Source organism: Bubalus kerabau, chromosome 18, assembly GCF_029407905.1.
Source record: "Bubalus kerabau isolate K-KA32 ecotype Philippines breed swamp buffalo chromosome 18, PCC_UOA_SB_1v2, whole genome shotgun sequence".
Classification (NCBI taxonomy): domain Eukaryota; kingdom Metazoa; phylum Chordata; class Mammalia; order Artiodactyla; family Bovidae; genus Bubalus; species Bubalus kerabau.
Window position 1 is genome coordinate 73,405,708 of NC_073641.1, and position 51,096 is coordinate 73,456,803.

At 59.3% G+C, this 51,096-nt stretch overlaps 2 protein-coding genes across 10 annotated transcripts; one reads left to right on the top strand and one right to left on the bottom strand.

The window, feature by feature from the left end:
• Positions 1-1,890: 1,890 nt before the first annotated feature.
• TRIP13 (thyroid hormone receptor interactor 13) lies at positions 1,891-17,609 on the bottom strand. The gene is made up of 13 exons (XM_055554568.1): positions 17,377-17,609; positions 16,468-16,633; positions 16,232-16,361; positions 15,517-15,572; positions 14,688-14,778; positions 13,385-13,457; positions 8,725-8,788; positions 7,903-7,989; positions 7,589-7,695; positions 6,278-6,431; positions 5,942-6,054; positions 3,114-3,183; positions 1,891-2,827 (listed from the first exon to the last, which is right to left on the bottom strand). The coding sequence occupies exons 1-13, from the start codon at positions 17,466-17,468 to the stop codon at positions 2,732-2,734; spliced, it is 1,299 nt and encodes a 432-aa protein (XP_055410543.1). The 5' UTR covers positions 17,469-17,609; the 3' UTR covers positions 1,891-2,731.
• On the top strand, positions 10,769-36,265 carry BRD9 (bromodomain containing 9). 9 transcript variants are annotated; one of them, XM_055554560.1, is made up of 17 exons: positions 10,769-10,772; positions 17,691-17,826; positions 18,427-18,641; positions 18,925-19,057; positions 20,754-20,814; positions 21,175-21,319; positions 23,397-23,507; positions 24,049-24,224; positions 25,272-25,404; positions 26,918-26,993; positions 27,591-27,686; positions 28,075-28,207; positions 29,688-29,877; positions 31,326-31,364; positions 32,357-32,456; positions 33,803-33,970; positions 35,611-36,265. In XM_055554560.1, exons 2-17 carry the CDS (start codon positions 17,775-17,777, stop codon positions 35,709-35,711), a joined length of 1,929 nt encoding a protein of 642 aa, XP_055410535.1. In that variant the 5' UTR covers positions 10,769-10,772; positions 17,691-17,774; the 3' UTR covers positions 35,712-36,265. The 9 variants fall into 9 exon arrangements, with proteins under 9 accessions (XP_055410535.1, XP_055410534.1, XP_055410536.1 ...); XM_055554559.1 differs by lacking the exon at positions 10,769-10,772 and having other exon boundaries at positions 17,651-17,826; XM_055554561.1 differs by lacking the exon at positions 10,769-10,772 and having other exon boundaries at positions 17,651-17,826; positions 29,688-29,850.
• Positions 36,266-51,096: the final 14,831 nt, after the last annotated feature.

Below are 51,096 nucleotides of genomic sequence, written 5' to 3' on the forward strand. Positions count from 1 at the left end.
ACAGAGGAGATAGGTTTCCAACAACAGAGCAAACCGTCCTCGGCAGGATGACCCGGAGGACGAGGTGACGGGGGACTGCAAGGGTGATCGTCACAGTCAGGCCACGGAGGGAAGGAGAAAGGTTTCCAACAACAAGTGCAAACTCAGATTATAGACGAAGTTTTCAGGAATGAAGGGTAACCCATGTTAGAGAAAAAGGCTTCCAGCCGGAATACATAGGTCCAGACACACAGAAATAAGGTTTCCATCCATAAATGACAGTTTAGGGGAGAGAGAAACAGACTACAACGTTTCCAGTTCTGGACGGTAAGGAGTTTGAGTCAGAAATCAGGACTCAGGGGATGGAAAACCCACCTCCCCATCCGAAAGGACGCTTCAGCCGTGGAGCAGGGCTGCCACGGTGACAGGAGCCACCTCCCCGGGAGCAGCCCCTTCGCTGGGGCGAAGAAGCTGCCAGGCGGGAACCACAGCCTCCGAAGGGCCTCGGGGCTGTCGGAGGGCCTAGCCGCGGTTGCCGGCTCTCTCCGGGGGCCTTTCCGCCCCGCGCCGCCTCCACCGGGCAGAGGGGCTATGGCTCAGCATGTGTTTCCTCCGTGGCATGACCGCGACGCTCATCCTGTGGTCCCCATCACCTCGGCCTCCGGGTTGTCCTGCTGGGGACGGTTGCTCCGTCAGGCCGTGTCCTCAGCCTCTCTCGCAGGTGCCCCTGCCCGCGGAGGGATTGGACCTGAGGCCTGTGTGCCGGGCCAGGCCGGCAGCACCATGCCCCCTGGGCGTCCCAGGCTGGCGCTCTGCCCCCTCTCCCGCCCGCGCCCGCCCAGGAGCCTGCCCCCGCGGGAGGACAGCGTGCCCCCATCCTGAACCCAGGGCTCAGACGCGGGCACCTCGGGCTTTCAGCCATGGCCCAGAAAGTGCCCACAAGGCTGGTGCCTGCCTCCGGTTGGGGGCCCAGGTACGACCCCTCCTACCAGGCCCAGCACCCACCCCCGACCCAGAGTGAGCTGGCGGCCAAGGCGGTGGTCATAACACCCACGCCCCCACCGCTGCCCGGCTCGCGCGCTCAGACGTCCGCTGGGCCTGGACCCTCGTGGCTGGTGTGTGTGGGCGGGCCTACGGAGCCGGGGCAGGGACACGGGCGAGGCCGGCTGCCTCTGTGGACCACTCCTCCTTCTGCCCCAGGCCCCTCCTGTCCATCCCGCAGAGCAGCGCTGCCCCCTGGTGTCCGTGGGCGGTGGCATCAGACACCCCCACACTCTAGGAAAGGGCCTGGGGGACGGACCACCCCTCAGATTCGAGGTACAGGCCTCGCCCACCTGCCCCCACCACCCGCCCCCAGCCCTCTCGGGGCTTCGGTGGTCCAGTACACGGACCACCCCTCACATTCAGGGTGCAGGCCTCGCCCACCTGCACCCAGCCTTCTCAAGGCTTCTCCCCTGGGCTGCCCCCTCGCTCATCTGTCCGCCCCTGTACACAGCCCTGCCCTGGGCATCCCCTCCTCCCCAGACCCTCTCTTCCCATCGGGACACTGGGCTCCTCAGCAGCAACCGTGGAGCATGGAGGGCCCCCCCGCCCTGACCCCAGTGCCCACAGACCTCCCTTCTCACCCCATTTCAGGGCCTTGAGGAAATCACAGAGCCGGTCCCTGGCCCCCAAGGCTGCGCTCGCTCTAGCCCTGGACCTGACCAGAGCCAAGGCTGGCTGATGGCCCAGGGGTGGAACCCCGGGTCCCCCACCCCAGCCCGGCTCCGACCCCGGGCCTCCCCAGGCTGCACGCCATGCGCAGACGGCGCACCTCCACCCCCTCGGGGTAAGACAGGCTAAGTTACCTCCTCGTGTGAGTGATTTAAAACTCGAAGCGTTTGGAGTGTTAAGAGAATCAACATGAGAAAATTTTGGAGAAAGATTTTTAATACATAAAAAAATTTAAGACAAAAGGTAACATTCTTTTAAAAATGTTTTATAAAATGGTGATATGAAATTTATTTTAGCATGAGATAAAAGCAAAACAAGGTTCTGTGGAATACACCAATTATCGGCCGATTCATTTTACATCTGTTATTGGGAATCTTCGTTTAAGCCGTGACTGATGTCCTTCAACAAACGACTCACCGGGAAACATCGCCGTGAGGCCAGCCACGCTGGTCACCAGGGAGGCAGGCCCCGTCAGCTGCCCCTCCCCGACAAGCAGAACGTATCTGCTACCAAGAGCACTGGCCTTAAACTTTTCTCTTGATTTCTGTAACAGGAATAGTCTCCAGAATGTGTGCGCTAACCAGGACGGGCTTGCAGCAGGAAGCAAATGCTGCCTCGTCTTGAGCAACATGTACTTTTTTTTAATGCTATGATTACATTCTTCTTTAAGGCAATGCAGTTTGTTTTGTTTCTATAAAACTTACATTAATCATCTTTTTAAATAAAACGTCAGCATTTTGGGTCCATTCAACCAAAAGCAGGATAGAATCAGGACATCTAGACAGTTCTTTATAAAGAGACACTGAGCTCAGATGATCATCTTTCAAAACAGAAAACAGGCTGTTTTGTCTTCGAACATGCAGTTAAAGCACATAAACGCAACACACTTCTTGAGCAACACTGTGTGAGCAGAACACGCTTCTTGAACCACACCAGCCTGCAGGTCTCAGCCGTGGCCTCGGATATCCTGGGGCAGCCACCGCTGTGAGGAAGCGATGGCACCTTCCCGCGCTGTGCTCACGAGGACGGGGGCGCCAGGTCACACGCACGACGAGAGGTTTTTTCTCTCCTCAAACTGCTTCTCCACGGCCAGAGACAGGGCCTGGAGGAAGCCCTCGATGGTGACGGTGGGGGCCTGGAAAACACACGGCATCGTGGCGGTCCTTGCCCTCGAGGTGGGGGTGGCCTGGGAGCACCCGCCTCCAGGGCACAAGCACTCTGAGGTGGCAGGGAGGCCCTGGGCGTGAGCTTTCCACACACCAGTGAGGTGAGCAGACACACGCCGGCCCTCCACTGCCCCTGGGCCCGTCACTTCAGAAACACAGGAGGAGGTGGAAACCCCAGGGTGGCGGGTGGGACTCTCCTTGAGGCCAGCCCTGCAGACAGAGCGGGCGGCAGGGGCCCAGGGCCCAGGCACTCACCTGGATGTACAGCGCGTGAGCCAGGAAAGGGAGCTTCCTCAGGACGCGGCCGCTCAGGCCCTCGCTCTTCCTGTGAACATGACCACACTGGCGTCAGCTCCACACGGACCGCGGGGCATTTCAGGACAAGTCCCCGATCTCTCCCCAGAGCTCCTCGGGGGGTGGGCAGTCTCCCGCAGGCCTCAGCTACTGCTCCAGGAGGGGCAGGGTCCTGACACCACCCATGGCCTCGGCCAGGGCACCGTGAGGTGGGTACAGGCCAGCTCACACCTCTGAATTCTCGCACAAGCCTGCACTGCTCCCCTCTGTCCTGCCTTGGCCACTGTAACTAAGTCTCTCCGACGCCCCACCAGCATGTCTGGCGCCTGGCGTCTGCCCACCTGAGGCCCTCACACAGTGGACGTGGCCTCCCTGACCTCCCCAGTTTATCCAGAGTCCAGCTGTCCTCAGAGGCTCTGCTCTACCTCCCGGCTCGATCCCCGGGGCCACCTGAGTGCCTGCCGGTGCTGCCGGCTTGGGCTCAGGCCGGCGTGCCGGGGGTCCCCCCGTGTGCTGTGGCTCTCAGCACCTGGGCGGCGGGGTCACTGTCCTTCCCGCAGCACCGAGGCCACGGCCCGGCCTGTTCACCTGTCTCCTCTGCTCATCAGAGAAAAAGCCTCCACTTCACTTTCTTGGCCATTTGTAAAAACTTAACACACACAGTTTAAGAATCCAGCAATGCTACAAAGAGCCTTAATCTGAAAGCCTGTCCTGTGCTGGAGTGGTGCTCTGCTCGCTGCCCATGGGCACAGGGGGAAAGCGGCTGGCCTCATCCTCCCATCCAGGAGCCCACGGTTGGGGAGGCTGGAGGGCATCTGCTGCGGGGGAGACGCCCTGGGATTCAGCCCGTGCCACCCAACCCACATCACCACCTGGGCTACTACAGGCAACGACCACCCCTGTGACCCAAGGGAAGGGGCTTCTCTAGGTTGCACAAGTGAGGTCACCCTCAGAATGGGAGAAAATACTTGCAAATGAAGCAAGTGACAAGGGATTAAATATCCCAAACATACAAGAAGCTCATGCAGCTCAATATCAAAAACACAAACAGCCCAATCCCAGAATGAGTGGAAGGTCTGAACAGACATTTCTCCAAAGAAGACACACCGATGGCAAACAGACACGCGGAAGGAGGCCCAACACCACTCACCGTGGGGGACGCAGGCCAGGGCACAGTGAGGCCCCGCCGCACACCGGCTGGAGCAGTGACCACTCACCGTGGGGGATGCAGGCCAGAGCACAGTGAGGCCCCGCACACCGGCCAGAGCTACAGTGAGGCCCTGCCGCACACCAGCCACAGCAGTGACCACTCACCGTGAGAGAAACGCAGACCAGAGCACAGTGAGGCCCCGCACACCAGCCAGAGCCATGACCACTCACCGTGGGGGACACAGACCAGAGCACAGTGAGGCCCCGCCGCACACCGGCCAGAGCCGTGACCACTCACCATGGGGGACACAGACCAGAACCACAGTGAGGCCCCGCCGCACACCGGCTGGAGCCGTGACCACTCACCATGGGGGACGCAGGCCAGAGCACGGTGAGGCCCCGCCGCACACTGGCCAGAGCCGTGACCACTCACCATGGGGGACACAGACCAGAACCACAGTGAGGCCCCGCCGCACACCGGCCGGAGCCGTGACCACTCACCATGGGGGACGCAGGCCAGAGCACAGTGAGGCCCCGCACACCGGCCAGAGCTACAGTGAGGCCCCACCGCACACCAGCCAGAGCAGTGACCACTCACCGTGGGGGACGCAGGCCAGGGCACGGTGAGGCCCCGCCGCACACCGGCCGGAGCAGTGACCATCAGAAGGTCTACAAGCAATACACCCGGTAAAGGGTGTGGAGAGAAGGGGGCCCTCCACTACTGGTGGGAATGCAAACTGATACAGCCACTACGGAGAACAGCACGGAGGTTCCTTAACAACCTAAGACAGAGCTACCATATGACCCAGCAACCCCACTTCTGGGCAGATATCTTGAGAAAACCAAAATTCAAGAAATACAGGCAGCGTTATGTTCACAGCAGCACTACACACAACAGCCGCGACACAGATGCCCAGACGCTCGCTGACACGCGGGGGAGGAGGGAGGCGCGGCTCAGGGCGCAGTGCTACTCCACAGTGGAGAGTGAGAGGATGCCAACACGGGTGGGCCTGGAGATCAGCATGCGAAGTGAACCAAGGCGGACAGAGAAAGACAAATGTCGTATGATATCACTTACGCATGGAATCTAAAAGTTATACAGATAAACTTACCTACACAACAGAAACTGACTCAGACTTAGGAATCAAGTTTCTGGTTACCAGAGGGGTATGGGGAAGAGGGATAAATTGAGAGACTGGGATTGACACGTTGCTGTTGAGTCGCTCAGGCGTGTCTGACTCTCTGCGACCCCCCAGGCGGCAGCATGCCGGCAGCTCCCCCACACCCTCGAGTCTGCACAAACTCATGTTCTGAGTCAGTGGTGCCATCCAACTAGCCGTCCTCAGCCGCCCCCTTCTCTTTCTGCTTTCAGTCTTTCCCAGCATCAAGGTCTTTTCCAATGAGCCAGCCCTTCAACTCTGGATAATATACAAGCTACTACATATAAAACAGGTGACTGATAAGAATCTACTGTGGGGCAGAGGAAACTCTACTCGGTACTCTGTGATGACCTATAAAAAAGAATCTAAAGGAGTAGATATGTGTATGTATAACTGAGTCACTTTGCTCTACAATATTTTTTGCAAATCAACTATATTCCAAAAAATGTTTTAAAAAGAAACAGAGAGGTCAGCACACACCTTGAAATTTCGCTCAGGAGGAGGCTCAACTTGGACACGTTGTTTTCAATGAAGCCAATCATCTCCAGCTCGCGGAGGGTCAGTAGCTGCTGGCGAGGGTATATGATCTGGCACTGCGGGGACAGAGGACGGGGCAGCAAAAGCATCGGGTCAGCGCTCTCTCCCTGAGCTCAACATGCAGACCCAGCAACTGCAGTGCTCAGTGTGAGACAGTGGGTGCAGGCCGAGCAACACCCCCTTCTGCACCGGAGCCAGACACCGTACGTTATGCCAACAAATCAAGACCCCAGAGAAAGCTAATGTGTTCTCAGAAAAGCAAGAAACAGCTCCAGACACCCTCATCAGCTCTTCCAGGCAGGAGAGGTAGATCTTGAAGATGGCCGCTGCAGAGGGCGGTCCGATGTACTGCCTGATGTCAGCCCTGTCCACGAAGGCCACGTCGATCCTTTCTGTGATGTTGGACGTGGTCAGGATCACCACGTTGGAGTGCCTGCGGGCAGAGGGTGGGCCCAGTCACCCCGGGCCACAGGGACTCGACCCCCCTGACCCGACACACGCAGTGTGAGGACAGGCCAGCACCAGGGCCCAGGCGTTCAGCCGGCTTCCCGCCCTGTGTCTACCCCCCACCCCCACAACGCCTTCTGAGGCCCTGCTTCCTGCGCTCCACCTGACCCTCGCTCCTGCCAGGCTCCGGCTGCGACCGTGCAGAGCCTCCCCGCTCCCGGTCTGCGAGCTCCCCGCCTATGGACAGTTCTCGCGGCCCCCAGCTGGACCGCTCCCTGCCCCCTTCACCACAGTGAAGCCCGCACTCTGCACAGCGTCCCTGCGCCCCAGCGCCAACACTGCCCTGCCTGGGCACGGCCACACCCGGGCGTCACTCTCATTGCCCTGGAGGCTGTGGCGCCAAGCTGCACGATTCACCCTGGGGACTGGCGGCCCTCCCCTCCGGCTCCCAAACTCCCCAGAGAGGCCCCGTCATCCAGTCTGCTCACCCCCGGGCCGGCACGGAGGGGGAGGGCCGCCCTGGGGAACACACCACCTGGCCTGCTGGGCTTGAGTCCCAGGGATGAGGCAGGGCTGCCCGGGCCCGCAGGCAGCACAGAGACCACGGGCAGTGTTGTGGCCGGGGAGCACTTGGACAGCTGCCCCCGACCAACCGCGTCCTGTGACCACAGGTAGCCAGTCCTCTGCAGGGTGAGCAGGGCTGAGCCAGGTGAGGGAGGCACATGGGGCCCAGGAGTCTGGGCAGAGGCTGGTGAGCGTGGAGTGCGCACAGGGCCCCCCCACACAGCTGGGAGCCATGTGCCAGGATCGAGCTTTTCACAAATGGTCACCAGAGCAGGCCTGAATCGCATGAGGCAAGGAAGGCGAGACAAACTGCAGAGACAAGTCTCCACTCCTCCCAGAGCGACAGGACGAGAGTCAGGGAGACCCCCTTTTCTGAGCAATGGGTACCTTCTCCCCACACCAAAGCTTTGCTGTGCATTTTTAACACTTCAATAACGTAAAAAGTGCTTCATTTCTGAAAAGCTTATGTAGCACACACTGCTTCAAACATAGAGAAGACAGAGCCCACACCCAATGCCAGACGCACTCTGAGCTGGAAAAACTGGGGGTGAGGCTGGGGCTGTGAGTGTGCAGGGGTACCTTTTAATCTGATCAATTTGGGTCAAGACGGCATTGACGACACGGATGGCATCGGAAGGCTCGGTGCCTGCCCTGCACGCGTTACGGGCGGCGGTCAGGCTTTCCACCTGTGGGCACAGAGTGACAGGGTGGTCAGCTGGGTGGACGCGGGGGCGTGTGAACACTGCACCGAGGGCCTGAGAGGCCCCAAGGCTAGGCCTGCAGGGTGCAGCCTGTGGGGCTGGACAAGCACGGGCGGGCAGAGCCAGCAACGCCGAAGGCCACCCAGTCCTGTGCTTCCTCCGCTCACAGGTGTGACGTCTCAACACACCCACCTCATCGATCAGCACGAACACCAGAGCATCCTTGTCATCAATCAAGTCCTGAATCTTCTGGAACATCCTAGTCACCAGCTTGCCACTCTGGAAACAGAACCCTCCTCATCATCAACTCGCACTCTTCAGGCTGCCTGGTGCACACGTGCGTCCACCATCTCCACCTGGCTGCGCTCTGACCCCAGGGGGCCCCACAAGCCCACCGTCTCCTGACAGCCCCTTGGAAAACTTCCTGAATCAGAGAAGCCAGGTCTGCAGGGAACCCAGAGGCCTGCCTCCTGGCGTCCTGGGAGGGGCCACACTCGCACCTCGGTCCCCCTTTCTCTCCCCAGCGGTCCTGGACGGGCTGGGTCTCGGGTGCACATCAGCCAGGCGCACCTCCTCCGGGCACTCCTGTCCCTGCCCACCACCCGCCAGGGGTGCCGTCTGACGCGGGCCCCGCAGCAGAGCCCCCGAGCTGAGGGCGGCTGTGGCATGCCCTGGCCTGAGGGCCTCGGCGCAGCTGGCGGACAGGCCCAAGCTGAGGGTGCAGTCCCACCGGAAGGCGGCCCCGCCCTCCTCAGCGAACACCGAACGCCCTGGGCCCCAGCCCGGGGCTGGAGGTGACAAGCAGAGGGTCCTCTCAGGCCTCAGATGGTTTCCAGGTTATCACTAAACTCTGGAACTTTCCTCTGACCACACAGTCAGAGCCCCTGTTCACGTTCCTATTTCACCTATTTCTTTCCTAAAGCTTTTGGAGGAAAAGAGTTTGCCTAATCCACTGGACAAGTTTTCAACTGCATGGTGGACAATACAGAGAACTGGATTAGTATAAATACTTACCTCTGAAAACCACTTAGAAAAGAGGCTGTGGCTGTTTATTTCAACTAACTGGCCATATCGGTACCTAAGATGGTTTAAAAAAAGATGGAGAGCAATCGTTACAAGTCAGTCCAACAACATCCCTGGCGGCAACCACCTCCGTCTCTATCACGCAACACTGCTCAAGTGCCCAGCAAGCTGATAATGACTCCTCTGTTACTACTGACCCAGGATGAGGCACCTGCGAACTGGAACCCGTAGTTAGGAGCGATCTTAACGAGATGCGCCAACACCGATAGCTCTAGTTGGAGCAAACTCAGTGTCTCAAACTGAATGGCATCTTCATTTCGGTTAAAGCAAGAAAAAGTGGTGGTAAGATGGTGGAGCAGAAGGACATGCGCTCATCTTCTCCTGCGAGAACTCCAAAATTGCAACTCGCTGCTGAACCACCATCAACAGGAGAATGTTGGATCCCACCAAAAAAAGACAGCCCACATCTAAGAGCAAAGGAGAAGCCCCAGCAATATGGTAGGAGGGGCAAAAACCACATTTGGAATCAAACGCCATACCTGCCAGAGATGCTCAGAGGGCGCAAATAAAACCTTGTGCACACAGGATCCAGGGACCCCACAGAGACTTAGCCAGACCTGCCTGTGAGTGTTTGAGTGTTGCCTGCAGAGGCACGGGGGGTCAGCAGTGGCCTGCCGTGGGCACAGGGGCTCTGGCTGCAGCAGACCCGGGAGGCGCGGCGTGTGGCCTAAGTCCTTTTGGAGGAGACTGACATTATCTCTATCACTGAGCCACTGAGCAGACGACGCACAAACCGCAGAACAATTATACCAGAGTTCTCGCACTGTGATGAAACTTCTAGGACCCACAGCATATGTGCCAACCTGGGCATCCAGCAAAGGGACTGACTGAGAACCCCCAGGGAATCTGACTTTAGAGGCCAGTGGGATTTGATTACAGACTTTCCACAGCACTGGGGAAACAGACTCTTGGAGGGCACAAACAAAACCTTGTGTGCACCAGGACCCAGGAGAAAGGAGCAGTGACCCCCCCAAGAGACTGAGCCAGGCCTGCCTGTGAGGGCAAGAGATGGGAATACCAGACCACCTGACCTGCCTCCCGAGAAATCTGTATGCAGCTCAAGAAGCAAGTTAGAAATGGACATGAAACAATGGACTGGTTCCAAATGGGGCAAGGAGTACGTCAAGGCTGCATATTGTCACCCTGCTTATTTAACTTATATGCCGAATATATCATGCGAAATGCCAGACTGGATGAAGCACAAGCTGGAATCAAGATTGCAGGGAGAAATATCAATAACCTCAGATATGCAGATGACACCATCCTTATGGCAGAAAGCGAAGAGGAACCAAAGAGCCTCTTGATGAAAGTGAAAAAGGAGAGTGAAAAAGTTGGCTTAAAACTCAACATTCAAAAAAACAAAGATCTGGGCATCTGGTCCCATCACTTCATGGCACATAGAAGGGGAAATGGTGGAAACATTGACAGACTTTATTTCCTTGGGCTCCAAAATCACTGAGGACAGTGACTGAAGCCATGAAATTAAAAGATGCTTGCTCCTCAGAAGAAAAGCTATGACCAACCCAGACAGCATATTAAAAAGCAGAGACATTATTTTGCCGACAAAGGTCCATCTAGTCAAACTATGGTTTTTCCAGTAGTCACGTATGGATGTGAGAGTTGGATCATAAAGCTGAGCACCAAAGAATTGATGCTTTTGAACTGTGGTCTTAGAGAAGACTCTTAAGAGTCCCTTGGACTGCAAGGAGATCAAACCAGTTGATCCTAAAGGAAATCAGTCCTGAATATTCATTGGAAGGACTGATGCTGAAGCTGAAGCTCCAATACTTTGGTTACCTGATGTGAAGAACTGATTGACTAGAAAAGACCCTAATTCTGGGAAAGACTGAAGGCAGAGGAGAAGGGGACGACAGAGGATGAGATGGTTGGATGGCATCACCAACTCAATGGACAAGAGTTTGAGCAAGCTCTTGAAAGTTGGTGACGGAGGGAAGCCTGGTGTGCTGCAGTACATGGGGTCACAAAGAGTCGGACATGATTGAGCAATTGAACTGAAGAATACTTAATAGTTTTTTGGTTTAGCCACTCAGTCGTGTCTGACTGTGCAAACCCATGGACTGTAGCCCACCAGGTTCCTCTGTTCATGGAATTTCCCAGGCAAGAATACTGGACTGGGTTAGCATTTCCTTCTCCAATAGTTAATATAACTAGTTAAATACAATTAATTCCTAATACTGTTTTTAGTCTACTTATAATTTATATTTCTGTGTTCAAAAATCATTATCTGTATTAACGTGGCAAACAAATCAAAACATAAGCATCAAAAGTCTGCCCACAGTTGAACATTTTTTTTTCCTTCCACAAAACCCAAAGGAATGTAAGAATTTGTTTTCCAGCACAAAATCACTTCCCTCAAACCTGGAGCCCTGGAAAGCTCAAAGGGAATCTGGACACACGCTGTCTGAAATCCAGCACTAATACCCCATCTACCATGGAGTCAGCGAGGGCTCTGGATGCACTTTAGATCTGATTAAAATCAAACAGGAAATGGCCAGCAGAGAAGCCAACTCCCAGATCCTTTTTACAGTTTCTTTCATGTTGAGAGTCCACAAAAAAAAAAAAAAAATAATTACCTTAAAAAGTATCACTGACTTTCCAGTTGAAAAACATCATGTAGTAATTTTGTTTACAGATGAGGAGAAGGGGGAGGTAGACAACCTGGTGAATACAGCCTGGATTGGATGTCACAAGATTAACTATAAAGCATTGTGATTATTAAGCAAAGTGGACTTAAGTTAATAAAGCAAAAAGGCTTGCGAAGGCTTCTTCTTGCCACAAATTAAATACCAGTTTCCAGATCTTTGTACTGGAAAACGTCACATTTCTTATAATAACACCTTCACCTTCCACTGTTTCAGGAAACTGCCCTCGGAGATTATCAAACACAGATGTGTTTCACTATGTCAAGACAAAGGCCAAGATACTGAGCATAAAACAAAGGCCTGAAACGAGCAACTTCCCTACTTTTAAGATAGTTTTGAAAAAAAACAGATTTAAAAGTAAATCTCACAGGATTTCCTCTTCTGAAGTCATACTAGGCTAAAAGGGTGATTTACCTTCTGCCATAACCAACTAGAAAACTAGACAAAACAGTGAAACAGCATCTGTGAAGGGCACCAGACAACATCATCGGGGACTGTGACCTGGGAGGCGGCAAGGGGCAAGCGCGACGGCCCTGATCTCCTGCCTGGAGTGACACTGAAGGGGACCCAGGAGGAGAGGCCAGGGTAGTGAGCTGAGGAGACAGAGGCCAGAGTTCAAGGAGCTGAGGTGTCTGGAGGCTACAGAGCAGGGATCCAGGGAGGAGGGAGATGCAGGAATGAAGCCTGGCGACTGTCATGGGGCAGCAGCGTGTGAAGAGGGAGCCCAGCGCTAGAGTGCTCGAGACCCAGGGCTGAGGGGCGAGAGTACTTGCTGCTCATTCAGGGGCTCAACTGAGACCCCAGAAGGGTCCTCCTGAGGGTGAAGTCTGGACCACACTGAGACCACTCTTGAAAAAGCTTAAAAACAGACCTCAAAAGGATCACACCAAACACAAGTACCCAAACCCCGTCAGAATAAAACCCAGCAGTCATTAAAGACAAACAAGAGAATCCAGTCACTTCAAATCTTTATGTCCACATTCAACAATTACCTGGCACACTAAGAAGCAGAACATATGACCCATAACCAGACCCAAATGATAACGAGGATGGAATTGGTAGACAGAGCTTACAAGCATAAACAGAACTGAACAATCTTCAGACAAGAAAATCAATCTTCAGACAAGAAAATCACGCTCAGAGATGGGAATTTCGCTGAACAGAAGTAAAAGCAGATCAGATACTGCAGAAAACTATCCAAAATGAAACTCATAAAATTTTTAAAACTTGAAAAAAGATGCAAGAGCACATGAGTGGCCTGCGGGGCAGCATGAGACAGTCTAACATGTGAATGAACAGACCCCACAAATGGGGCAGAGCAGGGGAATGAGCTGAAGAGCTAACGCCCAAATAGTCTCCAAATGCAGTGGAACCATAAATCCCTAAACGGACTACACTCGAAAGAATGAACTACCAATATATATGCTATAACATAGGTGAACTTTGAAAAACGGTATGGTAAGTGAACAGAACCAATCAGAAAAGACTACTACATACTGTTTAATTTCAATTACATGAAATGTCCGGAATAAATAAATGTAGTGGAACCGTAAATCCGCCAATGGATGACACTCAAAAGCGGCAGACAAGCCCAGCGCTAGGCTTGGACGGCAGACAGATGGTCCACACAGACATCAAGCAAGTGGAGAACGGTCGAACCAAAGTGAGCAGAGACGCGCTCCTCCAAGTGTACACAGGGTGGTCACCATGAGAGGTCCCGTGCTGGTCCCAGGGTGAGTCTCAGCACATGTAAGAAGACTGGAATCAGAGCTCAAGACTATGTGAGTACAGAGGGATTCGTTACATTACACCGAGACACCTACTATTCATGTAAGATGATTTAAAAAGAGAAGCAGCTCCTCCCATCATTACAGCTGAAACAGAGCAAGCCCGCCTCTGCGGCTCCTCTCTCGAATCACCAAAGTTACCTGCTCGAGAGTCGGATGGTCAATTTCTGGGCTAAAGCTTTACACAGCGACGTTTTTCCAGTTCCTGGAGGACCTGTAACAAAATGCAAACAAATAAGTATAAGTTAGTGCTGTAAGAGATTTCTTGAAACAGTAGCTGCCTTATTCACAGGATATAACACATGGAACGGACTGTAATGCTATAAATGTTATCATCACAAGGATCACTTAAGTTACTGAAAATCTGTTAACAGCGTAAATGCTAGAAAACATCACCAGGAGCTTCTTGGCCCGTAATCCACTCTGATTTCTTTCCACCTTCACTGAAACCCTCCCTGTCCCTACATGTCTTCTATGAAATCCGCTGATTATGAAAATCCACCTTTCAAAGGTCAAACAAGCCTTTCCTGATAACCATCAGGCGCTCAAGGCACTGGTGTTTGCTGCTCCTGAAGCCCACGGCACCTGCGTCTTTCACTCCAGCTCCGCACACATGGGCCCGAACCTCAAGCTACACAGGGGGAGCGGTCGGGCAAGGCCTGGGCGCTGTGTGCCCCTCAGCACAGCATCTAACAGGAGCGGAGGACGCTGACGTGGGAGCACAAACGTGTCCAGTAGAAAATGATGACGTTCTGTTCTGACCTTCTGCGTTTTCCGTAATTCACAAGTAAACGTGAGCGACTCTAATGGGACACTGCACTGCACCAAGTGAGACACCTTTTGACCGCCTTCTCTGGCTCTAGTATCAAGAAAATTTGCCAAGACGCCCTAAAGGCACTGTTTTCATAAAACCGAACACAAGCCTACAATCTTCATTGTATAAAAAAGCTAATAACACTTTTAATTATAGCTCTTACCTCACTGTAATTTGGGCTTTCTCTCAATTCTTTGTCTCTCCTGGGATAGTAACAATAACAACGGCAACAAACCCCTCCCCGCCCTCCCCCCCCCAGTATTCTCTTCCGAGAACTAGGCAGAGTTCTGTGAAGTGTGGGCTTTTGCAGTTTGTTCCATCAAGAGAAGCTCCAAGTGTACTATGAAGAAATAGAAGGCAGCTGCTACCCTGAGAAACCCATAACCAGCGGGAAATGAGGCAGGTATTTGGAAAGCTGAATAACAGCATAAAAAGTCACAAGGGATGCTCAGGTGGCTGCCCCATGAAGGGTCAAGTAACCAAAGCAGAGAGCATGCACATGGCTGGCTTCACAGAGGACAGCATTCCTGGCCCCACTAGGAAGGAGCTGTAACTCTTCGCAGGACAAAGGCAGGAAGAAAGCCTGACTCCACGCAATTTTATTTTGTCAAACGAAACCAAAACACTTACCGTGAAGCAGCACCACCCGGTTCCAGGTGATGAGGTTACTGTCGACATTTTTGTCTGAGAACAGTAAAGTCGTCATCACGTAGTCGAGGAGCTGCATGAAGAAAGGAAAGACAGAAGTGAAGTCCTCGGCAGAGCAGAGGTTCAGCTGATCGTGCCCTGAATGAGCAGAAGGAAGGAGAGTCTTCAGAGGCTGCCAAGCACACTCAGGCTTTCACCTCAGAAGACATCTTAAAATCTAAGAGGACAAGTGCTGGGTGTGACTATTACAAGGATAAAAGGAAACTCAAAGGTCACTTAACTGAGGGCTACACCGAGTAAGTGAGCTCCTTCTTCTGGGACACTTGCACTGGACAAGCTGTGTTTGCTAAAAGAACAGCTGGGGCTCTGGGGTCCCCGTGGCTTCTAGGAGAGCTGGAGTGGGTGACGGGGGTGGTGGGGACGGAATTCTGGGATCCTCCCCTCCCTCATCTGTGTGCAGAAGGACTCTTCACCTAGAAGGGGGCTCAGACATGGTGGTACTCGTTCAGATCGCCCACCTGTTCTGCCCCTTGGCACTGCCTTCTCAGCCCACAGGTTCCTAAGAGTGTGAGCCAGTGCCAGTGGGTTCACTTTTGAACCCTCCCCCTTCTCCCGAGGGGAACTCCCCAGAGTACAGCTCCACTCAGAGCAAGCCCAGAGGAGACGCCCAGGACAGAAAGACAGACTCCCAGGGCAGGGGTTGCTGGCAAGCAGCACTCCTAGAAGCCCATGTAACATAAGAGGCACTAGAGAGAACACAATAATGATTCACCTGAAACATGGAAGCCTTTCAGGAAAAAGCATAACTCACATGAGATTTGACTTCCATGTCATACACCAGGCTGTCCCAAAGCCCATGGAATTCAGCTGAGAGAACAAAACAAAACCAAATGTTAGGAAAGCAAGCCTTGCGCCTACTGGTTATGTCCACCCTGAGCCGCAGACATCCTCAACTGCTCCAGACGCAGCAAGCTGCAATTCTGGTTACAGAGAAGCTAAACTTTCAAAGTCATTTCTAAGTTAAAGATGTTGAATAAGCGGCAGTCACATGTGGCTTTGGGCAGATAATGAACCTTCTGTGGACCTGTGCGTGGACCCAAGCACTGCCCTGAACTCACCACTCTCCCCACAGGCCAACACTCTGGCGGGGCCTAGTGGCAGGTGGAGTCTAGCTTTCAAGACGTCAGGCCTAACCTGGATTAGACATGGGATTCAGCCGGCTAGATCCCATTGGCACAGAGAAGTACAGAGAAGGTGGGAGGAAGGAGTGGTCCAGCAAGACTGACCAACTAGGCAGGAAAGAAGAGCGACGGCGTCATCCTCAACTAGCACCAGCTTCGAGAGACCCATCCAAGTAGCCTCATACTGGAAATTTCTACTTTTCTGTCCTGTGATAAACTTCCTAACAGATAGAACGCCCTAAAACTCTACACAACAGACACACAATATCTCGGAGCCTGAGGTGTGCGCTGCCTTCCGCCCTGCCGTGGTAGGCACGTGCCACCTGCTGCTTCTGTCACAGGTACCTGCAGGCAGAACCCAGTGATTTGCCGCGATTATGTTTTCTGTCTCTTCCTCCAGGTTCTCACTGCTGGGGCCATCCTCGTTCAGCTGGAAGATGTGAAGTGCAATATTGCACGCGCTCAAATCAATGGGCTGTTATGAGAAAGAAAATCAAATAAATCTATACAACACACTATCGAAACAGCAAATGTTCTCGGGCCACGGGTTAACTGTTTCTCAGCTCTGAGAATTAAGTTACCTGTGGATCTTTAGCCTTTAATTCCGTGTCAACAATAGACACAGACTGCACATTTCTGGTGAGAAAAGGCTCGTCAAACTCAGACCAGGTGTAATCACCAAACACAATGTTATGCCTGTTGAGTAGCTTTCTAACACTCAGCTTTATATCCTCTTTTTTCGCAGTGCTAGAAACACAGAACACATAAAATCAGATCTGAGTTAAAAAAAAAAAACAAAAAAAACAACCCTAACATCTTAATAAAGAGTGATTACAAGCAAAACAGACCATAGTGGGGAAAATGCACCCATGGAGAGGGCTGGTGGGAGGGCCTGCCCGGGAGTGATCCGGTACCGACCAGGCGCTGGCGGTAACTGCAGGCTGTATGACCCAGGGAAGCTGCCCAAGGACTCTGCCCAGGCCCCTCAGAGGCAGGGGGTGCAGGCAAGTCGGTGCCACCCAGGCAGCTGGTCAGCAAGCTGGAACTGCTGCCTAGGTGCCAGCCCCACAGCTGGGAAGCAGCACAAGTCACGGGAGAATGAAACGCCCACAGCTGGGGGCCCCAGAGGAGATTCCCGGGCTGGGTCCACCCTCAGCGCCTGCCCCCCGCGCTCGCTGCCTCCCCGAGGGCCCAGGCCCTCCAGCGGCGCCTGCGGCGGTGTCCGCTCCCCAGAGCACCCGGCCCCGCGGAGACCCGCCGCCGCCAGCACCTCCGGGGCCCATCGTCCCGAGGGCCTGGCCGGGGAGAGGGGATGGTGGGCGAGGGTGAGGGCGCAGGGCCGTTTCCCAAAACTGAGTCTCCGGGGCCGGCTCTGCCGGGCTCGGCGGGCTTGAGGCCGGGGTCTGGGCCGACCCTGTCAGGGCGGGTCTGCTCGGAGCGGGGTCCCGTCAGGTCGGACGCTGCCAGGGTCGGGCCGAGGCCGGGCTCACCTGCCGCTCCGCTGGTGCACCTCCACGTGGACCGTGGGCGCCTCGGCCACGCAGGGCAACGCCTGCTTCAGGTCTCCCACAGCTTCGTCCATGTCGGCGCCGCCGCTAGAAGCCGCGGGGAGCGGGCCGTCCCTTCGCCGCCGGCGCCTCGCGCCGCGCCCCGCCACCTCAGCAGCCTGGGCCCTCAGGCGGCGCCCCGCGCGCTTCAAACCTGCCGCGCGCGGCGCACCGCCCCCTTACCCGGAAGCGCCGGCGCACGCGGGCGCGTCACTTCCGGCCGCCGCAGCCCCTTCCGGCGCGGCCCGGCGAGCTCCGCGGCCGAGGCGGGCAGCGGGCCGGAGCCGGCGCGCGGCGGCCGCGCTCCAGGCGGGCTCGCTGCTGCCCTGGGCGCTGCCGCCATGGGCAAGAAGCACAAGAAGCACAAGACCGAATGGCGCTCGTCGTACGAGGGTGAGGCGGCGGCGCGCTTTGTGACGCCGGGCGGGCGTTCGCGGTGGCGGGGTCCCGGGCTCGAGGGCGGGGACGCGGGCGCGCTCACCGGGCCCCGTGGACGCGGCTCTCAGGCGTCCGCCCCCGCTGTCGCCGCGCCCTGGAGAAAAGCGTGGAGCATCCCTGTTCTTCGGCCGTGTTTCCTGAGGTCTCTCCCCGCCTGCGCGCTGTCCTGCTCCCTGTGTCAGGGATCCCGCACCGGGGGGGGGGCGACCCGGGGCCCGGAGCTAGCGGGCCGGGATTGGGCCCCGGGGCCCCAGGCGTGGTCTGGTTCCTCCGACAGTGGCCTGGAGACCCCCTTTCGTCCGGTGGAGGATAACTGGGCGGGGACGGGAAGGAGCCCCTATTACCGCCCTTTGCGCTCACCTCCATCTTTCTCTGATGGTCCTGCCAGTGCCCTGCTGCTCACCTCGGCTCGGCCTGTCCTCCCACCTTCCCGGACCTCAGGGACCTCCCGGTGTCCCCTCACCTTGGGCCGAGGTGCCGCCGGCTGGGTAGCAGTGTGTGCTGCTGAGCGGCCTCCCCAAGCTCACATGGTGAAGGCCCCCTCTGTGTCCACAGACTATGCAGACAAGCCCTTGGAGAAGCCCCTGAAGCTGGTCCTCAAAGTTGGAGGAAGCGAAGTGACGGAACTCTCGGGGTCCGGCCACGACTCCAGTTACTACGATGACAGGTCAGACCATGAGCGGGAGAGACACAAGGAGAAGAAGAAGAAGAAAAAGAAAAAGTCGGAGAAGGAGAAGCACCTTGACGATGAAGAAAGGAGGAAGCGAAAGGTGAACGAGGGTGGCCCAAATCCTCTGGCAGGGGAGGGGGGCTGGACGGAGCCAGGGCTTCCTGGGCTCGGGCCGGGTGTCCTCTCTGGCGGAGCACACCCCGCAGAGTCAGGGCCTCCCGTTTCTCATCCCTCGCCCGGCCACTGTGGAGGGTCTCTGGAAGGGTGGGGTCTGCAGTGAGAAGGGTCCCGGAAGAGGCTTTTCGCTCTCAGCGCCCCCTTAGAGACAGGAGGTCTGTTGAAAACCGCTTCATTGCCCTCGCTGCCTTGACCTTGCCTCGCAGGAGGAGAAGAAGCGGAAACGGGAGAAGGAGCACTGTGACACAGAGGGGGAGGCCGACGACTTTGACCCGGGGAAGAAGGTGGAGGTGGAGCCGCCCCCCGACCGGCCGGTGCGAGCGTGCCGGACGCAGCCAGGCAAGTGGTGGCATTCGGAGCATCCTGGAGCTGGGGGGCTTGTCGTGGGGAGCAGCAGTTGGCTTTCTGCCCTTGGGCTTGGGGAGACGCCTAGGACGGAAGGAGCCACACTCTCTGTTCCAGGGCTTCACAGAGGAGCTGGGCCGGCCTGAGTTTCTTGCTGCTCGCTTCGAGCTTCTAGAGCAGGGCTTGGCCCACCGCGGCTCCTGGCCTCTTAGCGCTAGAGCCCCAAGAAGGTCCTTGGAGATGGGAGGAGGCCAGCGCTGGCGTCAGTCGTTCGGGCTCTTAGATCCCCAGGAGCTGTGCTGGCTTTAGCCGAGGAAACCTGGAAAGCTCAGGCCCCCTCTGATCTGTGTGGGCAGTTCCCTCAGGTTTCAGACTGTCAGGCGCCTCTTGGGGGAGGCCCGCTGGCTATGGCTGGAGGTCTGACCACCTCTGATTTGCTGGGGGAGCGGGGAGACATTGTCTTGCGGTCATGGAGGTGGTGTTTGCTGGTAGCCCCACTCCCGGGGAGCAGTAAGACATGGGGACACTGGGCCTGCTGTCGGGGAGACAGGTCGGCATAGGGCAGCAGCTGCTCAGCTGAACATGGCTGTGGGATGCCTGCGGCTGCTGCTAAGTCGCTTCAGTCGTGTCCGACTCTGTGCGACCCCATAGACGGCAGCCCACCAGGCTCCCCCGTCCCTGGGATTCTCCAGGCAAGAACACTGGAGTGGGTTGCCATTTCTTTCTCCAATGTATGAAAGTGAAAAGTGAAAGGGAAGTTGCTCAGTCATGTCCGACTCTTAGCAACCCCATGGACTGCAGCCCACCAGACTCCTCCGTCCATAGGATTTTCCAGGCTGTGGAATGCCTGTGGTTGCTAGTAACCACTCAGCTCATTCACACTGCCTGTTGAGCGCCCTCCCCTGTGTGCCTGGAAAGCCTGTGGTCAGATGATGTTTCCTTGGGCCTCTTCTAGTCTCGCTCAACAGTGTTGCCCTGGTGACCGGAGTGACCCCAAGAACCCTGGTTCCTTGGTGGAGAAGAGCATTTGGAACCCCACATCTGGGGCTCTGGGTGCAGCCCTGGGGACACAGCAGGGAAGACTATATACATACGTGCTCTTGTGGAGGAAACCTGACTGACCTCTGTGCTCACGCTCCCTGGAAGCCATGCTTTCGTGCTGTGCGGCCAGAGGTGTAGTTAATAGAGTCCTCACGAGGACTCCGGTCTTATCCCCATTTTACTAGTGAGCAGAGGCGTGAGCAGAGAATACATGTAGTTAATAGTCAGAGTCGTCACGAGAACCCCGGTCTTATCCCCATTTTACTAGTGAGCAGAGGCGTGAGCAGAGAATACCAATTGAATGCTATCAGGGCATTCATTGGCGACTTCTGTTCAAAGGCTTGATTGCATCTCCTCACCTTGTCTGGAGCGTCCTAGGCCCAGGAGGTGGAGGCTGGGGATAGGGTGGCGCGTGACGGCCCGTCTTGGTTGCCTCGGGGGGGTTGGGGGGCTGCTGCTGGGTCTCCAGCTGCACTGGGTGGGGACTGTGCGTGGGTTTGCTAACCTTCTCATCTGCTTCTCGTGTGAGCCTGGAACACTGGAACAGGTAATAGATTAAGAAGGATCGTGAAATTGGTGTTTTCTTTATGGTGAAGTGTTAGCGACACGCTTTTGTTTACTTTTACTTTTTCCGTTTTTAAATCGGCAGCTGAAAACGAGAGCACGCCTATTCAGCAGCTGCTGGAGCACTTCCTCCGCCAGCTCCAGAGGTAAAGGGTGCTTCCGAGGGGCTCCTGCTGGGGGTGTCTGGGCTCTTCTTTCCGAGTGCTCTTGCTTTCACAGGGGGTGGGCGTGCCTGTGGGAGCAGGGCTCAGGGTTCCACAAACCCTGAAGTCGGCACCAGGGGTCAAACGCCAGAGGGTGGGGTCATGGCAGGACCCAGGACGGTAGTTTTGGAGTTTTTAGTGTATCCAAAATACCACAGTCTGAAAGAGCATAAATTTTGTTAATTTTAAGAAGCAACCTTAAGTTTTGGTTAATTGCTTCAGATTTCTTACTGTGAGGTGTTTTGTTCAAACACTTAGGTCTTAGGGTTTTTCCAGTTTAAATAAAGATATTTGTGTTTTCAGAAAAGATCCTCATGGATTTTTCGCTTTTCCTGTCACGGATGCAATCGCACCTGGGTACTCGATGATAATAAAGCACCCGATGGACTTCGGCACGATGAAGGACAAGATCGCAGCGAACGAGTACAAGTCAGTCACGGAGTTCAAGGTAGGTCACTGCACCTCCTGAAGGCGTCGCCAGGAAGCTCCGCGTGTATTCACGCACAGCAGGCCCTTCATACGGCTGTGGTTGCCTGCAGTTGCAAGCTCTGTGGGTGTTTCTGTGTTGGGCTGGTGTTTTGAAAATACAGGGGTCAGTTGTAACTTTCTCCAAGTTTTGGTCTAAAAGTCGGCCTGTGTCTTGCGTGCTAGTGGGCATTTGTTTCTTAAGTTACTGTTTTGGTATAAACGGACATGCTGGGTCCAGTGAAGGTGTGTTTGATTTGACCTGCAATGTAATTTTTCTAACGTAATTACCTGGGAGTTTAGATTTTTTAGGATCATAGTTTTTTGTCTCTTGAGTACTCTGTTGCTGACTCTCTGTTTTTCAGCACTGGCTGTGAAAGGTGAAAGCTGCTTTTTGGCATTCAGATTCAGGGGAAGATCAAAACAAATGTCTGTCAGCGTTGACAGTGATGCCATTTAGAAAAAGGCGTTGCGTTTCTTTCTTAGGTTCTGTTCCCTTTGGCCAAGCTTGGCTTTCCTATTTTGCTTACTGGAGAACTCACTGGAAGTGTTGGCTGACCTGTGACTGAAAGGTGGGTGGGAGAAAAGGAAAGGTTTCCCGGGAAGTTCGGGCAGGTGGTCACTTGCATCTGGGTCCTGAAGTGCACCCATCCACCTGTGGGCCGAGTCTGGTCAGTCACCCAGTGACAAAGCTGAGATGTGAAGAGTGTCACCCTGTCCCCCGTGGTGACCTGAGCCTGTCATAGTCGGGACCCGCGACACGGGCTTTATGGCCTCGGCCCAGCCCTCGGGACACTGGCCTGGGGAGGGAAGGACTCCAGGTGGCACGCAGCGCCGTGGCAGTCACTGTCATCCTGAGGCTGACTCCCCTGTCAGGCGTGTCGTCAGCAGTTTGGCTCTGGTGACAGAATACTGACCTTTCAGGGCGTTTACCTTTAAGTTGTTCACTTATTTTAGGGTAAAGTGTTTTTCTAATGGTACTAGAGTAACCATCTGTGGGCAGAATTTCAAATTCTATGAAATAACTAGAGATAGAGAGCATGCCCACCTCTCAGGTTATCCCTCTGCTTTGCTCAAAAGAACTGGTTGTTGGTTCTTGTTCCCGTTAATGTCCGAGTTCCTTCCAAGGAGAGGGAAGGGGGCAGGTCAGGAAAGAAGCGGAGGAACCAGCATTTTACCCCCGTGAAGTGTGTGTGCTGAGTTCAGAAAGGATTACAGTTTGGCAGGCTTCTCATTCAAGCAAGTGAAGATTAATGAACAGTTACGAAAATTTCTCAAAGTTTTTAAAAATGATTCTTGGATTACTCAGCCATAAAAAAGAGTGAAATATTATTTCACTTTTGCAGCAACGTGGATGAAATTAGAGGTTATACTCAGTGAAGTGAGTCAGGCAAATGTTATATGGTATCACTTACAAGGGGAATCTAAACGATGATGTAAATGAACTTGTCTACACAACAGAAACAGACAGAACAGAGTGGCGGCTGCTGGAAGGGCAGGGCTGCTACTGCTAAGTCGCTTCAGTCGTGTCCGATTCTGTGTGACCCCATAGATGGCAGCCCACCAGGCTCCCCCGTCCCTGGGATTCTCCAGGCAAGAACACGGGAGTGGGTTGCCGTTTCCTCCTCCAATGCATGAAAGTGAAAAGTGAAAGTGAAGTCGCTCAGTTGTGTCTGACTCTTAGCGACCCCATAGACTGCAGCCCACCAGGCTCCTCCATCCATGGGATTCTCCAGGCAAGAGTACTGGAGTGGGGTGCCATTGCCTTCTCCGACTAGGGGAGAGCAAATCAGGGATCCGGGGGGCACAGACACAAACTGCTACATACAGGCGCTTACTGCGTGGAACGGGGCCGTGCACTCGGTGTCTTGATAGTAAGCTGTGGCAGAAAATGAGCCGAGAAGATCTGCATAAGTTAAAGGAAAGGTCTTCTTTAAACCGGAGAGCCACGCTTGCTCTCTGTGTGCCTCAGCGTCTCCCTGTGGCTTCTCCCGATAGGAGTCTTGAGGCTCTTGTCGTCTGTGTGGTGTTCCACATCTGGTGAATTGGCTCTTTTTCAGGCAGATTTCAAGCTGATGTGTGACAACGCGATGACATACAACAGGCCGGACACCGTGTACTACAAGTTGGCCAAGAAGATCCTGCACGCTGGCTTCAAGATGATGAGCAAAGTAAGGGGCCTCCGGTGGCTAGCGCCGGGCTGCGGCTGAGTGCTGCCGCCGCCTCCGCGGCTCCCACAGCTGAACGGAAGCTCAGTGAATGCCGTGCTCTGGCCACGCCCCCCGGCCTCGGCACGGGACCTCTGCTCTAGGGAGCCCCCAGCCAGCCGCCCTTGCAAGCACGCCCCTCCTCCAGACACACCCCACCTCTCTGCTCCTGCCCATGGCCGTGTCCCCAGCAGGCTCGGGGCGGAGCTCCAGACGCATGGGTCTCACTGGCTCACAGCCTGCCTCGTGGGTTTGTCGTGTGTGGCTGCCTCCCGGAGCCCAGTGCCCCGCCTCCAGCCCCAGGCCCCCCTCAGCCCCGTGAGCCAGGCTGCATGCGCCACGTGTCTAGGACCAATGCGGCCTCACCAGCCTCCGGGGGGCGCGCCCTGCCCCCGGAGGGTTAGCCGCCAGGCCGGGCGAGGCTGCGGCCACCCCCCCCTCGCTTCGTCGGTGCTGTGGCCGGAGGGAGAGGTCAAGCCCGCGGCTCTGTGCTTTCTGGTTCCAGGAGCGGCTCTTAGCTCTGAAGCGCAGCATGTCGTTTATGCAGGACATGGATTTCTCTCAGCAGGCGGCTCTTCTGGGCAACGAAGACACGGCTGCCGAGGAGCCTGTCCCCGAGGTCGTGCCTGTACATGTAGAGACGGCCAAGAAGTCCAAGCGGCCAAGTAGAGAAGTCATCAGGTAGAGCCGCCCGCCCGCTCGGCTCTGCGGGCACCGACGCCCTCGCTGCTGGTGGGGGCTGCGTTCCAGCCCGTCTTACTCCCGGCAGCTGGGACAGAGGCTCACCCTGTGTTCACACAGAAGCAGCCCTCCTCCCTGCCTGCGCGAGAGTGCCGTGGCTGTGGTGGCGGCCCCCATCCTGCCAAGAGTGTCAGGAGGCCCTGGGGTCAGTCGTGAGGGGCGCAGTTCTCCGCTCTGGCCCCCGCTCCCCGCGTGCTGGTACAGTGACGGGTCCTGTGAGGGAGTCACGGCCGCCCCCCCCCCCCACCCGCCCCGGGCGTCGGGGGCAGGGGCCGAGCCACCCTTACCGGCCACGCTCACTCTCAGTCCCGGGTGTGGCTCGCCAGGCCCGCTGCCCGGGCGCTGCTGCTACTGCGTCCTGGGAATTCTCGCTGGCCCTTCACTCCTGAGGGTCTCCTCTATGCAGGACGCGTGCTGGTGGCCAGGGCTCCGCGTCCCCGGCTCGGGGGCTCCGTTGCGCCATTAGATGACAGCTCGGGGCAGGGCAGGCAGGGGCCTGTCTCGCTCCTGCAGCTGGGGCCCTGGCTGTGAGGGGGCTTCCTGTAGACGTGGGACCCCAGAGGGCTCGCCCCACACTCACTGGAGGGGTTCCACCACTGTGCTTCTAGAGCCTTCCCCGAGGAGACCCCCTCCCTTGGGCGCTGGCAGCTGCCCCTCGTCTCTTCCGTCTCAGGGCACTCTGGGGCCTGGGGGCTGCTCACAGCCCAGCTCACTGCCAGCGCCGTGACCCTGCACGGAATTACTGCCACTGTTGGTCCAGTGCGTGAGTGACGCTGTTGCCAGCGAGGCTCCTGTCGCCCTAGACTGGAAGCTGGGGCTGAGACCCAGGGGCCTCTGCTTGGCCAGTGTTCACGCACTGTAGCCTGCAGAGGGTTAGGAGCGGAAGGGAGGGTGTGACGTGCGCTCTGTGCCCCCTGCTACCCACTCTGCCAGGCAGGCGGGCCTCCGGGAGGGCAGGCGTGACTCGTGCGTGTCCCCGCCTCACAGCTGTGTGTTCGAGCCGGAGGGGAATGCCTGCAGCCTGACGGACAGCACCGCGGAGGAGCACGTGCTGGCACTGGTGGAGCACGCGGCCGACGAGGCCCGGGACAGGATCAGCCGGCTGGTGCCTGGCGGCAAGGTAGCGCCCCCACGGGCGGCCGCGTCATCTGCCAGGCGCTGGCCTGTCAGGACGACCGAGCATCAGCGGTCATCGTGAGCGTCTGGCTGGAGCGCCGCCCTGTCCTGGTGCCGCTGTCGCTGGAGGGCTAGCTCCTCGTCCCGCAGCGGCCGCAGCCAGCTGGCCAGCTCCTGGGAGCGGGGTGGCATGTGGTGTGCAGGTTGCCGGCCAGCAGAGGGTTGCGCTCGGTCTCCAGGCCGAGGCCGAGCCCGACCTACCTCTTGGTGGCGGCGTGTCCTCTCCGTGTTCTCAGTGTCTGCGCCTCTGCAGTCTCCGTGGGTCTGACCAGGCGTGAGCTGGTCCTCAGGGCCCACCCTGCTCTGCACACCTCCTCTCTGACACAGGAGGCATCCGGTAGGCGTGGCGGGAACCATATGGGCGAGTGGCTTCAGATTTCCTGGTGATTGTTAGCAAGGACACAAGCAAAGTTAATCCTGGTGTTTTGTTTGACCTGGTGTGTCTAACATTCTGTTGTCGCAAAGCCTGTGTGGAAATCTGCCTGAGCTTTGTATTTACGCTAAGTCTGCAGAGGACGTGGTGGGTTTTACATAAAGAACCATGAAGTGGTCGCAGTTGGGATGTGTCGGGTTATATAAGACACATCGCGTTTTACGTCACCTGTTTTCTGCTGGTTTGTACATGCCTGCCGTGAGGTGTGAGGGCCCCGTGTGGTCACGTGGCAGCTCTCTGTGTCGAGTCTGGTCTGCGCTGTGGGGGCTCCTCAGCCCTGGAGTCAGTGTTTCCGCATGAGCACTGATTCCTCCCCCGTAAGGGTGTCCCGTCCTGTCTGGGCCCAGGTGCACAGGGTGCACTGGGTGCACAGGGCTGGGACGGCCACATCTGTTTGTGCCTCCGTCCGCGCGGCCTGCCCTGACTCACGTTCACCAAAGGCTGTGCATTCACATCGAAACCTGCAGGTCTGCCCACACCCGAGGGTCCTCTGCTCCTCACGGGCTCGTGACTGCAGCAAGGAGCCCTGCCATCGCCCACATCCCATCCCCGGGCTCCCCTGCACCGGCGCACGCGGCTGCTCCTGCCTGCGAAGGGGCACTGCTCCCAGGTGGAGCTCGGTTTAGACAGAGGCAGACTCCGTGTGTGTGGGGTGGGGCCTCTGGTCTCCTTGACCAGCCCCTGCCCCAGCTCGCGTTGGTCAGGCTTCCGGCTCCTGGAAAAGGCTGTTTCTGGGGTGTCGTTTGTCCTTGAAGCTCCTGGTCATGAGGGTCCTGGGAGCCCGGCTCAGGAGCTCCTCTGTGGCACACGTGTGCCCGGGGTCATGTGCTCACGGCATGAGGTGTGTCTGGTCTCTGGGGGACGGGGAGCTCTGTGGTTGTTCAGGGTTTACTCAGGACAGGCCGTTCTCAGCAGCCATGGTTCTCCTAGTCCCTCAAGGGCGCCCTGCTTTGGGGGAGCCCTGGGTGGGGCCTGGAGGCCGCGGGGGGTTGGGGGTGCGGGCGCTCAGGCAGCTCTCTTGCAGATGGGCTACCTGAAGAAGAATGGGGATGGAAGTCTGCTCTACAGCGTGGTCAACACAGCCGGGCTGGATGCTGATGGTGCGTGCCCGCCCCCTACCCTGTCCTGTCTGCTGACCGGCCCCGTCCCTGGTCTCCATGCCTTGGTGACATGTCCACGCCTTGGTGACGTGTAGATGGGGCATGGCCCATCGCCCACGTGGCAGGATGCCAGTGTGGTCAGGGGTCCTCTGTGGGTGCGGAGGGCAGGAGCTGACCACTTTAACCATCAGCTGGAGTGAACCGTAGCGTTCTCGATAAAAGAGAGCAGGCAAGCTGGTTCCACTCCGAACGCGAGGTTGAGGTTCTGATGGGGACATGGAGACCTCTCAGGCCCCAGTCCCCGTGGGAACCACCCACAGGCCTGTCGGGAGGCGGAGGCGGCTGTGTTGCTCTTGCAGCATGTGGACTGAGGTCTCGGAGGCGGGGTCCGTGGCGTGAGTTGGGGTTGTGTTGCCGTGCGGTGAGCCGACCGCTGGCTTTCCACTCAAACCGCGGGCAGCCAGGGTTTCAGGGCGGCTGCCGGGTGTGTAGACCTGAATTCAGATCGTCCTGGGGGCCACCAGGCTGTGCTTCCACGTGCCCCCACCGCTGCATGCAGCTGGGGGCCGCCTGCTCACGGCCCTGGTCCCCTTGCAGAGGAGGAGACCCACCCAGTGGACCTGAGCTCGCTGTCCAGCAAGCTGCTGCCTGGCTTCACCACGCTGGGCTTCCGGGAGGAGCGGAGGAGCCGAGGTAAGACCTCCCCCCCACCAACCCCACCCAGCGGCTGCCCCGTCAGGCCCAGCTCTGGGGCTGATCACACTCTGGGGGTCCCAGGAGGGGCAGGAGCTGGAGCCCAGAGGGCAGGACTCGCCTCCGCGTCGGCCAGTGTGGGGCCCCCTCCCCGCGCTCAGCTGCCCTCCACGCGCTGGTGGTCCAGTGACACCATTTAAAGGTCCTCCAACAAAGTCACGATTCCTCCACTTGGGGGTCATGATGCTGTAGGCAGCGGAGAGACCCCCCGCCTGGAGGTTACCGAGAAGTCGGTGCAGAGGGCACGTGGGCTCCGCAGGGGGCCTCCGTGGTCCCTGGAGATGTGGCCCGCATGTGTGTCCCTCACGTCGGCCCCCGCACCCCCCAGTCACCTTCCTCTCCGGCGCCAGCACCGCGCTGTCCACGCACAACAACTCCGTGTTCGGCGACTTGAAGGCTGACGAGCTGGAGCTGCTGTACTCGGCCTACGGAGACGAGACGGGCGTGCAGTGCGCGCTGAGGTGGGTGGGCTGCCTAGCGTCTGTGGCGGGCTGCAGGCCGTGCTTGTGTTCAGTAAAATGACTGGCCTCTGCTAGTGACCTCGAAGCTCAGGTGACTGGACCAGGTTTTTAAGGGGATGACGATCCAGGCCGGAGCCTGCAAGAGCCTGGTGTGACCTTCCGTGCTCCGGGGAGAGCCAGGGTCACGGCCTTCCAGGGGCTCTCGCGCCCGTGTGTCGGCTCAGGCAGCCAAGACCAGGTGTCTGCGACAGCACCCGCGTCCTGGAGGTGGGATCCGAGCTCCTCCTGAGGCCTGGCTGCTCGGTGCAGACTCTGTCCTCCTCAGCCCCTCCCCCGAGTCCTTCCCCAGCGTCTCCCTCCCCCCAGCGTCCTCCCCCAGGATCCCCCCCCCAGCGTCCTCCCACCAGCATCCCTCCCCAGTGTCCTCCCCACAGCGTCCTCCCCCAGCTTCACTCTGCGTCTTGAGCTCCTTTGCTCTGGAGACACTGAGGGCCACCCTGAAGGCTTCATTTTAACTGAATTCCCTTTAAGGCCTCCGTCTGCATGCACAGCTGTGTTATGAGGTGCAGGGGGTCACGGCCTCAGTGTGTGATGTTGGGGACACAGTTCAGCCTCAGTTGTGACAGGTGTGGTGTACAGTTAGTGATCTGGTATTGCACCTCGGTGGAATGGGATTTGTGTTTTTTCATTCCTGAGAGAAAAGAGGACCATTTCTCAGAATTTGGTTTTTACGCGGGGACCGTGAGAGCTGTGCCGGTCGGGGAGAGATGGAGGCTTCCCGTGTTAGATCTTTGTCTTACTTCAACACGACGTGCAGCGTGTGTGAAGAACACAGGGATCAGGTAGCTCCAATACGATCAACGAGCAGCTGACCCCAACATTTGTGTGAAAACAGCAAGTAGAGGAGGAAGACCAAGAGGAAGGTGTGGTGGCCGAGGGTGGCCTCCCAGGAGGTGACCCTGTGTCGTCCTGCCCCAGTGCACGGCTCTGGGGCCTGCTGCCCCTGGTCCAGGCAGCCGGCGCTGGGCACGGAGTCCAGGCAGCTGTACGCTGGGCGCAGAGTCAGGCCCACAGCCGTGTGAAGGCTTTGCCGTCAGGGCTCCTTCAGGCCTTGGCCTGGCTGTGCTGCTTGGTCTGTGGGTTCTGCTCCTGGCTTCTGTTCTCAACTTGTGGCATGGTTTGGGATTTTCTCACTTTGTTATGGTCCAGAATTACCCCAGAGGTGCTCCCAGCCCACCCAGTGTGGAGCCCTCCGTGTGATTTCTCCTTAATCTCCTTGTGTCCCTGAACCCGAAAGACTTGAGTGCTCTCATAAAGCGGGCGTGAGGGACTTAGGTGTGCAGATGCGTGTCCTTTCTTTTCTTGTTCTGGAGTCACTGCTGCCCACCCCCCGCCTGCCCCATCTGGACCTCGGGGGTGGGCAGCCAGGGCGGGGGGGTGTGGAACGCAGGTCCCAGCCTGCTCTCGCGGCCCCCTCCAGCTTGCAGGAGTTCGTGAAGGATGCTGGGAGCTACAGCAAGAAGCTGGTGGACGACCTCCTGGACCAGATCACGGGCGGGGACCACTCGCGGATGCTCTTCCGGCTGAGGCAGGTGGGCGCAAGCCCCAGCAGCCGCCAGATGGGAGCTGGGAGTGTGTGTGAGGTGACCCGGAGCTGTTCCTCCCCGCGGGTCGGTTACCTTCCAGGGAAACCTAAGAAGGATGCCCTCGTCTGGCACATGTTCTTCATCCCTTTTTAGACCTGCCTTTCTTCATCAGCTGTCACCTTCCGTTGTCCTGAGAAATATCCTTTAACCTTACAGAACCTTTTTCTTTATCTGAAAACTGTCTTCATTTTACCTTCATTTTTGGAACTTGTCTTTCTGGTGTGGACACCTGGATCGACGTTTTAGCCTCTTTGTAGAGTGATGTCTGACTCACCTTGTGTCTGAGAAAGTGTCTGCAGTCACTTTTATTTTTATTTTCCATTTGTAGTTTGTCTTTTTTGGTCAAGATCAGGATTGGCAAACTTTGGCCTGTGAGCTAACAATTTTTTTTTTTTTTTTTTTTTTTTTTACAGATTTTGAGTGTTTTAGAAAGTAGAAATGGAGAGCGGGCCACACCCTGTGCCTGACCACAAAGCCTTGAATGTTTCCTCTCCAGCCATTTTGTTTGTTTTTGTTTACAGCACTAGAGAAACATTTTAACTTCGTTCTTTCACATGTAACATTCCACTTTTCCCAGCACTACTTATTGAATAGACTCTCTTCTTGCACTGGAAGAGTTAATATTGTTAAAGTGGTCATACTCTCCAAGGCAATTCATAGATATAGTGCAGTCCCTATCAAAACATCAATGGCATTTTTCAGAAAGTTAGAACAAATGATTTTAAAGTTTACATGGAGGCACAGGAGACCCCAAGTAGCCAAAGCAGTCTTGAGAGAGAGCCTGGGGGTATCACTCATGCAGATTTCAGAGTGTACCACTGAGCTGCCGGAATCAAAGCCGTGCGGTGCCAGCAGTGAACTAGCTACATAGTCGAGTGGAGCAGGATAGCCCAGAAGGAAGCCCAGACGCATGCGGCTAGCTCAGGGCAGAGGAGGCAAGAAAGCTCTGAGCACTTTACTGAATGTGGACTGAGCAGCACAGCTTCAGACCGTTGTTGTTTAGTCTCCATCGTGTCTCACTCTGTGACCCCATGGGCTGCAGCCCTCTAGGCTCCCCTGTCCTCCAGTGTCCCCTGGAGTTTGCTCAGACTCACTTCCATTGAGTCGGTGATGCCATCCAGCCATCTCCTCTGCTGGTCTCAGCACCCTGCCTCCCCCGCAGCCGGGTCAGCTGTCCTCCGGGTGAAGCCCCAGCCCAGCGTCTGACTGCCCTCTGTTTCCCACCCCTGGGGCTGCGGGTACATCCTGAGGGCTCTCGCGCCTTCATGGCCTTCTCGCCCCGGGTGGTCTCGTGGGTGCCCAGCCCGCCGGGGGTCTCAGCTGGTCTTGTGCAGCAGGCTCACTCTGGCTGCGGCCCGTGAGGCCCGCTCGGGTTGCGGGCGGGCCTGTCCCAACTATGGGTGAGAGAGGGTAAGCAGGTCCGCCTGGATACAGCTGCTGAGAGACTGGCTCCTGTCTGTGATTCTTTGTAGAGGAGAAGCGTTCCGATGAAGCCTCCGGATGAAGTGAAGGTGGGTTCCGTGGACAAGTTACAGCCAGTAAAAGCCTAGTGGTTGAGGCCCCGTGAGGATGTTCGTGTGGCCTTTGAGACAGCGCGAGTGGGAGGAGCTTCAGTCCCTTTGCTGAGGAGGAAAGTGAGGTAGTCACCGTGACCTGCCTGAGGTTGTGCAGCCGGCAGGGGCTCCTCCCAGGGGTGGGCTCGCTGGTGGGCAAGGGCAGTCAGCAGGGACAGCCTGCGGCCTCGCCAGCTCCTGAGGACGCGGTCCACCGCCGCCTCTGCCCCGCCCTGTAGTGACCAGGAGCACGTTTGGCCCCAGCTCTGAAACTGCCTGTATGGGCAGCGGCACTGGGACTGGGCCGGGCTGTGGGGGTCACCAGCCTCCCTGACGGGGCCTCGCGGGGCAGAGGTCAAGGCAGGTCAGGTGCCCGTCAGACGGGCCCTTGACTGACGGAGATTGGAGAGGGTGCCGGCCGAGGGCACGTGTCTGCCCGGGTGTGCCGGCGGCCAGGCGTCTGCTTGGTCTCTGTCTGGGCTTTGCGACACGTGTGGTGTTCGGCACCGGCCCCACATGGCTCGCGAGGATCTGGGGCGGGCTGCAGCCGCCGGAGCCGGGACCCCCCGACCCCGACTGGCCCACAGCAGGGCCCCTGCGGGTCAGCCCAGAGGAGACAAGGACCTGCCACGCTGTCGAGTTCCCAAAGGAGCCTGGCCTCGAGTCCTGGGTGTCTCCCTGGAGACCGCCCCCCCCCCCCCCCCAGCATCTGTGGGTCTCTCCCCAGTCTCCCTAGCGCCCATGGGTCCCCGGGGACCAGTGCCCTTCCCAGCTCCTCCAGGTGGAGGTTTCCTGGGGAGCCCAGGCCCTGTGGTCCCTGGGCTACGGCACAGTTCCCTGTCTGTGGGCTCCTCACACAGACAGGACACAGCCGGCCCAGCCTCCGTTCCCTGGGTGGTGGGCACCAGCTCGCTGTCTCTCCTCCGTCTCACGTGGCTTGTCTCCCACAGGCTGGGGACCCTCTCGGGGACGGCAGCTCCACGCTGGACTTTATGGCCATGAAGCCCTACTCGGACGTCTCCCTGGACATCTCCGTGCTCGGCTGTCTGGGTAGGTTGTGCTGGGGACCGTGCTGTGCCTGTTCCTGGGAGGGTGGCTCGACCCAGCCCAGCCCGTGGGCCCTCGAATGAGTACCCCCCCCACCCAGCCCCCTGTCCTCAGGACCCCCTCCACCCCACCCAGCCCCTGTCCTCAGGACCACCCCCCATCGTCAGGACCCCCCTGTCCTCAGGACCCCCCCCACCTGCTGTCCTCAGGACTCCCAGTGGCTCCCGGCAGGGCTCGCCAGGCTCTCTCTGATCTCTGGCCCCATCCCTGGGTCCCCTGGTCCAGTGGGCAGCGGGGAGCTCCTGCCGTGGCCACCGTGGTGCTGCATCGGCGTGCTTGCCGCCATCACGGCGTGTGCCCCCAGGAGGGCCTTCTGCCCTTGTTGGCCCTGTATGTGGGCCCTGCCCTTACGGCCCCTTCAGACCTACTGACATGTGGAGTCTGCAGGTGGTCATGCTCGTGGCTTGTCCCAGCAGACAGACCAGGGCCCTCCAGGGGGGCACGCTTGGGGAGGAGGCGCTGCGGGAACCAGCATCAGTTTGCCGAGCCCTGTTCCCATGGAGTCCCTGGCAGCGAGCGTGGCCCATCACCCACTGCCAGGCGCGGCCCCAGCCCCGGGAGGAAAGCAGGCAGGGGCCCGGTGGGTCCTCTGTCCCTCGGGTGCGCCAAGGGCCGCCCGCCGGCTCTCCTCCCGCCGAGTCTACCGTTTCCTCTCTCGCGGTAATCGGGTTGTCACCAGCCCTGTTTGCTCTCTGTCAGGTCTGTTCTTGCGCTGCGTCTCTTTGCTGTGCCCGGGCCCTGGGGTTTATCTTGAACGTGGGGGGTCTGATTGTAGTTTGTCCCGCGCTCACCTGGACCTGATTCGGCCCATCTCCCTCGAGGCATGTTTTCTCCGCTGGTCTCCAGCTGGGGCGGACACGGCCTTGCGGGCCCCAGTTTGTTGACCCCCAGCTTTTCTTGCGTCTTCCCTCCTCCTCCCATCACGTGTCCTTTCCCTTCTGAGGATGCTGTGGGTCCCGGTCGCCGCCCCTATGTCTCGTTTGCGATGTCCCCTGGGGCTGAGCCTCCCTGCTTCCCGCCCGCCGGCTCTCCGTGGGTCCGCCATGCGGGTGCTGCCTGATGCCAGCGCAGAGCCCCGTGTGGCGTTCTCCCGGCCTCCTCAGGGTGGGGAGCCACTCGGCGCAGGGGAGCGTGGCCCCACCATTATGGGGAGGGTCCTGCTGGGCCGTCGGGGGGCGCAGCCAGTCGTCCAGTGTGCGTCGCCCCCCTCTGCGCAGGGCCTCACACGGCATGGGCCCGGCTGGGCAGTGGTGGGAGAGCCTGGCCCAGCCCCATCTCCGTGTCCTCAGGGAAGGTGAAGAAGGAGCTGGACCCCGAGGACGGGCACCTGAGCCTGGACGAGACGACGAAGCTCCTGCAGGACCTGCAGGAGGCACAGGCAGAGCGCGGGGGCTCACGGCCCTCGTCCAACCTCAGCTCACTGTCCAACGCCTCCGACCGGGACCAGCACCACCTGGGTGAGGCCTGCCGCGCACCGGCATGGGGGCCTCAGGAGTAGCTGGGAGGCCGGGGGCCAGCGGGCTGGGCCAGGTCCAGGGGTGCTGCAGGCCCCCACAGGGGCTCTGGTCGGGCGGCTGCACTGGGGAGAGGTTGGCGTGGAAGTCAGTCTTGTGAACTAGGGGCTTGGCCTTAAGATGCTGGGTCCATGTTGGGAAGAGCCCCAGCCTGTCGTGTCCAAGCCGTGGACCCCATAGCGTCATCGAGGAGGGAATGTTGGCTACTTCTTGCTTCTGGTCCTGAAGCACTGTGCTCCTGCCCGGCCCTCGTGGCGGGTCATGGGGCCCTCGGTGGCGGAGGGGCACGGAACATACCTCGGGGCCCTTGGTGGAGGTGGAGGCCACAGGACCTCAGGTCCCTCGGTTGGGGGTCATGGGACCTCGGGGCCCTCGGGGGGGGGGGGGGCGGCACGGGACAGACCTCGGGGCCCTTGGTGGAGGTGGAGGCCACAGGACCTCGGGGCCCTCAGTAGGGGGGGGCACGGGACAGACCTCAGGGCCCTCGTAGGGGGTCATGGGACCTTGGGGCCCTCGGTGGGGGGGACATGGGACAGACCTTGGGGCCCTCGTGGAGGGTCAAGGGACCTCAGGGCCCTCGGTGGGGGGGGCACGGGACAGACCTTGGGGCCCTTGGTGGTTGTGGGGAGAATGGGACAGACCACGCGGTTGTCTGTGCGGGGGGCACAGGCCCTTAGTGGGGGGCACAGGACAGACCTCGCAGTCCTTGGTGGGGGTCATGGGACCTCAGGGCTCTAAGTTGGGAGGGGCACACCACCGTCCTTGGTCGGGAGCTCCCGTTTGCACATGAGGGTGGGTGGGTGGTGGGTGGCGACCCCACCAGGACAGGAGCAGACGTCATCTGCTGGCCCCTTGAGCACGCTGTTTGCGTCCTCAAGGTCCTGCGTCAGATCCAGACACAGCACTGAACTTCCCTTTCTGCGGCCCTGACATTTGGGGGAGGGGAGGGGAGCGATCAGCTGCAGACCATTGGCTGAAGCTGTCCAAGTAGAGGACCGGCATTTTGGTCCCATTAACCTGGTGATAAAAGCATGTGAAGAGGTTCCATGTGACTCTGGGGTAGCTCCCAGCTATGAGGATCCCAAGGTCCTGGTGGACTCAGGGTGACGCTGGGGCTCCTCAGGGTCTGGGGTGTCCAAGGAGCCCGATGGGGTCCTAGTGGACTCGGTGACCCTGGGGCTCCTCGGGGTCTGGGGTGTCTGAGGAGCCTGATGGGGTCCTGGTGGACTCAGGGTGACCCCAGGACTCCTTGGGGTCTGGGGTGTCTGAAGACCCCGAGGTCCTGGTGGACTCAGGGTGACCCTGGGGCTCCTGGGGTCTGGGAGTGTCCGAGGACCCCCGGCCCAGGAGCTGCCTTCCTGCAGGATTGCCAGCCCTGCTGTGTGGAGGCTCAGCCACGCCCTCCCTGGGGCCCTTGGCCACGCCCTCCCTGGGGCCCTTGGGTGGTCTCTGCCCTGGGTCCGGGGCTCTGGCTGCGCCATAGGCCCAGTTGGCCGCAGCCACAGGACATGTGTCCAGCCGGGCCTCCTGGGCAGAGTGCGTGGCAGCGCTGTGCTGACATGCCCCCCCTCCCGTCACTGCAGGGAGCCCTTCTCGCCTCAGTGTTGGGGAGCAGCCGGAGGCGGCCCACGACCCGTACGAGTTCCTGCAGTCTCCGGAGCCTGCAGTCTCCACAAAGCCCTAGCCTGTACACGGCCTTTGGTGGTTTTGTACTTTGCAGTTTTTATTTGCATGTACAGAGTTTTTGTCATGAGACAAAGACTTCATCTGTCCCCTTTGGCCTGCGGGAGCAGCCCCGGGGAGCTGGTGAGTCGTCTGCGATCACGTCGGCTGCACTCGCATGTGGGGTGTCCGTGGACAGCCCTGTGCATCCTGGGGTGGACGTCACTTATAAAGGGTGTGTGAGCAGATTCTGTGAAGCCGGTGTAGTCTGTCTCTGGGCTGCTTGGTGGCGGGGACGTCCCTCTCAGTGCCCGTGTAGACACACTATTTAGTCTGCGTCCTCGGGGAGTGGACGTGGCTGAGTCCTGTGTGTACCCCGCTCCACTGAGCCCATGTCCCCACACTGCTGGGGCAGGTCACGGTGGGGGCCATGTGGGGAGCTCTGTTGGGCAGTGGCCCGTCCTGTGGCTGCAGCCGCGGGTCACGCGTTGGAAATGCTTTGTTCTGGATGTGTTTACTGGATGCCTGTTTGTATCTGCAGATTGTAAATACGGATCTTAATAAAAAGAAACAGTGTCATTGCGTGCATCATTTATAGCCCGGCCAGGTGTCCCCTGTTGACTCACTGCAGACCCTTCACTTCTCACTCAGCTTGATGGCCTTCCTTCTTCCTGGTGCCATCTCCTGCTGTCCCCCGCCTCCGGCCCGGATCTGGGCACCTCAGTGGTGTCCAGGGTCACGTCCGCTCCTGCACAACTTTCTGCTCTGTTTTCCTGCCGTGAAACAGAAGGTTGGCGCCTCCGGAAGCTCCCTGGCCGCTGGGTAGACCTGGCGGCAGCGCTTGTGGCTGGTTGAGCTCATCATCCCTCAGAGTCCCATGGGTGAGGGGCTGGGGTCTGTGATGCCCTCGGTGTGGCTGCACATAAGCGTTTCTGGAGAAGCGTGTTCTGTGCAGGAGCCCGTGATGACGATCATCTTAACCAGAGAGCACTTCCCAGGACATGTGAAGACACTGACCAGCAGCTGGCGGAGCTGCTGTGAGCGGGAGCCGTGGTGCCCGGGACCCCCGAGCCCGGCCCCGCAGAAGGGGAGAGCGTGGGTGCGGGCCACTCTGCTGGCTGAGCTCTGTCTCAGTCTCCCGGGACCCGTGAGCCCGGTCCCGCAGAGGGCGAGAGCGTGGGTGTTGGCCGCTGCTGGCTGAGCTCTCTCAGAGCTCAGCCCTCGGGGTGGGGGGAAAGTGTGGGATGCAGGCCTTACACTCTTCCTGCGGGGGCTAAGCTCTGCTTTCAGTCTCCAGAGATCACGGCTGCAATGTCTCCGAGGCCTCTGCTGCCTGTGGGCTGGGTCTTGGGGTCAGACCCTGGGTCTCGGGGTCAGACCCTGGTGGGTGCCTGATTTTCTGCCGTGGATCTCGCTGGCAGCTGTGGACTCCGGGCAGCACCGTGGACAGCGGTTGGAGCTGCCTGCCTCCCTGGAAGCACCTTCTGGGGGAGGTTCCTGCTCTCAGGCCTGCCCGTGGGCGGGCACTGTGTGCAGAGGCCCTGGAGGTGGGCACCAGTCCCCCCCTCACCCCCTGGGGCTCCCGGCTGATGATCCCAGGTGGCGTCTGGCTCTCGCATGCCTGTCTGCTTGTGGTCAGCTGGGGTTTTGGAGGAGCATCCCCATCACCCAGGGGCTGCTTTGCTCCAGGACAGTGCTGTTGGGCCAACGGCATGTGAGGAAACTGAAGCCAGTGAGCGAGAGGTTGAGGCCAGGCAGCTGGGGGAGCAGGGCCGACCAGGAGCAGAGTCGGCCTGACCAGCCCCGCCCCGCGGGAGGCCCCAAGCCCTGGAGGAGCCCCCTCCTCACCGGCCTCCCGCCCACCCAACTGCCTGCAACCCGCTGGCTTCTGCCTCATGCCTGTCCATCTGGACCAGGCCCAGAGGACCAGGGGGAGGCCAACCCGATCCCCATGGGCATCAGGCAGCAGGGCTGGCACGCTGCCTGAAGGAGGCCAGCCTGCCTTCCACTGCTGATGGTGCCCTGAGGGGTGACTCCCCAGGGAGGCTGGAGGCCGTGGGATGCCACCTCTGTGGATGGAGAGGGACACGTCCCCATCTACCTGCCTTCCCCAAGGGAGGATCGAGATCGGAATCCGCCACATCAGATAGGAGTCCTCAGACCCGACGCTGAGGACCAGGCGTTTCTTGAGCTTAGAAATCGAGACCCTGTGGGGTGAGGCGGAAGGCGAGAGACCCCAAGACCAGAGCTGAGCGTCGTGGTGTGAGCCGCCTGCTCGCCATGGTGTCCACATGCCTGCACTCCCCACTCGCCATCTACTGTGGCCCTTCTGCAGCCAACAAGTGGGCAGCCGGGGGCTGGTCAGGCCCAGACAGAGGTGCCCACAACCCTTGACAGAGCCCGGCATCTCGGCTCCAGGGTCAAGCGTGAGGATGAGGTTGGGGTGGACACCTTGGCCACCCCCGGCCTGAAATGCTGAGGCAGCAGGTCAGGGGCCTGAACCCACTGCCTTGTCACTAAAGGCTGAAGTTCTCCAGGCTCAGGTGCGGGTGGTGAGGGTCCGCCAGGGGCCCTGGGCCTGCCCCTCCCCCGCTGCCGTGATGCGGAGGGGCCGCCTTTATGATGCGTCTTGGGTCCTGTCTCTCATTTGGGCCTGGGCTGAGTGAGAGGCGCCTGTGCTTCCCCAGCTCACCGGGGACCTGAGAACCGAGAGGAGAGTGTGCTCCGCGTGCTCGTGGCTGCGCCTTCCGGCCGCGAGGGAGGTGGGTGCCTCGCCTCCGTTGGCTCTGCCCAGGCCCTCGCAGGGGGTCCCCTGGACATCCATCTGCAGAGAGCCCAGGGCCGTCAGGGCACGAGCAGACCTGGGTTCAGGAGTGGCCGGCGTCTGCGCTGCGTTCAGAGGGCGTGTGGTGCCCGGACACCTGTTCTGGGGAGGACAGGAGCAGCGTGGGTCGGGAGGGGAGGGGTGCTGTCCGTACCACCGACGGGCCCGGGGGAGACCCGGGACAGCCCGGCCGCCCGCCCCTGGTCACCACTGCCGGCTCGGCGGAGGCTGCTCGGGCCCGCGTAGCTCGGTGCTGCTCGTGTTGGGGGCCCGGAGGTGACGACGCCTCACGTCCCAGCACCAGACACACCAAGCCTCAGGGACGACGGAAAACCAGCAGCGGGAACCAGAATAGAACAGAAAGGGGTCCTGGGCACCGCCACTCCCCAAACGGCCAGTGTACCGAGCCCGACCCAGCGGTCTGCCCCGGTGACGCCAGGGTGTCCTGAGGGAGCGGCCCCAGGACGGGGCTGAAGGCAGGCGGCGGCGGTGGGCGGGACGGAGGCGTACGGGCCAGGACCTGAGCTCGTCCAGGACAGCCTGCGCGCCTGGGCTCAGCGGGTCTGTGGTGTGTGTGTGTGAGGGGTGTGTGGTGTGTGAGGTGTGTGAGGTGTGTGGTGTGTGTGTGTGGTGTGTGTCTGTGGTGTGTGAGGTGTGTGATGTGTGTGGTGTGTGAGGTGTGTGTGGTGTGTGAGGTGTGTGTGTGTGTGAGGTGTGTGTGTGAGGTGTGTGTGTGAGGTGTGTGTGAGGTGTGTGGTGTGTGCTCTGTGGTGTGTGTTGTGTGAGGTGTGTGTGGTGTGTGTGTGTGGTGTGTGAGGTGTGTGAGGTGTGGTGTGTGAGGTGTGTGTGTTGTGTGAGGTGTGTGTGTTGTGTGAGGTGTGTGTGGTGTGTGTGTGTGGTGTGTGAGGTGTGTGAGGTGTGTGTGTTGTGTGAGGTGTGTGTGTTGTGTGAGGTGTGTGTGGCGTGTGTCTGTGGTGTGTGTTGTGTGCACGTGCAGCTGCGCCGTGGCACCGTGTCTCAGGATGGGTGAGACAGGAGGTCCTGTCCCCACAGCAGCTGCTGGGCCCGCTGGGAGCCCGCTCCTCGTGCGGCGGGGGTGGTAATGGCAGCGGCGGTGGGGGCAGTGGCCAGGGAGGGTCCGGCCTCGGGCAGAAGGCCGGGCCCCCGTCAAAGGCCCCGGAGGAGGGTGGGCACAGCCGCGGTGCACCGAGGCAGATGCGCTCTCCCAGCCCTGGGTGCCCTGATCCCCGGGGCCCTGACCCCGGGGGTGCTGCCCAGGGAGGGCAGGGGCAGAGGTCCAGCCTCGCAGCCTGTCTGCCCTCCCCAGGTCCCCAGCATTAGAACCAGCGCACGGACCCCCGACCACCTAGTGCGGAGCAGAGAGGAAGGTCTGCAGCCACCACCGGCCAGGTCTGCCTACGGGGGCTCCGGGTGGGGTGGGTGGCCGGGCTCCCCGCGTCCGAGCACGGCCAGCGCTGTGGGCTCTGGCTTTCATGCAGACACACTGGCTCCCCCCACGGCCTGGATGCGAGGTGCCCGGGGTATCGGGGTGAGTCTCGGATCTGAGAATGTGAATAGGTGCCCCGAGGTGCCTCCTTCTGTCCCGCCTGCGGTGACAGCCTGCCTGCTCATCTCAGGACAGGAGACTCAGCATTTGAACTTGATTACGTGCCAGTTACATCGCGCTGTAGGTCGTGCCACTGTTTTCTTCCGGGACACTGAGGACTCTGTCCTCGGAACTCCCATCTTCACCACTGGAGGTTATTTCTTTTTTCCCTGCTTGGTTCATGGAATGTGATTTAGGACTGAAGTCTTCAGTCCCCTGCAGTACACACACGCTTCCCTTTTTTCTTTGTTTCTCCTCTTACACCCTCTTCCTTTTCTCGCCTGGGAACCCTAACAGACCAGCGTCATGCTGTCTCCAGCTTTGTGGTCTGTGAAGTTTAGTCTTACAACCATCGCTTACCCACACCTCTGTTCCAACACCTGCAGGAATCCTTGACGCGACCTTCCGCGTGCCTGCTGTGTGGGAGGTGACATCGGCCCTTCCATCACATGCTTCTACCTGGGGATCATGTTTCAGCTCCAGGCCTGCCCCTCAGGGTTCTAATTCCCAGATGCCTTGGTCTTATTGCACAAATGTGCCGTTCGATTTGCTAGACCCCAGGAAACTCAGGGCTGCTGTGGCCTCTGTCTGCGTGGCGTCTCATCCGAGGACCTGGGTAGACGGCCAGCAGAGGCAGCAGCTGAGATCCGCCCTTAGGACAGCCCCCAGGGGGAGTCACAGCTCACACAAGAGTCGGAATATTTTTCAGTGTTTCTGTCAGTAGTGAAGTCCCGTCAGCCGCACTTGCTGTGCAGGCTGTGCACAGGGGCTTCTAAACGCCCCCAAGTTCCGCCTGCAGCGGATGCTAACAGTGTCACCCCTCCGACACCTGCAAACACCCCACAGCCTCCCCCGGACACGTCCCTCCCATTCCTGGCAGGCCTGCCCACCTGATGCGCCGGAAGGGCCCGGTTCCCTCCCACCCCTGCAGGGCCCACCCCTGGGCCAGGACCCTGGCCTGCAGCCCTCCTGCCCTGGGGAAGCACACAGGGTTTCTGGTGGGTAAAAGCATCTGACCAACCCGGCTCCAGCTGCCTTTTGCTCCCACTCTGGGCTTTCCCAGGGATGCGGACCTCTTCCTCATGTGGGTCCCCACGTCCGTGGATTTTCTGATGAGGTGTGTGCGTTTGTAAAGTGACCAGCAGACGGTCGGTCGCTGTAGGTGGCCCGCCGGCTGCAAGGGACTGGTAACTGCCCGCCCTGGGGTCCCAGCAGGGGTGGGGGGGCCCGGGGACCACCCCCCCGGAACTGCTTGCCCAGCTGTTATACCCAGGGTTGCATGGGCTGTGGACAGGCGTCCATGGCCCCCTGTGCCCCTGCTGTCTTGCAGATGGCCTTCTGTGCCGGGAGGCCGAGGCGGGTCCTCTCAGAAGCTGTGTCCAGCAGGAACACGCAGGTGTTGCCGCCCCGCCTGTCCAGGGTGAATGGCTGGTCGCGGCCCTTGCATTACTTCCAGATCATGGCCTGGACCGTGTTCCTGATTCTGGCCTTCACCACCTTCGGGGTCTTCATCCCCCTCCTGCCACGTGACTGGAGATACATTGCCTACAGTGTATCCTTTTCCCGGGGACAGCCTGTGGTCTAAGCTGGGAGGGGCTTCCCAAGGGGCCTCCAGCAGGCCTGGCTCCGCCCACAGGGGTGGTCAGACCTGCCTCTGCCCCGGCTCCCACGGTTCAGCCATGGTTCACCCCCACCGTCTACACCAGAAACCCCACAGCCACCCTCCAGTGGCTGTTGGATCGGGGTCCCGGCTGCCAGTTCCCACCTGTGCTGGGCAGGGGGAGGGTGCCTGGCTGGCAGCAGGGACGAGAGGGTCCTTGGTGGGCAGAGACCCCAGGAGGGGAGGAGCTGCAGACAGGCCGCAAGCTTCCCTGACTGTGGCTACACAGCCAGTCTGTGCTGTGTGAGAGGAACGGTGTGCATGCGCATGCGTATGCGCATGTGCGTGCGTGTGTGTTCATGTTGTGTGCATGCATGTGTGTTCGTGTTGTGTGCATGTGTGCATGTTGCATGTGTGTGTGTGCACGCTGTGCATGTTGTCTGCGTGTGTGTGCATGTGAATGTTGTGTGCATGTATGTGTGCATGTGCATGTGTGTGCATCGTGTGTGCATGTTGTGTGTGTGTGCACGTGCATGTGCACGTGCATGCACATTTATGTGCATGTGTGTGCCTGTGTGTGCACACGCATGCGTGTGCCTGTTGTGCGCGTGTGTGTGTGATTTTGTGTGTGTGCGTTTATGTGCATGCACATGCGTGCATGTGTGTGCGTGTGCCTGTTGTGTGCATGTGTGTGTGTGTGTGTGTGCGTATTTGCTTTCTCCATCTGTCTGGCTGCACTGGGTCTTAGCTGTGGCTCTCAGGATCTTTAGTTGCAGCATGTGGGGTCTCGTTCCCTGGCTGGGGTGTGAAGCTGGGCCTCTTGCATTGGGAGTGCAGAGTCTTATCCACTGGACCGACTTGAGGTGCTCACATGCCCCCCTCAGGGTCAGGTGCATGGAGCCCCCCTCCACGCCTTCCCACTGAGGCGCTGTTGTCTGTGGCCCCCGGAGTGGCCTTGTTCTGGGCACAAGACATCTGATCCCTCAGGTGGGCGTCAGCGTGGTGTGGGGCTCCACCAGGAACCCTGGCCCCCACCCAAGGGCCACAGCACATTAGAGCCGGTGGACCGGTTGTGTGTTACTCACTTCAGTCGTGTCCGACTCTGTTACCCCCTGGACTGTAGCCCAGCAGGCTCCTCTGTCCATGGGATTCTCCAGGCAAGAATACTGGGGTGGGTTGCCATTCCCTTCTCCAGGGGATCTTCCCAACCCAGGAATTGAACCCACGTCTCTTACATCCCCTGCATTGGCAGGCAGGTTCTTTATGACTAGCGCTCCCTGGGAAGCCCCGTGGACAGGCTGGGCTGCTGTAAAGTGGGCACTGGAGCCGTCTTCTGAAAGTGGGGTGTTTGGGCCTGCGCCATTGCTCTGCACTGAGGAAACGGGCTACACCGCCCACCCGCCAGGCGTCTGTGGCCAGGGCAGGAAGGGCCCTCACGGACTTGCAAAGCTGCCTGAGTCTTGAGCTCAGCATCTTTCAGCTTTGAAAGAGCAGGGAGAACAAAGTGATGGACCTCAAATACCAGGTGCTAATTAAGACTGCCAGTCTTGCGCCGTGTCTCACACATGCTGAGCATCTTTAAAGCTCCCTCATGTGATGAGATGTCACTGGAACGCCGAGGCTGCCTCTGACAAAGACGTCTGTCTCTACACCGTTCTGTTTTCTCACCTAAAAAGTCCCTGGAAAGTTACCACCTGCTCCCTAATACCAAGGTTGACACTTCCCCGTTTCTAAAGTCCTTTTGCAGACGTGGGCCTGCACTGAGCCCCAAAGCACCCCCCCACCACCCCACCCAGCCTCCATCAGCCAGAGAAACCAGGGCATCTGTGTGGGCGTCTCTCCTTCAGATGAGGCCTGTCTGTCCCTGCCCCTGAGTTAGCAGAGACGTCTTTGTGGTAAGACTTGCCATGATCGATTTCCTCGGTATAGAAAGGGCCTTTCAGCTTCCTCTGTTGCATCTTGTCTGCTCTGGCAAGTTGTGTTTTGGGAACATTTAAGTGTGTCACCTGAATTGTCACATTTCTTGGAGTAAAGCCCTTCACACGGTGTCCTGTTATCTGGCCAGTGTCTGTAGGGTCTGTAGTGATGTCACCAGTGATCAGTCTTCCTAGGGTTTATCACTTTTATTGATTATTCAGGTTATGTGCTTTTGGTCTTACTGATTTTCCCTGTTTACTTTTTCTGAATTTCTGCTTTTATTTTTACTATTTCCTTTCAATGTACCAGCTTTAATTGCTCTTTTTCTACCTTCTTAATGTGGAAGCTTCAGTCATTGGTTTTATTGTATCTGAAGCTGTAAGTTTACCTCTAAGCACACACGCACACAGACCCACAAACACACACACACACACAAGTATACACATAATGCACAAGGGGCCTGCTGGCCACACACACGAACACCCGCAGCGTTACGCATGCTGAGGCACAGATGCACAGGACGGAAGTGAGAGGCCTGAGACGTTCGGGGGGAGGGGGGCTGTGCCCCCTGCCAAGCTCCTGGTGGGGACGGGGGCTGTGCCCCCTGCCAAGCTCCTGGGAGCCACCCCAACTCTGCTGGCCCCAGGCGTCCACTGGCTTCAGATCCGGCCGCCTCCGCGTCCTCACAGGGTCATCCCCATGCATGTCTGAGTCCTGGGCTTCTCTTCTCGTAAGGACACCAGTCCCATGAGGTCAAGACACATCACAAGGACCTCAGCTTAACTTGACCATCTGCAAAGACCCCATTCTCAGGGGAAACCATGACAGGTGCTGGGCTGAGACCGGTGCCATCCGGGAGCGCAGCTGCGCCTCGCCCATGGGGCTCTGCTCGTGCTGTTGGTGCTCAGTCGCTCAGTCGTGTCCAACTTGTCGTGACCCATGGACTGCACACACAGGCTGCCCTGTCCTTCACTGTCTCCAGATCTTGTTCAAACTTATGTCCATTGAGTTGGTGATGCCATCCAACTTTCGCATCCTCTGTTGTGCTTTCTCCTTCTACCTTCAACCTTGTCCACCATCAGGGTCTTTTCCAGTGAGTTAGTTCTTTGCATCAGGTGGCCAAAGTATTGGAGTTTGAGCTTAATCATCAGTCCTTCCAATGAATATTCAGGACTGATCTCCTTTAGGATGGACTGGTTGGATCTCTTTGCAGTCCAAAGGGCTCTCAAGAGTCTTCTCCAACACCACAGTTCAAAAGCATCAATTCTTTGGTGCTCAGCTTTCTTTATGGTCCAACTGTCACATCCATCCATGACCACTGGGAAAACCACAGCTTTGATGAGACGGGCCTTTGTCAGCAGAGTGTTATCTATGCTTTTAACACGCTGTCCAGGTTGACCATAGCTTTGTGCTGGGCTATAACCCAGTCTCTTTGCTCTCTTTTGACCCAAAATTTAGCTGAGTTTTGGCCCTGGGAGTCTTTTCAAGTGACCCATGTGCCCTGTCCAGTAGCCCCTGTGAACACTCTCCTGCTTTGTGCTCGGCAAGGAGCCCCGGGTAGGCAGTCCTTTCTCCCCCCCGCCCTGTGGCCCCCGCCCCTGGGTGGCTCAGCACCCAGTCTCCGTGAGCCCCTCCTGCCTGTCCCAGGCCGTGGATACAGGGTGGCCTTCCTGGCTGCCCAGAACTCAGTCTGCCCGAGGGACATGTTTTCTGGTCAAGTCTCCTGCGGCCCAGACCCGCCCTGTTACAGCGAAGGCCCCGAAATGTGGCAGTGCGCTTGAGTGCTGCTCTCTGGCCACGGGGGGGCGCCAGTGCCCCTTGGCACCTGCAGGAACCCAGGAGCAAAGCCAACGGAGGGCCAGGGCCAGGGTCAGGGCTGTGGGGCTTCCGGAAATAGGGCAGCACCCCACAGGCCCCCTGGAGATGGGGGGGGGGTCAGCAAGTTGGACCCTGGCCTCCCTGTGTGTGCGGGAGGGGCAGGAGGGGCGGGGGTCTTCGGGGCCTCAGGCCGTGGGGGTGCAGCCCCAGTGTGGGCGCCCCCGCCCAGGCCGGCGCGGCAGCGGGGGGACAGGGCGGGCGTCCTGCCTGCGCCCGCTGCTGTTTGTTTACTGAACACAGATAGTTGCTAGGGGACCAGCCGTGTCCTCCTCCTGGAGCGGCTCGGGTCCTGTGTGCTGGAAGTGAGACGCCGGACCAGGTTCTTTGTATTATTAACTTGAACCTAAGACTCTCCTGAGATAAAATTACATCCGAAAGTGAAAGCCGGCAGCTGGAGGGTGCGCCACCCGCCTGCACCCATCTGTTCTGGGACTCAGTGCCACTCCCCCTGTGTGTGACCAACAGGAATGGCCAGGCGATCGCCAGCAAGCATGGCTGACCTGGCCGCCTCACCTGCACATGGGCCCAGGTGTGTGCCTGCCCACCTGCAGACAGGGGCCCAGGTGTGTGCTTGCCGTGGACTCTTGATGTCTGAGGGGCCCCAACAGGTTGGCCCACTGTGTCTAGGTGGCACGCTGTCCTGGGGTCCCTGGCACCTGCAGTTTTGGGAAGTCCACAGGGCAGCCTGTCGGCTGTGGGTCGGGCGTCTCTGCTTAAGGCTGAGGGTCTGAGCGTGGTCGCTGTGCCCATACTCCCTGCCTGGTCTCGTGGGGAGAGAGCATGTGGGCCACCTGCCTGCCGTCCTGCCCATGGTCCCAGCCCTACCCGAAGGTGCTCGGTGGGGTCAAGCCCACTGCGGCCAGCAGAGCAGGGCCTCACCTGGGCAGCGAGCCACTTCCTGCCCCCGCCCGCCCTGCCGGCCCCTCCCGTCTGCGCTCCGGATGTGCTCCCGTTGCCCCGGGAACCACACAAACAGAGCGGCCCGCTGTGCTCCAGGAAGTGGGTGCCAGGGGTCAGCGGGCACAGACCATGTGGTGTCCCCAGCTGTGACACCACAGGCTGGCCGCGGAGCCCCGCCCGCCACCCCACACCCCGCGCGGGGCGAGGCCCCCGTGGGCTGGTCAGCATGGGAGGAGACGGGCCTCGCCCCCCCCCCAGCCCTGCAGGGCCCCCGGCCATGGGAAGGGCCCCAGTGACTCCGAGGGATCCGGCAGCCCCGCCCCCATGGGGTCCCCAGCCCAGCTGGTCCTCGGTCAGCCGCGCTTCCCACGTCCTTCGGGCCGTGTGCCTGGCCAGCCCTGACCCGGGCACCCAGCCCTGACTCGGGCAGCAGGTCTGACCCGGGCACCAGCCCTCCAGTCATCCCCACCCTCTGGCCCCACTCACTGCAGACTGCATGGTGGTCTCCGTGCCCCCTGGCTGGCCCGGGCCCCTCTCACCCCATGCCTAGCACCCAGGGCCCGGGGTCTGCACTGGAGGCTGGAGGATGGGGCCAATCAGCTTCGGGCAAAGCAGCACCCACTGAGGCCAGCCGCGCCCTGCAGGTGGTGGGTCCAGGGAGGCCCACACAGGCCATGAATGGGCACCCAAGCCTGGGGGCCCCTGCCGAGCCAAGCACCGCAGGGGCCGCGGGAGCCTGGACCTGACGGCAGTGCTGGGTAAGGAGGGCCTGGGAGGCTGGCCCTGCCCAGAGCCCACACACGGCGCGGCCCCGCAGACCCTGCCTGCGGGCGGGGAGCGGACCAGAGGTGCTGCCCGCTGCGCCCAGGCGGCCCTTGTGGAGCAGGCCTGTGCACCCAAACCCCTCCGGAGGACCGTCCTGGGAAGCAGGGCAGGGCTGAAAGGAGCCAGAGCTGTGCTTCCTCCCGTCTGTTTGGTTTCCATGGGGACAGTGTGTTGGTCCCTGAAGAGAACGTGCAGAGGTTGGATCTGAGCACGTCATCTCACCCTGGGAGCCCTGGAGGTGGGGGAACGCTGAGTGGGCTGAGGGGGAGACAGACAGACAGACAGAAAGAGACAGAGACAGAGACACAGGGACAGACAGAGAGACAGACAGACAGAGACACAGACAGAGACACAGGGACAGACAGAGACACAGAGAGTCAGAGACACAGAGACAGACAGAGTCAGGGACACAGGGACAGACAGAGAGACAGACAGAGACACAGACAGAGAGACAGAGAGACAGAGACAGACACAGGGACAGACAGACAGAGACACCGGGACAGACAGAGAGACAGACAGAGGCAGAAAGACAGAGACACAGGGACAGAGAGAGAGACAGAGACAGAGACAGACACAGGGACAGACAGAGACAGAAAGACAGAGGCACAGGGACAGAGACACAGAGAGTAAGAGACACAGAGACAGACAGAGTCAGAGACACAGGGACAGACAGAGAGACAGCCACAGAGACAGAGACAGACACAGGGACAGACAGACAGAGACACCGGGACAGACAGACAGAGACAGAAAGACAGAGACTCAGGGACAGAGAGAGAGGCAGACAAAGAGAGACACAAGGACAGACAGAGACAGAGACTGAGAGAGAGACAGAGACACAGAGACAGACACAGAGAGACAGAGACACAGACATACAGGGAGACAGAGACACAGAGACAGACAGACAGACACAGACAGTCTTGGGCCCACTGGCCACAGAGGCTCACTGGCAGGTGTTTGAACCCTCCCACCCTCCTAGTTTTATGAGGACTCAAGCTCAGCACAGCCCCCCTGCCCCAAGGACTCCCACGGGGACGCACAGGCCTGACCTGCTCCTCCATGAGGCTCAGGGGGGTTCAGGGCCACGGCCCACCCTGCTCTGTCCTTGGAGGATGGAGGGCTCAGGGGTCCTGCTGGGCACGTGGCTATCAGAGGGGCGGGCCTGCTCCCTGCCGCCAGCCATGCAAGGGCCCCCACCCCCCACCCCCGCCGGCGGGTGAGGACCCGACCACCCACCTCCTGGGCGGGCCCCGCGCGTGCTGCCTGGGCAGAGTTTCTCCTTGACGTCCCTGCAGGTGACCGGCGGGATATTCTTCTTCCACTTCTTAGTCCACCTGATCGCCATTTCCATCGACCCGGCCGAAGCCAGCGTCCGCTTGAAGAACTACTCCCAGCCTATGCCGACCTTCGACCGGTCCAAACACCCGCATGTCATCCAGAACCAGTACTGCCATCTCTGCGAGGTCACCGTGTGCGTGTCTGGCGTGGTCAGCCACGGCAGGGGTGCCGCAGTGTGTCTGGGGTTGAGGAGGGGGTTGCGAGCAGGCTGGATTCAGGCTCCCCTGATCCCTGGCAGGTGCCTGGCACAGCCCCCTTCAGAGAGGCAGGGTCCCAGGCACAGCCCCCCGCCCCCTCCTGGGCCGAGTACCTGCCTGAGGTCTCAGACGAGCTGTTGACCCCGGCCCCATCACGGCCCGGGCTGCTCAGGGCCCCTGGGGCGTCCATGGGCGGGCAGGAGCGACCTGAAGCAGGCCCAGGGAAGACGCCCACTGCGTCGGGTGGGCCCTCTGAGCAGACGGGCTCTGCCCGGTGCCCCACCACACAGCCTACTGACAGGCTGCCTTGTCCACCCTTCCTCCCAGGAGTGCCAAAGCCAAGCACTGCAGCGCGTGCAACAAGTGTGTCTCAGGCTTCGACCATCACTGCAAATGGCTGAACAACTGCGTGGGAAGCAGAAATTACTGGTGAGGGTCCCTCCCCCCTCCGCCCCCTGATGGCAGAGGGGCCCTGGTGGAGGGCAGGACCCACCTCTTCAGCCTTCTCAGTGCCCCTCCTCTGGGGCACAACCCCTCAAGGTGCCTGCTCCCTGCCTGCACGCCTGGAGGAGGGCTGAGGGTGCTGAGCTCACGGGCGCTGCAGGTCCTGACGCAGAGCAGGCTGAGAGGGGCTCCGGGTGGGGCAGGTGAGCCCGGGAGTCCCCATGTCCACAGACAGGCTCAGCAAGATGGGGCCATTTGGGGACAGGGGGCTGGAGGCCTGGGGGCAGGTGTAAGGGACCTTCAGGAAAAGCAGGGAATCAACTAAGTCTCGGGTGAACTAAAACCCTGTTTAACGTTGAAAACGTTAAAGGTGTAACAGCAGGAACACTGAAGGAAGATACTTCAGTGAAACCACACTCCGAGAATTGCTGCCTAGGGTTTATTGTTTTGGAGGGAGACATTATTCTGGTCGCAGGCTCTTGACAAGGGTCCTAGGGCTCAGCGGGTTCCAGGGGGCTTGGCGGGGGTCCCAGGGCTCGGTGGGGGTCCTGGGGGCTCAGCAGGGGTCCAGGGAGCTTGGCGGGGGTCCTGGGGGCTCGGCGTGGGTCCTGGGGGCTCGGCGGGGGTCCAGGGGGCTCGGCAGGGGTCCTGGGGCTCAGCGGGGGTCCTGGGGCTCGGCGGGGACACTCCAGAGCTGGCGGCACCCCTCCTGGGCCATCGGGCCCGGGCGCTCAGCCAGCTCTGCCCTCAGGTGCTTCTTCAGCTCAGTGGCCTCCGCTTCAGCCGGTCTCCTCTGCATCATCATCATCCTTCTGTACATCTTATTCCAGTACTTCTTCAACCCTGCCACCCTGCGCACCGACGCACGCTATCGGAGTACGTGCCCCCCACCCCTGAGACCGGCCGCCCGCCCACCACCCGCCCAGGGGGCCACATGGGGCAGTCTGGGCCCAAGCACCTGTCCAGAGCTAGCTGTGGGGCGAAGACATTTCAGCTGAAACTCGGCCTTCAGTGGCCCGCACACGGCCCCTCCCTGCTTCTCCTCACTTGGTTTTGGAACCTGTGTGGTTGTGGGTTCAGGCCCCCTTGTCACAGAGACTGTGTCCTGGAAACGCCCCCAGGTGGTGGCTGTGGCCTTTCAGCTGTAGGGACAGTGGGGAGGGCCCAGCACAGTGGGTGCCAGGGTCAGGCTCTGTGACCTGGGCACTTAGTTACCCTCTCCCAGCCTCACCTTCCAGACCCATAAGGGGAATCATAATGCCCACCTCAGAGAGGAGGGGCTGCAAGGGCACTTAGGTCAGGCAGAGCAATGAGCAGGGGCTTACCTGGGCAGGGAGGGGCCCACCTGGGCAGGGAGGGGCCCACCTGGACAGGGAGGGGCCCACCTGGGCAGGGAGGGGCCCACCTGGACAGGGAGGGACACACCTGGGCAGGGAGGGGCTCACCTGGGCAGGGAGGGGCCCACCTGGGCAGGGAGGGGCCCACCTGGACAGGGAGGGACACACCTGGGCAGGGAGGGGCTCACCTGGGCAGGGAGGGGCCCACCTGGACAGGGAGGGACACACCTGGGCAGGGAGGGGCTCACCTGGGCAAGGGGGGACTCACCTGGGCAGGGAGGGGCTCACCTCGACAGGGAGGGGCTCACCTGGGCAGGGAGGGACTCACCTGGGCAGGGAGGGGCCCACCTGGGCAGGGAGGAGCTCACCTGGGCAGGGAGGGACACACCTGGACAAGGAGGGGCTCACCTGGGCAGGGAGGGACTCACCTGGGCAGGGAGGCGCCCACCTGGACAGGGAGGGGCCCACCTGGGCAGGGAGGCGCCCACCTGGGCAGGGAGGCACCCACCTGGACAGGGAGGGGCTCACCTGGGCAGGGAGGCAC

Coding starts and splice junctions, on each gene's coding strand:
- TRIP13 (XM_055554568.1), bottom strand. CDS start 17,468: ATGGACGAAGCTGTGGGAGACCTGAAGCAGGCGTTGCCCTGCGTGGCC. Junction 14,779..15,516: donor ACATGGAAGTCAAATCTCAT/GTGAGTTATGCT, acceptor TTCTTCATGCAG/CTCCTCGACTACGTGATGAC. Junction 6,055..6,277: donor GCCTGGAAGAGCTGATGAGG/GTGTCTGGAGCT, acceptor CTGTCCCCGCAG/TGCCAGATCATATACCCTCG.
- BRD9 (XM_055554560.1), top strand. CDS start 17,775: ATGGGCAAGAAGCACAAGAAGCACAAGACCGAATGGCGCTCGTCGTAC. Junction 27,687..28,074: donor GGAGGAGCGGAGGAGCCGAG/GTAAGACCTCCC, acceptor CGCACCCCCCAG/TCACCTTCCTCTCCGGCGCC. Junction 32,457..33,802: donor CTCCGTGCTCGGCTGTCTGG/GTAGGTTGTGCT, acceptor CCGTGTCCTCAG/GGAAGGTGAAGAAGGAGCTG.